The following is a 60,946-nucleotide window of genomic DNA, read 5'->3' as shown; positions in this document are numbered from 1 at the left end:
GACTTGGAATCCGACTCCCGACCTCAACTCGAGACTCAACTCTTATGTCCCAAGTCAAATCCCGTTTTGGATGACGGGTCGTCCATCAAGAATCGGGTCATATTTCGGGTTGGGTCCCAAATAAGGTGTTAGGATGAGTTTTCATGTGAAGTGTTGGAGTTGGGTTTCACATTGAGAGTCGAGGTTGAGTCCCTAGTCAAATGTCGGCTTCGGGTTTCGGGTTCGAATTTAGGTCCCGAATCAATCGATGAGGTCGATTGTCGGAATTAGATCATGGTTCAAAAGTCGGGTCTTGTGGTTAGGTCCCATTTTGAAACTCATGTCCTAGATCGGGAGTTGGGGTCGATCTCAATTTAGAAGTTGGGTCATAAGTCGAATCCTAGGTCAGAGTCAGAGTCGAGGTCGGGTCTTGTGTCGGATGCTAGGGTAAGGGGTCGGGTGTCGAGATCATATCCATATTTCAAAGTTGGGTTTAGGGTCGGATATCGGGGTTGAGTCTCAGGTCAGGTCCTTGTCGGGAGTTGTGGTCGGGTCTCGGTCAGATGTCGGGGTGGGTATTGGGGTCAAATCCCAATTCGAAAGTCGAGCCCAGGATCGTATGCCGAGGTTGGGTCTTGAGTTGGAAGTGTAACACCTTGAAAATCCAAGACTCATTGTAAATCCTAACATCGGTGTCATATAGTCTAAACACTGTTTCTAAGTCCATTTTCAATGAATATAGGTCATTTAGGAGGTTTAAGAACCAAAACGTCCAAAAACGTCCGGGAAGTTGGTTCAAAGGGGTGTTAATTTGCCTTAGCCTTTTGAATAACTTTTTGGAGTCGAAAATGTACGAAAATGAGTGGAAAGGTAGTTAATGGGTGTCTGAGTTGTTTCATGATTGAAACGTCTGGGTACTACTCCTCAAGGACCAACCAAGAGCTCTTAAGGAGGACCCCTACAATTTGATGCAGCACTGCCTGGCAGTGTGCATCGACGGGACAGACGATGGTCTATGTGTGGATCGACGGGGCGTCGAGGCTACCTTAATCCCACACTTAGAAAGATTCGTGAAGGCTCTTGCTTACCTAGCTACTATTACACGCGACGGAAGGAGGTTGACGGGGCGTCAATGGCTCAACGGGGCGTCGAGGCCACCGTCATCCCACACTTTGAAAAAAATGGAGAAAGCCCTCGCCTTCAAAGTATCTGACATAAGTACATTCAATGTACTTATGTCAATTGTCCTGCATCGTCTTATGATGCAGATGAAGGTAACCATGATCAGCATCCAGCGCCTCGTTGATCTAGTTGAGCATTTGAAGTCAATGGTGAGCCTCCTTGAATTCTGGAGAACACTTTTATTTTCTTTCTAGTATTTCATTTATAATATGTTGTGGAGTCTGTCCCAACATCCATGTAGTATAGTAGAGACTTCATAGACAGTCAAATAACTCACTTTTGGGTCTCTCCTTATTAACTGATGTTTCATCTTGAGATTTAAGTGTCAATCTGGTCAGACTAATATAATTAAGTATTTCTCTTGAGAATGTTTCTTATTTATAGTTGATTTAAGCTAAGTCTTCCAGTGAGTTAAGTATACCAAGCCAAGGGTTCGCTCAAGGCCAACAATGGTCATTGGGTGTCGGCCACATCCAGGGTGTAGGCTCTGGGCGTGACATAATTAAACTTGTATGAAATTAAACTCATAACTGAATTGAAGAAATCTTGCTTAATTCAACCTTCAAACAATACCCATCAAATAAGGAAAATTCAGGTGGATAATCTGCCCTTGATGTATCATATTGGTCTTCTTGGTATGATTAAGCAGTTAAACTTTATCTAAGCTTTAAACAACAATCTCCAACGAGTTAAAATAGTATTGGATCGTGAATAAATTATCCAATCCATCAAATTTGTTTTCTTATGATTTCACATACGATGATCAAGATTTTCATTTAAAAAATACCTCTTAATTGGATGGATTTCCCCAAATCAACTTTAATTGCCTGATTTTACTTAAAATCATTTGATTTACATGATCGCCTCTTTAACTAGATCCATTAAACTAATTAAACTCACAAGAACTAAAATCCATAATCTTCAAACAACACCCAATGATTAAAGAAAAAATTGGTGAATAATATGTCTTTGTTATAGCATGTCGATCTTCTTGGTACAGTTAATTAGTAGTTGGACTTGATTTTAACTTTAAACAACAATCGCTCACAAGTTAAAACAATGCTAGATTGTGAATAACATATTTAGTCCATTAAATTTCTTTTTCAGAAGATCAACTTTGGTGATCGAGATTTTCTTTTCAAAATGATTCAACCAAAGGAAACCTCTAATATGTAGTGGTAACAACAAACCCAACTCGGAGTTACAACACTCTAGTCATCGATCTTTTGAGTACATATATTTGTCAACAATAAATCTTAATTGAAAACTTTGTTTTGATCTTCAAGCTCCTTTAGTGGAGCTTTTAAGCTCAAATCTTAAAATTCAAGTATCTCAAAGTGTTAATTCACTAATTTTTGCATCAAGCTTAAGATGGAATCATCTCCAACAATGAACTCAAAGTCTGCATATTTGTATAGCACAATAATTCGATAGTGAAAAGTTCGAACCTTTGAAGAAATAACAATGGTCCGACTGGATACAACCCACATTAAGCTTCTCAAAATAGTCACTAAGCCAAATGTTAACCCCATATTGTAGCTAAACGATCACAACCCGAAATCAACCTATGATAGTGTCTATCATAAACTCCCAGTAGGTAAGCAAAAAATTAATTAGTACAAGTAATAAAACACTTAAAGATAAAACTACGGGGAAGTATCAATAAGAAAAGGTGGTCTTATAGCATAGATATGTATATAAGATACAAAATATGTAGAAAGGCCCCAATGTGATCTCGAAAGACAAAACTATACACAAGAACCAAAACCTCGGACCTGGTCTCGTCGACCATATACATTAATCTCGTCCAATCAAAATATAAAATACATAGACAATACAAAAAGAAAAAAAATAGTAAAACTCTATACGCTAAGAGATCAACACGATCCAACAATGTTGACCTAGAAAAATTTAAAATCAACGGGGTAGCTCGTGCTATGAGCTACATCAGAAAAGAGATGCTAATGTGTAGTATGACAGGATAGTTGAAGAGTTCATTCTTTATTTTACTATCTAAATATAGAGAATAAACAATAAAATAGAGGCCAATATAGAGAGGTGAATCATTTAAACCATAAAACAAACGGGGCGACCCAAATGAATTTTGGGAAAAGAAAAGAAGTTCCCAATTGAAAACCCATAAAAAGTCAAAAACACATCCTTTGAATAATATTTATTTAACGGAGAAGAACATTTAATAAGAACAAAAAAACACAAAGGAGAAATTCCGATAAGATTACCGAATCCAAATTCTGAAAATCTATAAATTGCCATTCTTACAATATTTCCATTGTAATCCTATCCCATTTTCCAGAGTACTCGAAATCGCCAATTCTGTTGTATATCACCCAATTTGTTTCATCCTACCTACACTGGTAAGAATTGCTTTTCTTTAATTTCTGGGTTTTAATGTGTTTCAATGTTTGAGAATCAGTTTCTTATGAAGGTGGTGGAATCCAAATTATGGCTATGGAAAATAGGGTAAATTGATGGATAGATAAGCTTAATTGACTTTTTTGGTTGATGAAATTTGGTTATTTTCTTGGTGTTTGAGAATTTGAGTATTTATGAATTTATGGGTTGGGGATTTCTTTTATTTTTGGAACCCTTAAGTATTAAAGGATTGGTGATTGAATGTGAGGATAATGCTTGATATTTTAGGCATAGATTGAAGTAAATTATATGAAAGTTACTTATTGTGATTCGTTCAGCTCATGAATTTTGTTTGATTTGTGTAACGTGGGAGCTTGAAAGTTAAGCATTTGTTTGTTACTGTAGGAGTGGTATGAGTATTTGGTTTTGATTTCGGAGTGCAGCTATGCAGAGTCCGTTGGTGTGCAGTGGGTGTAGGACAATTCTTCTTTATCCCAGAGGAGCTACTAATGTCTGTTGTGCAGTGTGCAATAACCTCACCCCTGTCCCGCCTCCTGGTATCTGTCCTTTCTCTCTGTTATCGATGATTTATGATAAAAGTACTTGATACAGTTTATTTGATACTTGGGCTGATTCTGTGCCTTTTCTTTTGATACTATTCAATTTCTGTTTCATTTGGTGGTGACAGTTGGTGCTAGCCAATGATGAAAAGGGAAAAAAATAACAAAGAGTAATATCTCAAAACTATAATTTCATCTTTGGATTTGATTAACTTCTCTATAGAAACATGGCTAGAAAATATCATACGAGCTGACATACACGATTGCTCGTGGATGAAGTTGGAGGTGGAATCCCCTCGTGTCTTTCCCCTTCACTCACCCAGGGAAAAAGAAAACAGCGTTTTTGGAGTTCAAGCTAATGTGTTTTGAGAGCTAACATGTTTCATAAAATACTAGCCAGAAAGCAAGAAATTTGACATGCTAAGCGAAGATATTTGTTAGCAAGGAAGATGTTCAAACACAAAGAGAAATGCATAAGCTATAGATTGGGGCTTGCCCCTTAGTTAAACACTTAGTTCTCTTATTTGAGTTCTACATTAAGAAAGTGGAAGAAGAAGAATTTGAACTTAGGTAGGAAAACTTCAATGGATTTGCAATCTGTACCACCTTCAAGCTGAGACCCATCTCAGGGTTTTAATGTAAATATAATGCTCCAAGAAGGAGGAGTATGGCATGCACCCGTAAACTTACTCTAGGAATACCACGTAGACTTGTCTACCTATTTCAATGAGCATGCAGTTACATAACTATAACACCAACATTGGGAAAATGTATGACTAAAACTTATGGCTTAATAACCTCATCATAGCGGAAACCAAAGATAAGATACATAGGCAAAACATAACATAAAACTGAATCATCATCATGAACATGAGGAAGCAAAATAATGAATCCCTTTGTATATATATGTAACTCTCACAAGAAGTATCATGGAACCTTTATGAATATACATGAGACATGTTACTGCTAAACAAAAGAATAAGGATCTAAACTAGCTCCCTCAGATGATTGAGGTAGGCTCATCAATATAGAAAAACTAAAGAGATGAGACCTAGCTTGTACTGTCAGCTCTGAATGTAACATTATTCGCAACATACTACAAAAACAATAATGCCCATGGGAGCTAGGTAAATTGTACCTTGTACCATCTAGATATTTTTGACTCCAACTAATAAGGTTGAAACGATACTTTAAAACACGGTAATGCATTAATCATATCATATATTTATGTAAAAGAGAACCCTAAGCCCGCCTATGTGGCGTCACCACATGCCAAGATTCTCTTTAACTTATTTATTTCCAAAATTAGTCATTTTTTTATGAAAAGTTGTGACTTTTATGAAAAGCTGGGACTTTAAAATTAAGTTTTGACTTCTATGAAAAGTTGCAACTTTTACTAAGAGTTATGACTTTTATGAAGAGTTGCAGCTTTTATGAATAGTTGTATTTTTTTATGAAAGATTGTGACTTTTATGAAAGATAATGACTTGTCCAAAGAGTTGTGACCTTTCCGATAAGGCACAATAAACATTTATTCACACAACCCTTTGTTGTCTATAAATAGAAGGATTTCCTCTCATTTTAAAACAACAAAAATTTTAACTTCTTCTTTTTCTTCTGCACAATTAAATATTCGTGTACTTTGCTCCTGACTCACTAACACAATTGTTTTTCTATCAACACACTGGTGAATAGAATCGTTCAACCTCGAGCACTAGAATGAAATAATTTTCTTACGGGAGCAATGTGAATTTAGTGGCTCGATGTTTTCCTTGATGTTTCATTTTATTATTACATATCCTCATTTTTTTTACGGTCATTAATTTATGATTAAATTTTATTTTTGAGTACATGTTTTTAAACTTTATTTTTTATGTTTATGCTTTTGATCATTATGTTGAAGTAAAGATATGTTAATCACGAGTTTGATATAATCATTAAACTATTGGTGTCATGTATATTAGAATTCTTAATCTTGTAAAATACATGACTTTGAACTTTATAGAGTTTTCAGTGGCTAAAAGATCCATGGGATGTCCAAGAAGAGACTTTGAGTGTTCAAAAGTTATGGTGGTCCACACTACCTTGGAGAAATATTTATTCAAATTTCTATCTTATCGAAGAATTCAATCTTAGTGACATCCAAAAAATAAATGAATGTAGTGGGATGGTAAGTATTGTACTCAACCTTAATCAAACATTTGGGGTTCAAATTCTGGGTTTGGAGTCCATGAATTACCCCTCAAAGTAGGATGAATCTATATTAATCAAATATTAAAGAAATAATTATTTCCTTATAAGTACATAAACAACAAAATATGTCTTTGACTATCAAAGTAGTGTCATCGACTGCTTATGATTTTATAATAAGGGATTTGCCAGGACATATTTAATCTAAATTATTTGAGCGATATACGTTATTTCATTGAACTTCAAGAGATGTGTTTTTATATTTTAATTAATTTATCAAGTACACAACTAACTACATAAGATGTATAATATTATGATTTTGTATGTAGATGCCTTGAATAGGAGAAAAACTCTTGCAATTGATGAATGAAATATTTGTACCACTTTTTAAAATACAAATATAGACAATGAAACAATTACATATATGATATAAAGAATTTAGTGATGAACAACTATAGTAAAATAAAGAATTAATAACAAAATTCATAAGGACTTAGAATCAAATCTTTTTCGTTTTAAGATTTAAAAAAAAACATATCATTTCTTCTTTGGATAAAATATTCTTGACAATTTATCATGGGGTTGTACTCTCAAAACCACTTGTATTATCAAATGTTCAGAAGTAGATCATTGATGTAGTTCACCACCGTGCGAAGCACGAGAAATTTACCTAGTAGCATAATATCTTAAAGCATTTCATAATGATCCATTTATGGAAAGCAATAAATATTTGGAAATTGTAATAATAAACTTTTAGTATAACTAAACATAACATTTCCTTAATTGGGCAGTCATAGCATATATGCGATTTGGACATCATGACGGACGAACAATATCCGGTCGCAAGACTGTCTCACCATAATTCCGCGTTGTTTCAATGATAAGTGAAAGCACAAAAAAATACCTCCTTATGAAATAATGTGAGCAGCCGCCATTAAAAATGGCATGAATAGCATGAGTAGTTTCTAGATAAATGTTTCTAAGGTTAGATCATTTAATCATCTTTTGGTCCTGTAAACATTCAAATTTTGGCATGTTTAGCTTATGAGTCATTTAAGACTAGTTGTTATATAAAATTTCAATTTTGATTTTGAACTTGAAAATAGATCTCATATTTGAAATCAAGTAAAACGTGCAAGCATGAGTCTTTAACATAAACATGTTCATAAGGAAATCACATATCATGTAGAAACGTGTCATAATTGTTATTTTCAATTTTAAGATTAGGTCTAGCCAGCATAAGGTATAAAATGTCCATAACATAGAAGTTTAGCATAAGTCATTCAAAGCATGGTAAGTATGTCTGGCTTGTGCCTATGAACTCATACTAACCGGTCAAACGTTTTTCATGATTTTGGAAGCCATGCATTTTTAATAAAATGCCTTTAAAAAGAGGTACACCTTAACTTACCTTGTCTACGCTCTTCAATAAAACCCAAAAGACATCCAAGCATCCACCGCAATTTAATCTACATAGAGCGGTTCCAATTTCAACTAATATCCAACCAACGGAATAAATAAAAAACCCGTTTAGGGTTCATATATTCCTTCTTCTATTATTCTGTTAATTCATATTTAAATGATCTACCATATGATGGTTCCTAGTCATTGGGGTTCATGGAATACTTAATTCATTCTCTAGCCCAAATTTACTTTTATTTTTTTCTCCACTAGATATATTATCTTTTCAAGAATTCATGTTTCTAGAGTTCACTTAATCCACAATTCAAATGGTCTAAATACCTTCATTATATGATATTTTTATCACATTGAAATAAAAAAAGCAAGACATTACGTCTTGAAGAAACACTAGAAATTTTCAAGTTCTTGATGGACTTTGAGTTTTTGGTGAATTTTAACCCATGGGAGGGTTACATGTAATAAGTAGACGAGATCTATCATAAATGACTATTAATGACGTACCTCAAAGTAGCATTGATGGTGAAATGCTTCCTCTTCAAAAAGCTGTCAAAGTTTCAATAAATGAGTTTTCATAATGAATTCTTAATCTTCTCCCTTGGTGAAGTCCTACTTGGAAAGACCCTTTTCTTTGGCTAAGGCCAGCTTCCAGTCACTTCCTCTCATTGCAAGAAATCCAATTTTTAGATAGTTTAGCTTCTTGCTAAATCTCTCCATTAGCCTCTCATTACTGGTTGTCAGTATTTTGGCTCCAGAATTTTCTTTCTCAAAATTTCTCCTCACTTGAAATGGGAAAGGCGAGGCCCTCCTTGGATTTTTTCTCTCCTAGCTAAGCAAGCTAACAGGTAGGCCTTTCCTTGACACTAGCAATCCTCCTCGCCTGGTGAGCTATGTTGTCGAGACTTTTAAATTGTTGGTGAGCTTGTAGCTAGGATAGTCTCTACTTCTCCCTTCACTATAGTTTCCTGGTTCTATTTCATTCATGATACCATATCTCAATTTATCTAAAAAAATTTCAACCGTTGCTACATATGAGATTTATATTCCAGCATTCTAGTATCACTCTGTAGCTTTGTTAACAATTCAAATATATTTTAAATACAACATTGCGGTTGTAATTAACGTGGATTATATGTCAGAAACACACGAATTTACAATGAAGAAGGGACAACATTTTGTGCCAATTAAAGCTTATTGTCTTGATTAAATAGAATTTATATAGTTAGGTTTTAGTGTTCTGTGAGAATTCAAACAATATTTTTTTAATCGCTGAGAATCTCCTAGTTTAATATCGGTCCACAGATCAAGTGCTGTGGAGTATGACCCGGCCCTCTATCCTGCGTCGACTTAAATAATATTCTCTTTTGTCAGCGAGGCAAAGGCAACTTGTCTGGTCATGTGCTGCAATAATTTTATTATGAGAATGAAATGACCCTAGAGCTTGACTCCAGTTGAGCACTCCTTATGACTTGCATCAAAAGCAGCTTTGGGTGTCCCCCCAAAGAAAAAAGAGGGTAAATTATCTTTTTAAAACTCTGGAATTTACAGAGGAAAAGACTTAACATTTAGAAGATCAGAAAACTAATTTACAATCTGAAGTAGAAAAAAAATGTAGTAGGAAATTGACGTTATACCACCCAAACACTATCAATTATCAAATCATAATCAAGCCTAGGGGTGGCAAATGGTTGGATTGAATCGGATTTGGATAAGTTGAATATGGATTGAGAAAAAATGGTTTAGATTACACTCCATCCAAATATAATATGCGGAAATATGGATCTTTACGCCATCTGACGCCTAAACTTTTTTGTTTTTCGAAAACAAAATAAAGTGTTTTTTCAAAAAAAAAATTATAGCCATCCTAAGCATCCCCCCCCCCCCACCAACCTACCCCTAAATTCTCCATAAACAAAAAAAAATCTTTTTTACAAAAAAAATAAATTAAATCATCCCTTCGGGCACCCCCCGGTGGACCTTCCACCAATCCACCCCTAAATTTTTCTGTTTTTCGAAAACAAAAAAAAGTTTGTTTCATTTCACTTATATGGGCTGGATATGAATTCTCATGTTAACCCATTTTCTTCATATTTGTATGAGCTTAATAGGTTGAAGACCATTTTAACCCATTTAAGAAAAGGAAAGAAAATATGAGTGATTCATTCAATTTAATATGGACAAAATAGTTTCATTTCACTTATATGGTCTGGATATGGATTCTGATGTTAACCCATTTTATCCATATTTGTATGAGCTTAAATTGGTTGAAGACCATATGAACCCATTTAAGAAAAGTAAAGAAAATATGACTGATCCATTTAATTTAATATGGCAAAATGATTTCATTTTACTATATATGGACTAAAATTGTCACCTCTAATCAAGCCATAAAATCAACAAGAGACCAACATCCACCATTTAATAGTACAAGCAAACAACATGAAGTCCACAACACATTACGATGTATAATCGTATCTTGCTTTTGTTGTTACCATCCATTAAATAGAAACTACAAATGACGCAGGTGGGATTGAAAGGTGGCAGTTTTACTAGCTCCTAAGTTCTAAATGTTGACAAGTTGAATACCATTGGTGCATATTTTTTAAATGATGAACATTGATAATTATTAAACCTGAGGTTTGATTTGGTTTTGGTTGGCAAGGCAAATTTAACCATGGGTTTGATATGGTAAAGGTTAGTTTCAATTGCTTGGTGATTCTTTTAGGAACTTAGTTATTGAGAAGAACAAATGGGAACTCTATAAGATTTGAGGGGAAGTTGAAATAATTTATTTTCCCCTTATTATAGCCTTTCTCTGTTGGTCCAGCAAATGCATTTTCCATTATGTTCTTTCCATTAATTTTATGAAGGAACATGTTTTCTCTTGGCTCAATTTGGAGGGAAGTAGTTAAAGAATTTATTTCTTGAGAGAAATGACGTGAAGTGAAGCAAGAAAGGAAGATAATTTTATTATACGTCTTTTAAAACCAATGTTGAGAAGAATGTGGTTGCTTAGCTTTTTCTTTATTAGATATCTTTTTTCAACACTTATTATTGACAAGTACTACCCTATAATAAAGTTGAGTGAGAGCTTTTCCAAATTTTACGACTGTGACATCTGTTCTAGTTTGAGTGCACCTCGATTTGATCAATCAGGCACCATGTTATAAGCCTATAACCTACAAGCACATCTTCCAGATGATCTTGTTTTCTAAGGTTGGAGATAAACTCACATCAATTGTTGTATCTAGAATTTGGAGACCATGACTATCTAGGTTGTTGTTCATATATCTCAAACACTCAAGTCATCCCTGTTGGATGGAACAGAAGAAAATTCTCCCCAAACAGTGAGTTGTTCTTCTTATTTTTCCATCAATCAAGCATTTTCTTACACTACATTATAGGATGGGTCACATCCATTTTCTTATGAGCAATATCTCCACTTCTGAAAAATTATAGTATCCCTTCGCCAACGAATCCTGAAAGGAGAAAAAACTAATTTAATTATCAGTGTGAGGAACTTTTATCAACTAATTGCCAACTGTCCCAAATGACACAGCTTACTGTTGTTCGCTGCACTATGTATGCCTTCAACTTATCCATTCTTGTGATGTTGCTTAAATTCTTCCCTCTATGCAGGAACGGAAATGGCTCAACTGATATGTGGATGTTGTCGCACCTTATTGATGCATCCACGTGGGGCAACTAGTGTGAGATGTGCCTGCTGTCATACAGTGAACCTTGTGCCAGGTACAAATATTGGGACTTCTTTTCTTTAGAAATTAAGAAATCACAGTCTAATTAACAATTCTTTTTTATAAGGTAAGTAATTTTGTGCATTTAGTATCCAGAGCATACTTGCGAAGTATAAAAAGGTATTAGCTTCCCTTTCATGAGAAAAAAGAAAAGAAAGATAAAGACTGCATGCGTCGAAGTACTCCGTTTCAAAATTGGAGTGGAAGTCCCTTCGAAACATATGTGTACTGTCTTCATTATGTTAGTTGGATATAATAGGGATGATATTCCATTTTTTCTTATTTTCCTTTCATGTCTTCATTTTTTCCACCATTTATTTTTGTCTTTTACAACATCTATTTTCATATCTTCAGTGTTGTTTGGTTTAGGGATTAGGTAAAATATCTCATCATAAAATCTCAATAAAAATAGTATGGTGTTTGGTTGGAGGGATTAAGAAAATAATCCCAACATAACTAATGCAATGTTTGGTTGGCCCTATAATTTACACAACTAATTCTACATTTAAATAATATTTGCGTCAAGTTATGCAGGAATCTTCGCTTATTTTACACAGGATAGAATGTAGAAAAATAATATGTATTACATAGGATAGAATATGGAAAAAGAATATGTATTAGCAATACGAGAGGTAAAATACTCAAAGACAAACATGTACTAAAAATATGTTCTCCCTACATAGCATTCTATGTATTATTGTTCAACATATAAGAATTACTACATTATCATTCACTGCCTAACAATCCCTTCATTATTGTTCTCCCCATAACAATAATCTTGTCATTATTGACCGAATACACAATTGATAGATTATACTCTCCATATAATTAGTATGTGAATAAAATGAGTTATTTTTTCTAGTACAAGAACCAAAGATCCTAAGTATATTAGTTTATTGACAACTAGTTAAGTGGGTATACTACATGATCTGAAATTTATTTCATATGCTAAATAGTCAGTTTATTGAAAACTAGTTAACTGGGGGCACTACATAATATAAACTTATATTTGATGTTGATAAAGATAAAAACATACAATGGGAGCAAATCAAATACACTTCTTAGTGTCCTAGGATATACTTCCTTACATTCATGTGTAGGGTTATTTTACTTGACGTTTAGTCCTTCATCTTCTCCTCAATTAACTGTTACTACAACTTTTATATGTTGTACTTGTCTCCACCAAATCTTTATACGCATTTTCCAACAAGCAGACTTTCAAAGTTTGTACCACCTAACTCCTTTCATTCTCCAGTTTCCCTTCTTGTATTTGTTGCTTTTATTTGTGGATATTTGCATATTTTCTCTTTACAACAACAGTAATTTTACTTCATTCCTAACAAGTTGAGGTTGGCTATATGAATTGTCACTACATATGAACTCATTGCAATCCAATATTATCTAAAATAAAATAATAATGAAAATAAAGTAGAAAGTAATAGTCCATTATACTTTCTAGGGACGTATGAATATCTGAAAGGTTGAACAATGCTTGGAAAAACGTAGGACATAAAGTAAAAGTGCTAACGTGACCAAAACATATATTCCAACAAATAGGTATAGCCTATAAATATTTTCTTTAATTGTGCCCTATCTTGCACTTAGTTTGCAGGATCCCCAATTTCCAAGAGAATGTAGATCCTTTGAGACAACTTTCTTCCCAGTGATTTTAGGTCTACTTCGTCGCATTTAACGCCTTCACTTACTATTGTTTTGTGCATCTGGTAGTCGACATAAAACATGATCAATCCATTTAAAGAGACCTTTTATTTTATCCTTGATGTACCTACTAGAAATTTTTTTGTTAATCTGGTCATTTTTTATCTTGTCCAGTCTTGTTTGACCGAACCTCCATCTTAGCCTCCACATTTTTATGACGCTCATTTTGTAGATGTGTTGGACTTAAGATGCCCAACATCACTTCCATATAACATTGTTGGTCTACATATTTTCTCTTTACATAAAAAGGTTAAAAATATAGGAAATGAAGATCTGTAAGAGTTACATGTCTTCCCGAAAACAATAGCATAAAGAACTACTGAAAAAATTAAAGTTTAATGTACATAATATGGTAAAAGTAATCTAGATAACATACTGCTATATGTTTAGGAACTGGGACAAGTTTAATGTACATAATATGGTACAAGTAATTTAGACAACATACTGCGCTATGTTTAGGAAATGGGTGTTACTATATGTTCTGTCTTCTGTGTTTTTAAATATATGTTCGTGTGTGTGTAATCAATGAATCGATGTTCCAATGTTACATTGAAAATGAAAAATTGTTATAAAAATGTAATTTGTAAATAGTGTTTTTATTGAATTCGTAGGTGACTAGCACTTAAAATTTGCAATTCTTATCATTTACTATAGTAACAGGATTTAGCGAGCTAAATAAGTAGTCATTTCTACTTGAGATTTCGTATCTGTATCTTCATTTTCTTAATTTCTCTTAGTTTTGGTTTTATGCAAATCTGGAACAAATGTAATTTTCTCTTGATCTTCAGGTCCTAATCATTCCATCAATTAAATGTGCCATATGCCACTATATCACACATGTCAATGTGAGACTCAGTTCTTTTTTTTTCAATTCTTTGGTGAATGGTTTTTTGATGGCTTAATGTTTCTGTATGTATGTTTTTGTGTGCCCTAGTGAGAAAAGAGAGAGAATAAGAAAGAGGAAGAGAAAAACAGAGAAATGAGATAGAAATAGGGGAAGAGGGAAATAGAAGGAAAAAATGAGGAAGTAGAAAGAGAATAAGATACAATTTATTCCCTAATCAAACTTTCACGAGTTTTTGAAGTGTCTTTGAAATAATAATAGTCACGAGTACAATTGATATACTTGGTTTGTATTAATGAATATAATTGTATAAAAAACTTATTGTATTTAGCTACATGTTAGAAGGAGGATAGAGGCTAGCGAGATTGGGAGGGGAGGGGGGAATACATGTTGTATTCATTGTATTAAGTACACGAATACAATTGATTTATATTACCGAATATAATTGTATCAAGTGTATGTGTATTAACAAATACAATTGGCAGGACGAAACCCAATGTAATTTTTAAATTAACTCACAACCTTTAACCCCTCAGGCAATCCTTCTGATCACTGGAATCCTCCCTCCCTCTTCCTTTTCTGACAATCTCCTTCCACCAAAGCCTCTAAAGACTCAAGCCCAAAAAGACTCATCACCAGAAAGTCTCTGACGCGCCTGCACGCGCCACCACTTCTTCTTAAATATTGATGTCACGCTCGACACGCGCCGATGCGTGAGTCGACAAAAGATCAAATCTTATTCTTTTTCTTCCTTCGATCAAGGCCAAAAGGGCTTTCACCTCCCGCTCCGCTTTAGTTTAAAGCACTTTCTTTTCTTTTCTAAACAGAGATGGATAACAAAATATTTTTCAAACTAGGTAGTAAGTCTTATGACTTAACTAATACTACGCTAGCTTCAGAATCTAGGTTTGAATGGGTGGAGAGTGTTGGACAGTATGTGAAAAGATTGGAGTTGAGTAGAGTAGCTCTACAGTGGCTATGCATAAGATTTGTTAAAGAATGACAAAAGTTCCACATCGGTGGCTAATGAGATGGGTGGACTCTTTATAAGGCTTGGGTAATCCTCCTCCCTTTGAGCTAGCTTTTGGGGTGTGAGTTAGGCTTAAGACCTAATTTCACATGGCATTAGAGCAGGGCCCGTCTCACCTGATGTTGGGGCCCCCAAAATCAAAATTGTCCATGCACCAAATGCTAAGCACTGAGCGTGAGGTGGGGTGTTAAAGAATGACAAAAGTCCCACATCGATGGTTAATGGGATGGTTGAACTCCTTATGAGGCTTGGGCAATCCTCCTCCCTTTAAGCTAGATTTTAGGGTGTGAGTTAGGCCTAAGGCCTAATTTCACATGGTATCAGAGCAAGGCCCGTCTAACCCGATATTGGGGCCCCCAAAATCAAAATCATCCACACCACCAGATGCTAAGCACTGAGCGTGAGGTGGGGTGTTAAAAAATGACAAAAGTCCCATATCGATGGTTAATGAGATGGGTAGACTCTTTATAAGGATTGGACAATCCTCCTCCCTTTGAGCTAGCTTTTGGGGTATGAGTTAGTCTTAAAACCTAATTTCAAAAATTAATGAGCTAGCTTTTGGGTGTCAGTAAGGCCTAAGACCTAATTTCACAAGTTAATAAGATGGGTGAACTCCTTATAAAGCTTGGGCAATCTTCCTCCTTCTGAGCTTGCTTTTGGGGTGTGAGTTAGGCTTAAGATCTAATTTTACATGATATCAGAGCAGGGCCCATCCCACCAGTGTTGGGGGCCCTCAAATTCAAAATTGCCCACACCAGATGTTAAGCACTGGGCGTGAGGTGGGGTGTTAAAGAATGACAAAAGTCCCACATCGGTTGTTAATGAGATGGGTGAACTCCTTATAAGGCTTGGGCAAACCTCCTCTCTTTGATCTAGCTTTTGGGGTGTGAGTTAGGCCTAAGAGCTAATTTCACAAGATTTAATGTAGCTTCAGAAATCAAAGGGAAATCCTTCAAAACTTGGAGATGCAGAGATTTAACTACTCTTATTTATTGCTCTTTAAATTACAATAAATATGGTAGATTTATGTCTGTTAAAACTGTTAAAGGAGAGCTGAGATCTATTATTATTCTCCCTGAAATCTCATTTATTGTTGGCTGGTCTGATCTCTCTAAGAAAATTGAGGTCTTTATTACTAAGGCTGAAATTTTACAGAGAGAAACCTTAAATGCAGGTGAGATAATCAGAAATGGACAAAAAGGAAAAGGAAGTTATAAGGAAGCTCTTCAAAAAAAGAAGATGACCCCCTAATGAACATCAATTAGCTCCAAAGAACAGCACCAATAGAGATAAGGATCGTTTGAGGAGAAGTCTAGTTGGCAGCCTCCTAGATTGTGATGAGATACCTTCTCACAACGATGTTAGGAAATGGGCGCAAAACACATATAGAGGTACTCACAATGTACAAGTATTTGACTTGAATAGGATCCAATTCCTTTTCGAATTTCAGTCGACAAGAGATGCTGAAAATGTTTTAGCACGGAGATGGAGTAGGAGCAACCATCTACTAGAACTTGAAAGGTGGTGACCGACGACAAGATCTATTCAAGCCCAACAACAATTTGATTGGTTTTAGGTTCGAATTTTGGGACTACTATTACATCTTTGGACTGATGTGATGAGGGGGATAGGGGAGCAGTGCGGCAGATGGATTGAAACAGAAGAAGAAACCCAACTCAAGAATCACCTGAGATGGGCCCGTATTCGAGTAAAAGGATCTCTGAAGAAAATTCCGGCATATGTAGAAGTGAGTGAGAATTTAATTTTTCTTTGCCAGTATGGTGTGAAGCTCCGGTGAGATTCAGACGAAATTCGAATCTAATGCAGGTCCAGCAATTAGAAGATGCAACACAACTTGTTTCTGGAAGGGAGTTCCCACAACAAAACTTTTTGATGACTTGTATCACAAAGGAGGCCGAGCAAAACATTTTGAGTAATGATACACAGTTAATTTGGTAAAAGAAAGGGGAAAAGGAACACGCAGGTCTGAATGAAAAACAAGTGAGGGAAATAATAAAAAAATGTGGGCCCAGGAGTTGTATTAGAAGTGGTGGACCAAATTAGGATAAATGACAGTGGGTCTCATGAAGACCAATTGCCTAAGAAAGACCCCATTCAGTTAGAAAAAGAAACTTTTGTTGGCAACATCCTTTCGATAGAGAATAACTTTTTTCCGAGTTCAAACTTATCACAGATGGAGATGGGAACCGGAGTGAGAGATGCAGCAATATGCCTTAGGTCAATAGTGTTGGGAGATGAAGAAAACAACATGCCTATGGTTATTTTTTACACTGAAGGGGCAGGAATTATTTCAAAAAAAACTGATAAGATAAATCTTCATCAGGGCAACTGTTTTAATGAGCAAATTACAGTATTTTAAGACCCTCTTCCTCTTCAAATTAATGATAGTCTCTCAGATCAAGAAATCAAAGACAAAGCTTCTAATGTACTCAAACTCAGACAACTTTTTGGGGTTGATTTTGAAGGATGTGATAAGACGACTTTTCATAAATTTCTGAGAATTGATCAAAAGATGGGGGATTTGAGGCAGAAGAAGTTGGAGACAACACCAATCAACACAAAGAACACAATCCCAAAGGAGATAAGAAATTTGGAGTTTTCATGTTAAGTTTAAAGAAGGGGAATCAAGAAACAAGGGGAGAATAACAAACACAAATTTCCAATGAAAGTCAAAATCCTTTCTTGGAATATAAGGGGGGTATATGGAACAGAAAAAAAAGGGGATAGTTAGGAGATTATTCCAACATTGGGAGGCTGATATTTATGTTCTGGTTGAGACAAAATTAGGAGGATCAGAGGTGAATGTTTTCAAACAATTATGGCAAAATAGATGGATGAAGGAGTTTCATTTGGATGTTATAGGCAGAAGTGGTGGCATCGTAGTGATGTGGGATAAACGGGTGTGGAGAAGAGAGTTGGTACTAGCTGCAAACCAAATGGTGACCTGCAAGTTTGAAGGCATTAATTAGGCATTCACATGGTTATTTTCAGGTGTGTATGCCTCGTGTGATCCAATAACTAGAATAGAACTTTGGCAAGAATTCATCAACATCAAAGAACTGTGTAATAGGCCTTGGGTAGCGTGTGGAGATTTTAATGCTACAAGATACCCAAATGAAAGATCATAAGGGCACAAAATTACTTCGCCAATGACTGAATTCTCTAATTGGATTAATGAGATGGATTTCATCGACCCTCCTTTAGTTGGGGGGGTCTTTTACTTGGAGAAGGGGGGACAATCACATGTCTGCTTTCAGAATTGATAGGTTTTTATTCTCTTCCCAGTGGGATGAGACCTTCACACGGATAAAACAGAGCATGCTTCCCAAAATAGATTCTAATCACAATCAAATTTTGCTCGATTGTGGAGATTTAAATTTGAAGAAGTCTTACTTCAAGTTCGAACAATGGTGGTTAATGATGGAGGGTTTCACACACAAAGTTGAAGATTGGTGGGCATCTTTTAATATCACGGGTACGGGCTCTTATGTCCTAGCCACCAAGTTGAGGATGCTAAAGGGGAAGCTAAAAGAATGGAAACATGAGAATAGAAACAATTGGAATCAGAGAAAAGAGGAAATCTTAAATCAGTTGTCAATTTTAGAAAAGACTCAAGAGTCGAGATTACTATCAAAGGATGAGTTACTCCAGAAAGTACACCTTTCAATGGAGTTTAAAGATGTTACAAAAAATGAGGAAATATCTTGGAGCCAGAGGTCTAGAATACACTGGCTCAAACACAGAGACAAAAATACCAAGTATTTTCACAGGATGGCTACTACTCATAAAAGATTCAACACCATTAACAAGCAGATGGTTGAAGGGGTTACAGTAACACATTCAGAAGAAATTTAAGGAAGCATAATCAGTTACTATCAAAATCTCTACAGAGAAGCAGAATAAAAGAGGTCAGAATTTAAAGTACAGGGAGCGGAAAGCATTACACAAGAGGAAAATGTATGGATGCAAAGGCAATTTGAGGAAAAGGAAGTTTTTAATTGCATAAAATCATATGCTAATGATAAGGCCTCCGGACCAGATGGCTTTCCGATGAGTTTTTTCCAAAACTTCTAAGAGATACTGAAGATATACTTCACGAATGTAGTGAGACAATTTCATATAAGACATGAAATAGAGAAGAGTCTAAACGCCACCTATGTGGCTCTAATCCCAAAAAAGACAGGATCTTTGGAACTTGGGGATTTCAGACCCATCAGTCTCATTAGTGGAGTGTACAAGGTTTTTGGCAAGTTGTTGGTGAAGAGATTAAAGAAAGTGATAAGTAAATTAGTGAATAATCACCAAATGGCCTTCATTCAAGGAAGACAACTTATGGATGTCGCGTTAATAGCAAGTGAGTGTGCAGACTCAAGGATTAAAGGAGAGATCCATGAATCATGTGCAAGCTTGATATAGAAAAGGCATATGATCATATCAATCGAGAGTTTCTACTTAATATACTGAGGCAGATGGGGTTTGGAGACAATGGCTTAAATGGATAGGATTTTGTATCAAAACTGTCAGGTTCTCCATACTTGTTAATGGAGAACCTGCTGGTTTTTTTCCTTCTGAGAGAGGATTAAGATAGGGAGACCCTCTCTCCCCCTTCCTTTTTATTTTAGCTATGGAGGGTCTTAACAGTATGATTAGAGTGACAAATCAGAAGGACTGGATAAAGGGTTTCAACATTGGTAATCAGTTAGGGGTCAATTTGAAGATAAGTCACCTTTTATATGCAGATGATACACTAATATTTTATGATGCAAAGGCTGAACAAGTTAGTTACATTAGAGTTGTTTTGGTGATTTTTGAGGCCATCTCCGGACTGGCTATGAACTGGGGGGAAAAGCAGCATCTTCCAAGTTAAGGAAGTGGCAAATATTCAGATGTTGGCAAGCATCTTGCAATGCAAGATAGAGAACTTACCAACTACTTACTTGGGAATGCCTTTGGGGAATAATCATAAGGAGCTGGTGATTTGGGATGGAATCATTGAGAAGACAGAAAAAAGGTTGGCTAATTGGAAGGCAAACTATCTATCTCTGGGAGGTAGAGTCACTCTGATCAATTCGGTTCTAGATGTGTTGCCTACATATGTTATGTCTCTCTTCCCTTTACTAGCACAGGTAGAAGAGAGGTTGGATAAATTAAGGTGCGATTTCCTATGGGCGGGGAAGAAAGAAGAAAAAAAATACACTTAGTTAAATGACAAACAACATTATTAAGCAAGAAGACAGGGGGTCTTGGCATAAAAAATTTGAGGGTCCAGAACAAAAGTCTACTTTCTAAATGGCTTTGAAGATTTGTGGTTGAAGATGAGGCATTATGGAGAAGAGCAATTCTCAACAAGTATGGGCAGATCAAGGAGTGGATATCTAATGTAGTGGATAGCACGTATAAGGTATCAGTTTGGAGATCAATCAGAAATTTATGGGATAGTCTGAAGAAGAATTTAGTGGTCAAGGTGGGAGAGGGTAACAAAGTATTTTTTTGGGAAGGACAAGTGGATTGGACAAGAGTTTCTAAACTCGGTTTTCCCCGATCTTTTCTCGTTTTGAACCAATCCTGAGGCTAAAATTCCTGAGATTTAGTCCCCTCATGGATGGAACCTCACCTTCAGGAGAAATCTAAATGATTGGGAAGTGGATAGAATTGTTGAAATGCTACTCAAATTGGGTGAATTCACGGGCCTTACTACAGAAGCAAATGGTATAAGATGTAAACATGACTCTGATGGCAAGTTCTCTATACGTAGGCCGTATAGGAGAGAGGTCATGACTCACTATGGGGGAATTCATGGTCCATGGAAACAAATATGGGAGGGAAATACCCCAATCAAGGTGAAATGCTTCACCTGGTTGATCACCAAAAGGGCATGTCTCACTCAGGAGAAACTCAAAAAAAGAGGCTTTCAGATTATCTCCAGATGTTTTCTTTGTCATGAGAAGGAAGAAACTAACAACCACTTATTCCTACACTGTATAGTTATTGTTCAGGTGTGGCGCTTGGTGTACAACATTTCTCAAGAGCCTTGGGTGATGCAAGAACATACTGCTGATCTTTTAAGCTGCTGGATAAGGAGGGAGGGGAGCAAGACACAAAAAAATGGTGGTCTATAGTACCAGCTTGTGTCTGGGGTGCTATTTTTTTTTATTTATTTAACGACCCTTGTGGTGGGTCAGGGGCTGAGCAACACCCCCAGGCCTTATCATTTATTAAAATCAAAAGTACATGGAGGGGAACATAAACCTTACCTCATTTCTTATGTTGGGTATATAGTTGATTAATCCTACTAAGGTTCATCAACTTAACCACATACAACAAGATGTAATCTAATAAACTAAGCACCTAGAGAGGACTCCTCTCATAATAAAACGTTTCTAAGAATACATAAATTAGGGAGACTCTCCCTTTACAAGAAATATTTTGAAAAAGATAACCTATTCAACAAATTGAACAGATTCTTCAGTCCATCCATGCCATTCCTCATTGTTGTCTTATTGACACTATGGTGGTTGTTTAATCATTTTGAGTTTCCTTCTTCTAAATGATTGCATTCCCATTTTTCCCAATCTATAGCTACCTCTGGGGGGCTATTTGGAGAGAGAGAAATCTAAGGTGTCATGAGATTATTACTAACACTATGCAGAAAGTTAAAAAAAAATTGCATTAACATGTTGTTTTTTTGGTGTAAAGAAGAGGGTATAGAAGTAGCAGAACAGTTGGTAGATTTCCTAGGATCAATGTAATTATGGTTTTAGCTTGTAACTTTTTGGAAGTAGACAGCATAACCTTAATTCTAAAGAATACAACTTTAACTTTATCCAAAAAAATCAAATACATTTGGCAGGATATAAATTGTCGTAAAACCATTGACAGATGACACAGACATGTTTTGCCATATTATGTGGAACATTTTGTGGGCTATAGAAGGTGAAGAGAGATGTGAGCGAGAGAGGGCAGAGTGGGAGGAGATAGCCGCGGGATAGAGGAGAGACATTTTCAATTAAGTTCTAACTATAGCTGTGAATTTGTAATTCTTTTAAATTATAGTTGTGTATAGTGAAAACATATCACATGATTGCCATATTGCATAACTTCCCTAAAATCTAACCTTAAAAATTAAGGCATAATCTATCTAAAAGATGAATATGAAAATAAATGTGAAAAATCTATCAAAAAATCTCAAAACATACAATAGTGATCTTTTTTCAATATAGAATCTTTTTCCAGTAGGACATTCCAATATAAAAATTAAAATTCTTCCTCCCCCAAGGAAGGAGAAAATTCGTCTTTGGCAAGTAGGTTTCTTCTTGGGCCAACTCGAAAAGATCATGATTTATTCTCACCAATCTCTAATCATGGAGAATCTTGTGGTAGTTGATCCTTTTAGAAACAATACTCTCGTGCGAACTATCCGTTTATAATGGGCCAGATTTCCCTTTGTATTAGGGTCTTACAAAACTTCAACATTGTTCCAACTTTCTCAGGTTATCTGTCTTTCATTTATCATTTACCCTGCTTGAAGAAAAAGAGGACCAGTTGAAAGGTATAAAATATTACCTAAAAGATCCAAGTATAGTTCAGTTGGTGCCTAGGCTAGCGTGCATGCACCACAATCAATTCCACTAGAAACATGTTACCTCTCACTAGCACAAGTATCGATTAACTATGTTTTACTGAGGCTTGGACAGATTGGATGAAATCACCTAGTGTTTTTTTCTCCTCCTCTGGATTTGAACCAGAGACCTCATGTTGACATTTTATGACACATGTTAAGGTCTACATATAGAAAGGTGATAAGTGGTTTCTCTGTCAAAATTTGGTCTTTCTCGGAGTTATGGTTGGAGAGGCAAATTGAATTACATTTGCTTTTTGAGACCCCCTTCTTGTGAGACTATACTGGGTTTTTGTTGTTGTTTTCTCTGTGAGACCCATAATTTTGAGGTTCTGATACCAGTTACTGCAAAACTAGAGAAATTATACGTCTGCTAATTAATTTCATACTTCCGTTGGCATAAGTTCAGAGGTTATGTCACAGACTCACAGGAAACTATTTATGTAAAGCATTACTCATCTAATTCTCCTTGCTATGCTCATTTGTGTTAGCAACCTGTTTGGTTTCAGTTACTAATCATCACTCAGGCTATTACCTTTCACATCCTGTTGTGATGATTCATTTTTCAGTTTTAATGTGTCTATGTATCTCCATGCAGGCCGTAGATGGAAGAACCCCAGTTTTTGTGCAGACCTCTAATAGTGGTGCTACATCCTCTGAGGACCCACTTCTTCAACAGTGAGTTCTTAATCTGCTAGACCTTACTATCCATTTGCAACTTGTGATTGACCAACGAGGATTCAAATCTGAGATATTGTTTATCTATTATAGGCTACGGGTCGTTCACGGAATCAAACCATGGTTGTTCACGACCCTGTGTCTTTAGATGAAATTGGCAAGTTGGTGAGTCTAATTTCAACCTCTGTTTCTTTTATTTATCTTTTACTGTTCACATATGATTCATTTTTTCTTGTGCTTTATTAAAGGTAAGTATTTCTGACACACAATTTTACATTTACTAAGTGAGCAATGTTGTTGGTGGTGGTGTGACAACGACAACTTAGGAATGATTTATGATATGCAATAACAGAAGGATTAAGATACTTATGTCTATGAAATGCACCTAAAGTCTTTACTGAAGGCAGTAAGGTTTTTGCTTGCTTCCATTGGATCGATGAGTATAAATGTGGTGCTATAAAGATATGGTAATATTTAGTCCTGTAGTATTAAAGCATTTCTAGATTGAAGAAGTGTACCAAAGGTCTGACGATTTGTGGTAACATTGTCAAAGTGATTGAACATTTAGGTTTTAGTAATGTTGATTTTCTGGAGTCAGTAAATGTTGCCAAATTAGATTATGTGGTGTGAATACGCCCGATGATCCAAGTACATAATGTTGATATGTACCATTTGTCATGATGTAGATAAAATTTAATCAACTTGGTGGGTGTGATCTTGACGTAACTGCTCTTGCGACTGCATTTGAAAATAAAATGTCTTTGGAGATGTGTGTAACTCTATCTACCAAAACTTTAGAGAGTAATTTCCATAGATAGTCACCACGTTTGGGAAATTACTTAGAATATCACTTATGTTTGTTTTAGGACTACTATAGCACCCAACTTTACCTATTTTCCTCAAATTATACTTGACACAAAAAATACATTATCTCTCTCCTATTAGGATGTCATTTCACATTATTTATTTATTTATTATTAAAAGATATGCTTTAAACCTATTCAAACGTTAAGTTGCAATATGTTTTTTTTTAAATACTGTTTTCTATTTGTGTTTTTTGTAAATGTTTTTTTAGATATATAAAGATAAATTTTAAAAATGAATGGAAAAAAAAAGTATCCTATTTCTACAACTAACTACTAATGGACTGTTTTAACTATTTTTTAAAATAAGTTTTTTAATTTTTTAATGATAATCATTATTTTTCACTATAAGTTTTTTAATTAATTTTAAAATATAATTATAGCTTTTTTATGGTGCACTTTTTCTATCCTTTTTAGATAAATATTTTTATATTCAATTTTATCGGATCATACGCTAAAATAACTGAAAATGTGATAAATATAAATAGACATTACAATTTTTTTCATACAATAATTCAATTTTTGATTTTCATTTTTTAACCTTAAAAATTAAAATTTGAAGCATTTAAAGATCTTTTATTTTTTCCCATAAAAGCCATTACTGTTTTTATATATAAAGAAATAGTCCCACTTCATTTTTTTTCCTTTAAAATTGAAATTTAGAGGCATTTAAAAATCATCAATTTTTTGCCATTACAGTTTTTTTTAACAAAAGAACTTTTATTTTCTATTTAAAATAGCTAATAAAATTCCTGTTTTTCTTTAATTGTATTTTTAGAACATATTTAAAATGTTTTTTTCAAAAACTACAATTCTTGAATATTTGTGGTGCTGACATGTGACACTTTTTACTTCTCCTATTATGTATAGATAGATTTGCCCCTGTACTCTTAGAAAAGGGTTATATTTTACCCTTTGTTATACTTTTTGGTTATATTTGCCCCTACCATCCAACTTTGGGTTTATATTTACCCTTTGGATTGTTATGTTCTGCATCAGTCCCTTTTATTATTCTACATGACTCCTATTTGAATATAATTTTCTCTAATTTTATTTACACCTTACGCAAAAAAATTGAAAGTAACCAAGTAAAAAAATATTTCCTAATTATGTTTAAACACTTGGATGGCAAAATTCATCCCAGTTATGCCAAAAGCTTCCCAAATCCCTCATTCCTTTCCATTTCCCACAAAAATTTTCTCTTTAAAAAAAATAATATGTATAAGATCTCAAAAATAAAATGGCTATAAGAAATTTATTATCACTCTAATTAAATTTTAAGAGTGGTGCATGACAATCTCTAAATCTCATAACAACTCTTTCTGGAAAGAAAAAATAACTGGAAGAAATTGTATGGAAAAGGAGAAATAATTGGAAGCCATGGACATTGGCGGTGTAGTCAATATTTTTCATATCATAAATATGATAGATTTATCTTTCCCCACGACTCACGCCAAAAGCTTCCCAATTTTATTTTTTTTTATCTCTTTCTTAATTTTTCAAGTTTTTGATGAATAAAGAGTAAACGGCGGTAGGTAGATTTGGAGATCAATTGTTTAGTGATATCATTTATATAGTACAAAAAAATGGTAAAGTCGCCGCTTGGTTATTGAGAAGTTGCAGATTGTGTTTAAATATCTCGGGTTGTCAAATTCTTGGAAATAATTGGAAAATATTTTTTCACTTTATTCCTTTCAATTCTTTGGAGATGAGGTATAATAATTAAATTAGAAAGTATTATATCCATGTAGAAGACATATATGATAAAAAAAAAAGGGTGATGTGGAACTTAACAACCCAAAGGGTAAATATAAATCCAAAGTTGGATGGTAGGGACAAATATAACCAAAAAGTATAACAAAAGGTAAATATAACCCTTTTCTAATAGTACAAGGGCAAATATGACATTTTTCCGTTTTAAAAAATAAGACAAACCGGTGCAACTTAATTATCCGATAGATCTAGCGCCATTTTCCATTCATCGGGCTTGGGAGAGGAGGTAGATGCTCCCCCACCCGAATCCTTTCTGCCCACATATTATACCCAGTAAAAAATTACATTAAGAACTGTACTATAAGCTCCTTCGATTCTTCAAGAAAATATGTGGGTTTCCCGGTTCTTTAAAAGAATTAGAAAAATATATTAAAAATGTGGCATTGCACTCTAGTAGGAGAGAAATAATGTATTTTTTGTGTCAAGTATATTTTTAGGAAAATAGGCAAAGTTGGGTGATATTGTAGTCCTAAAACAAACATAAGTGATATTCCTAAGTAATTTCCCAAACATGGGTGACTACCTAGGGAAATTACTCAACTTTAGATAGTTTGGAATGGATTATCTATTCGTTTTCTCCCTCTACTTGGATTCAAACCCTCTTTTGATATGGTTTTTGTTTCAGGCTTCCTCAGCAGGCACCTTACGCCCTCAAATTTGAGGTCTGTCATTCTCTTTTAGCAATAATAGATTATAGATTATTATTTTTAGAAAAAAAATTGAGCAAGTACTATTTATTACTAGGATTCTTTTTTCGAAAATTACTTGGATGTGTACCTTTTAATAATTAATTGCTAGTTTTAGTGATACTTATTTTTATTACTATTTATAGTAATACATAACAATATTATGATATATATTTAATATATATTAAAAGTGAATTATTTATGTGATATACATGCATTGTAACTGTTTTAAAATAGGCTTAAGTCATAGACGGCTCCTTAAAGTTGTCCGCATAATTCACTTAAACATCTCAACTACGACATGTACCAATTGAATACTTAATTTGTTCAAAAACATATACCCATTAAACACAAAATGATTATGTGGCAAGGTAAGTGTAATTCACTGTCCTTGAGCGTGTGATTAAATCCCAATTTTTTTTTTAAAATTTTAAAGTTAATTTTGTAATTTTTTAAAACCTGGATACATTGAATAGATAACTAAAATTAATAAAAATTTAGTTCAACAATAATTTCTTAATTTTTTTTTAAAAAAAGCCTCACCCTAGACCTGATACCCCTTTAGCAGTCTTCTTCTTCAAAACATTTGTCTTCTTTAGTCTTAAAATCTTGTACACTTTGTTTTGATTCCACTTTTTCCTTCATTTTTTGTTTAAAAGAAAATTTTAATTTGCAAGTTAAATTCATGGCAATCGTCTTCCTCCTGTTGGACAATTTCATATTACCTAGAATTTTTACCAATCAAATTCCTAAGCTACCGTCCCCCGTCACACCCATTCCCCATATACTCTTGAATTCTTTCTTCTTAGCATTATTCCGCCATTATCAATATCACTGTTATGGTCTTGGAGTTGTAGAAGATGTCGCGCCCCATTTTCACAGAAAAACAGGTTTTGTGCACGACCTAACAACTCTTTTGGGATTTTGAGTTTGGGAGTCGTCACCTAACGAATTAAGGCGCGTTAGGGCACCTATCTAACCTAACTAAGTCTAGCTAAGGTCAGCGAGCCAGAAATTAGGGTAAGGGTTCAAGTTACCTCGAGGGGAAGGTGTTAGGCATCCCTCGAGGTCCACAAATGTGGGTCCCGACCGTATCTCATGCAGTCTATGTGGGAGTTATAATTAGCAAACAAAGTCACTTCATTTAATAGTTTATTTAGTCTTGCTAAGTGATAACAAATACGAAACAATTAAGACTATTATTTTTATTTATTTAGATATGTAAAGCTAGGTGATGGCAATAAATAAACAATTAAGCTCATTTTATTTATTTTGACATACGACACTATGTTATAAACAAAATTGGCAAATATTAAGCAATTAATATGTGCGAAAATAAAGTTTGAAAATTGATAAGTTTTGAATAGGAATTTTTATTTTAAAAAAATGTTTGTTTCTTTATAGGGATGATGCCACGATATTATTGATCGCGCTCCTCCACCATAGAAACAATTTTGATTTGACGTCGGTCTAAAAAATAGTTATGTTTTGAAAAATGATTTAAAAGATTTAGTTCACACGTAGGCACATAAACATTTACATATAAATGCACATAATTCTTTTTGAAATTCATGGGTAGGTGGTACTTCCGAGGATGCGTCGGTTTAAAAATTGGAACTAGACCTCGTAGTTCCTTTGACTTTCTCACTAACGATAGGTTAGGAGATAGTGCTTATAATTTGTTTCAAAAATAATGTCACAATCAATCCAAAATTTCAAAGGAAGATTGAATAATGACTTTTAAGAAAATTATGTTGCAATACTTTGTAAATAATAAAAAAAAAACTAGTAAAACATTAAGGTAGTAAATTTATTAAATGCAAAGGTTTTGATATGCAATATTCAAAAGCCAAGTAGTTTGTTAAATGCATGACTTTAAATTATTATCATTATTTTAAGGAAACAACATATTGCATCATAAATGCGAAAATTGTCAAGAAAACAAATAGGATTACTAATCAAATAATATTAACTAATTTTAGGGGGAGGACACAAATATGCACAAATGAAATTTATTATCTTATTTACAAACCTATAGACATGATTTCTAGGTGTTCAAAAGAAGGAGTAACACATATGCATACTTTTGTAAATGATATGAAAAAATTAATACTTAGGCATAGTTTCTACGTGATAAGACAAATGAAAATTTGTAACATCTAACAACCTATTATTAGGACTTGATTTTAATATTTAAAAAAAATTAATGGAATCTAGTTATTTTTTTTTTTAGACTCATTAACGAAAGCGTCAAGCAAATTGAAAATTGATTAGATTATAACACCTATAAACATTAAATCTAGGTGGTTAAAGACAGACCTATAGGCATGATTTCTAAAAATATAACGAACAAATAAGCATATAAATCCCCCTCCCCTAGACGACCCCCAAATAAATTTATTATATGATCTTTAGGGTTACAATTGTTACAACATTCGAATAAATAAAATAGCGGAAAAAATAAAATATATAGATATAGATATACATTCAAACAAATAAATAAATACTTCTTCAGTTAATCTTCAACTTGAACTTCAAATATGAAACCTGTCAAAGTAATTAAATAACTACACAAGTAATCACACTTGTTAGTTAAGGTGAGACAATATGCAATCGTTTAATGACGAATTCTACATACAAAACAATAGCTTACACAAATTGTGAATGTAAAGATAGTATGAATGTTAAGAATACTAACCCGTTAAGCAAAACGAATTGATTCAACCTTTACTTGAACAAAGTAATAAGATAGCAAAGAAGAACCCTTGAATAATTACCGGAATATTAATGTGTTGTTAAAGTAGCAAGAGAGCAATGAGAGAAGAGAGAGTGATGAGAGAGTTTTGTGATTGAGAATGAATGAATGTCCATGAATGAATAAAAGGAGCTCTTTATATAGTAGAGGAGGGGGAAACAAATAAGGGAAATAAATATTTAAAGAAATCAATTATAATACAATTTTCCTTATTTTAAAGGATATCCAAATCAGAAAATATGTTAATATTTCATTACCAAATATAAACAAGTAAGAATAAATTAGTAAATTTAAAAATAAGAAAATCAATTAAACTTATTCTTATTTAGGAGCCAAATCAGATTATTTAAAAAAAATTACTAAACTTAAGCAAGAAAGAACTAGGAAGAGCAATATTTTCCTTAAATATAGAACCAAAATTAAAATTATTTTAAGTTATTTTACCCAATATATGAGCAACTAAATATGATAAGAAAATAATTAAAATTATCATAAATAAGCAAGTAAGAATTAATAGAGCCAAATATTAAAGTAAGGAGGGATCAATTAATATTATTTTCTTAAATAAAAGAGCATGCAATAAGTAAACAAATATTTTCCAAACGGATAAAGATTTTTTCCAAAAATCAACAAGTAAGAAAAAATTTAAATAATGATAGTCACTATTAAGCAATGCATGAATATATTGTGAAGGCAATCAATAATATAATTATCAAAATTACTGAGAATAATGCATCGATGGCATGGGTATGCACACATAAACCGACAAATATAAAAGAAGAGGGATTTCTAAATTGCCTCAAATAAGCAATATTTGACTAAATTTCCATAAATAAACAAGTAATAACTCTTTTAAATCAATTGAGATATCAAGAATTAGTTAGCATGCCAAGTTACCACAGTTAAGGGAATTTAAATAATAAGCCATCAATCCACCACTGTAGTGAAGCAAATAACAATCTGCCTAAAGTTAATAATAAGAAATAATCCACTATACTAGAATTAAGCATTATAATCCATTCAAAACAAAACAATATGCCCAACAAGTCGGTAGATTATACTTAAGCTTATACGGAGCAATAGTGCAATAGTGAGGGAGAGGTGATTAACGGAGTACAACACAAGTATCCAATTCAACAAAGTAATCAAAAATATAGCATACATAATTTAGAGGTAGGACATGATTACTTCTCAATAGCACATTAAACCATGTTAATTTTATATCGAGACTTACGACGACTTGTTGTTTTTCCGCGTCAAATAAACAAGCATAAAACCTCTTAAAAATTAATAATTTAAGAACAGATCGATAATTGAGTGAAAATGACAAGCCTGGACAGATCTGTACGGATTCGGCTTTTCCTCAAACTTGCTATCTTATTTTCTCGCTAGAGCACGGTTGAGTTGGTTTTTGATTTGCTGCTGGCTGCTTCCCTTGCTGTCCGGAGTTCTGCAACTGCTGATCCTGGTTCGGTGATTGGGGTCGACCGGTGGCTTGCTGCTTCGACGTCTTTGTCGTATGCTGGTGGAGAGAAGAGAGACGAGAAACAACGGCTAGAGAGAGAGGAGGGGAAGAGGAGAGAAAGAGGGAGAAGGGGGACGACGGGAGAGGGGAGAAAGACGGGGGGGAGGAGCGACGGGAGAAGGGGAGAGGGACAACTGCCGGAGAAGCCATCACTGCTAGGAGAAAAGAGAAGAAGAGGGGATGGGGCGAGGGAGAAGAAGGGGCGTCGCCGCCTTTGGTGGCTTTCACCGGAAGATGGCGAGGAGAGAGGGAGAAGGGAGAGGGCGGCTGGAGAGAGGAAAAAAGAAAGGAAGAATGGGAACAAATTTTAGGTTTTGTTATTTGATAGATTAAAAGGAGGATTTAATCTCAACCGTTGATCTAATTTGAAATGAAGGGCAAAGATTAGGTCTAGGAATTATTTGAGATGGATGGATGAAATTAAAAGTTGAAAAATTAAAATCAAATTGATTGGAGGATTGGAATGGCTAAAATTGCAACTAAAATTGGCTAGAATTGAAAGGAAGAGGTGGCTATGATTGTAATAAAACTTTAATTGGAGTGGTTGGAATTGAAAGAAATTAGAATAAAATAGGCTAGAACTTAAATAATTTCTAAAATACTACATACATTAAAATATTTTTTGTATAATTGAAAAATCATTTTAAAACAATTTGAAATAATATTTACAATAATTTTATAAAGTAAACGATACTAAAATATATAAATTTTTTTGAGAAAAATCGACTAAAACTTCAAAACTTTAAGTAAATTTTAAAATACGTATTTAGTCGAATATAATCCTAAAAAATGGTTAAAGGTCGGTCAAAATTGGGTGTCAACAGAAGAGAATTGCATCAAAAAGTAATAATCAAATTGTATCAAAAATAATTTCGGTGGAACTTCATTATTCCGGCAAGACTAATACGAATATGAAGTTATTTTCTTAAAATTGTTAAAGAATTCAAACTCTAAAAATCTTACAATGTAGAGAAATTAAAGAAATATACGAATATGTTTGGAGAAAAAAATGAGATTTGGAGAAATAGCATAGCAATTCTGATGAGTTTTAGAGAAAGGAAAGTGGCTGGGGTTGGAAAAAAAATCCTCATATGAATTGAGAGAAAAGGTGCAGTTACGATGATTATCGGACTGTTTGTAATTTTAGCCGGCGGCAACTCCTTGTGTACGGAGGAAGGCAATGTGGTTGGGTGAGCAAAGAAGAAACGGGGAAGAAAGGTTCTTCTTCTTTTCCTTATTTTTTTGGGGGCCAAAAAACTTATTTTTATTTTATTTTTCTTTTTAATTTATTTTTTTTAATTCGTTTTATGGGCCAATGCCATATGTCTTTTTTTTATTGGTTATTGTGTCACATCATTCGCGAGTGTACGTCACTCACTCTCTAATTTTAGTGATTGTCTGAAAATGCTCAATAGCAATATATTTTAACTATCGAAGTTGTTCAATTGAAACAAGCCTTAGATAAGGTTTCTAATTGAATTATGCGGACAACATTAAGGGGTCGACGATGACTTAAGCTTTTAAAATATTATAAAAAATTATACATAAATGTGTGACATGTATTATCCATTAATAAAATTTATATTATATGTGTTTTATATATAAAAAATTATTAACTTAATAGTATGTGATTTATAAATTGTTTTTGTAATATGTATTAACAATGTATTAAAAGTAATTGAGTGATAAAAAATATTATTGGTATAAATGGTAAATATTTTCTTAATATAGTCTATTTACATAAGTTTCTTTTAATTTTATATAGTGTTGTTCATGGTATGATTTGGTCGGTTATTTTATAAAATTTGTATCTTACAATTTTTTGATTATTTTTTTTCTATATTAAAATTAGATTTTTCAAAATTGTGTTCTCTCGATTTCTCTTTAGTATTGGTACGATTTGATAAATCTGTGATATTTTTAAATTAATAAGTAAGGTAGGAGTTTCAAGTAAAAATTAGGACATAATATCATTATATACTCATGTTTGGTCATGCTATATGGAATCATGATAGAAATTCATGATATAATATCATAATATGGAATCATGAGATGAAAATGAAGTTTTGTTTGGACATGCGATATGAAATATGTGTTTGTATATATTTTCATAAACATAAGAATCCTATAAGTTGTAAAACTATTAAAATAGACTCAAATAGTTTATTCAATCTTGCCAGATAAACAAAAAAATATAAATAGCATAACATGTTATTTAAAGCTATTTGTTCTCCATTTAGTAATTGTTTCATCTAATTTTAGTCGATCAAACTTTAATCTATAAAAAATTTGAACATAAAATTATATTGTACTAGTTTCTATATATAATACGGACAATCTCGTCACGTTGAACTTGCATTTCTCGATCATGTGACCAAGAAGACGAATCAACATTATCAGCCATTTGTTGGTCAATATCATCCGCAACTATATTTTCATGCTTATAGACCATAAATATTTCATCACTTTTTTGATATTTCGCAAATAATCATGTGATAATGTACAAGTTATGACAATTTTCACTTGTGTGTCAATATCATAGTGTTTTATGTCTTGTTTTACTTGTGTGAATTACGCATTTTCAATGCATTAATTTTGTGCTAAAATCAAACACAAGAAGTAATGAATATCAAACATACATCACCAAACTTGTCCTTTTTCATATTAAATTGTTCTAAACATTTTTATATTTAGCCGAAAAAAGGTTTTCTTTTGTCACGAAAAATAATAAAAATTACTCCCTCGGTTCTTATCTGTATTCACCATATCAATTCCTACTTTATCATTTATATTCACCAAATTCAAAGTAATAATAAATTTTATGTTGGTGAGAATAATAAATTTTAAAAAGTAATGATGTGATTATAAATTTTATTTACATATGAAATAAATAGTTAGTAGATATAATGTGGGATTGTTTTAACAAAATATAAATTTTTGAGTCAATTTTTGTATTTAACAAATCTCAAATCATAATTTTTGAAGAATATGAGATTCTATCGCATGATATGAAATCATGAGATGGAATCATCATAAAATTGCATATGTAAACATTGATTCCATTTTACGATTTTATATTGTGATATGGTATCGCATAGCAAACGCCTAACTTAGAATTTTGGCAAAATTCTCTAGACGTTTAACTATTTATAAAGTGAGAATATGAAATATGACAAGAATAGAGATGCATCATCACTATTTTTTGTCATGTAAAATAAAGTTAACAAAGAATAAATGGAACTCGATAAGTAAGTATGTGAACAATAAGTATTCAATAACATAAATTAATAGATGTAACATCCCAAAATTTTTTAGGTTAAACTCAAATCATTTTTAAATTGTGTATAAGGTCGTGCTGAGTGACTATTTTTTCTAGGTGTTAAGATAAATTCTTTAATGTGGAAATGACTTTGGGTATCAATTAAGGTTACTAGAAATTCCTAGCACAAAGTAGAGTTAAAAGTCTCCCGATTAAGTTTTGACATAACATTTTACTTAAATCAACTTAAAAAGACCATATCTCTTACAAAACAAAGAGTTATGTGCCTCATAACCAAACACATTAAAGGTATTTGAATCCTCTTTCCAACGCCACCGTTTTCGCGTCTATCCAATTTTTGAGTAAAAAGTTATGACCATTGTAGTAACTGGTGTATTGCGGTTTCATTTTAACTGCGGGAAAAATTCTAAATAAGGTAATTTTCTTCTCCTTATACCACTAGGAAAACCTTAAAAACGGATTTCTTAACTCTTATAAAGCCCTAAACAATCATATTTTCATTTTTTAATCCATCATTGTCTTCTCCCTCAAACCCTAAGGACAAATCAAAGTAGAAGACTCTATTCAAGATTCCTTCCATCTTTTTCAAGATTCTTCTTCAAGATAAGTTTTTCTTCGAGAATTTCATTTTTTCCACCTCAAATTCCTCCATACAATTATGAATCACTAATGAAAATCATAAATCTTGACAATAGAGATTTCAAGAAACTAGAACAAAAATTTCAAGAAAGATTTTTTTGATTGTTTACCTTCAAGATAGGGTTTTAAGTATTCTAATTAAGTTCTTCTTCAAGATTCTTCAAGAACCTTGTTCTTTCAAGTATGAAAGGCTATCATAGTGTTGGACTAGTACGTCATCACACCCTACATCTACTTTCAAATCAGTAAAAGAGAAATCTAGGTTTCTATCCTTATATTTGAGTATTCTTGAGATAAGTTGATTCTGAGTTTTTGAATTTCTGATTCTTTTAAAATTCTATTCATAAGTATTGAGTTTCTATATTTTTATTGAGATTCTTGAGTTGAATTGTTCATATCTATAATGTTTCATGAACCCTATGAAGAGTTATAAGTCTCGAAAGTCTTTGAAAGACAATTATTATGTTTCAGTTTGAGTTTTGAGAAGAAGTTTAAAGGTTATATTTTAAGACTTAATAGTTTCTAAAATAATATAACTCACATTTTTTACATGTTATCATTACGAGGGACCATTATATATTTCTTTGGTCCAAGGCACAATCCACACACATTGTTTTCAGTCTCCTTTTCCTGAGCATGCACATGTGATGTTCCCGCTTACATCCATATCACCTTAGACACACAATACACTAAATAACTATTAAATTTAGTCACACAATACACTAAATAACAACTAAAACATATTTAGTGTAATTTCATTTATTAGATTTGAAAAAATAGAATAAATATAGATTTTATTTTATTTCTGAAAGATGATCAATGAAGTCAGGTGTTAAAAATTAAATATGGAATTTTAATTCAAATTTTAGCTAAAAATGATTCAAGCTTCGATAATGAAGTTACTAAAATTTATATGTTATCAGTGAGAAATAGAAGATATCATAGAATTAGTTGATACACATACAAAACGGACTTAGACGATATAATTATTTAAAAAATAATTAATTTTATAATATCGATCGGCTAAAGTGCAAAAGTAAAAAAGAAATATTCTTCGAATAAAGTTAATATAGGAAAAATTGACAGAAATCACATACTTTTAAGGCAGAACTACTATTTGTCTCTTACAATTATATAAATTCACAATTTTAAGAAATATTCAAATTAGTAGTAATTTATTTAGAAACATACTAAAAGGCGAAATATGTTATATAAATTAAGATAGAAAGAGAAGATTACATGAGCTTCTTTTATTATATTGTTATGATCTAAAGAAAAAATAAAAATGAATGAAAGTTAGCGTATAAAACATTAAAAGAAGCAAAGTAAAACACACAAAAAAATATGTAGTGGGGAGCAATGTGAGAGAAGTTATTGAACACATTCCAAAGGTTATATTATCAGATTCACTAAACTAACTTACTTGCCAGAATTTTTTTAAGAAAAAAAGGAAATCGAAATACAGAGATAGGAAAGATGATGAACTTGTGCAAATTTGCTTGAGTATATATCAATTAATCGTTACGCCTGCAATGCACAAACCAATTGTAATTGCGCACCTTTTATTTAATTATAGTATAAATAAATGAAAACGATGAATATAAAAATAATTTTCAGATTTCGAAGGATTAAAAATCTTTATGCTCAAGGCTTGGAAAATGATAATGTGCAAGTTGTCAAGAAGTAAAAACTTTAGCTTCAAGGATCCATCTTGGTTTCATAATGTTTAAGATTAGGTAATTGTATGTGTGTTGTGCACAACGTTAACTTGTTAAGATTTGGTGGGGAATTGTTCCCAATGGACTTTGAGCTTCTCAATGTGAGTTAAATGTACAAGACAATAACACTTGCTAATAGTGTCTGAATCATCAACCATTATAATTCCCAACTTGTTCAAATTTGGATTTCTTAGAAACACCTACAAGAAGAGTGCATCAATATAATCCACTTAACGTTTGTAAGTGATTATTAGTGATGTAGGTGAAGGTCTATTGTTTGGATATATGCCTTAGTTGGTAGGGACTGGGTTCTCATATAAAGGAAGCATGTTTTCAAGTACTGGTGCAAGTGGTTGTAGCTCAAAGAAAGTATGTCACTTGTCATAAGTGATCCTACTTTTTCTGCAACAACTTGTATCCTTGGAAAGTAGTCCAGCAATTGCAAGTGGCAACTCCTCACTCACATGCTGCCAAGAGTCCAGCTTTCATCCATGCTCAGAAAACGCATCTAGTGAAGGGAATTACCAGAGATGCAACATCTACAAGCCTTGTAGGAAATGATCTCCTCACTCACATGCTGCCAAGCCTCAATAGACCACATATCATCTAGGACTTCCTCCCTTTTAAACTCTTTCAGCCAATTGCTCATTACTACTATTCATCGTTGACAAGGCCAATGGAACCAAGAAAAATTTCACATACATTTGTCCATGGTATGCAATCAATGAGTCTATCTTTTATCCTTAGCAAGTCCAATGATTACATGTTTTTTATTGAAAGGGATCTGAGATGAAGTATCTCTCAAATGAGAGATTTTGCTGTTCACCTCTATCTTTTTCATAACCTATCAAACCAATTTCCTCAATTGCATATTCCAAGTTTTGATGGAAAATTTTACTAGCCTTTCTTCGCACTCGCTTACTTTGTACTAAAACATGTCTATCATATACATGTGAATCTTCTACTCCATTAGAAGCTTCTTGGATCATCCTTTCCAGATGATTCATCCTTGGATCTTCATGGAAAATATTAGTAAAATCCTCAAGAAAGGTCTTAAGGAAGGTGTACTTGTTCAGTTTGCTCTTTTTTGTGTTATCAATCTCTGTTAGAAAATCAGAATTACTGATTCTAATAATTTTCTCCAGAAACACGAAATAACTAAAATTTATTGAACCAATAAGAAAGATCAACAGAAATTTAATTCACAAAAAAAATTAAAAATCTATAAAACGTTCCAGAATCTGAAAAAACTTATAAATAGGAAAAAGATAAGTCAACTGAACTCACAGTGTCCCCTTAAGGAAATTATTCCCCTCTAGAATATGAGGTTTGATTTGGAATATAATCTCCCAGGCTAAAATGATCTCAATCACCAGAGTATAGATACCAAAAACTCTAGTGTCAGCGAACCAATGCAACAGCAGAAAAGTACACGAAGAAAAGTTTGTGAAGAAGAAGAAGAAGAAAATCAGAAAATTCGTAAGAAAATATTCTGAAAAATGAATGGTATTTATGGGCAAAAAGAACAAGTTCTGAAAAATTGCAACCCTTTTAGAATTTACACGACCATTAATGAAAGTTTGTAACCTTTCAAATAGTACTGACTGTTCCTGAAAGTTGCAACCTTGCAAAACAGTCATGGCAGAAATTTTAAATAAAATGGGAAAGTTTAAATAAGACGGATTGCGCGCGGATCCTAGACGAAGTCGAGCCGAGCGAACGACGACAACGCAAGGGGGGTCCCTCTTTCCAACCCTTTTAACAATTAATAAGAGTGTTTCTATATTTAAACTCTCCTATTTTTCTTTTCACCACCGAGGAGGGACAAAATTCTTTTCATTAAAGCATAAGATGACTTTTCAAGTTCCCAACTATTCAAGTTCTCAACTTTTCAAGTTTCTCTTTTTCCCTCTATTTCCCGTCAATTCTTGCAACATACCCAACAATCCCCCACATTGATGGGAAATGGTTATAACATAGGAATGCAAGGAAAAATGTGTACTTTACATGCAAGGATTAATTGCATCTGGATAAGTTTGTTTTCACCTTGGACTTTTCGTAGTGAAGATATGTCAGATATACTCGATCAATCGATAGATGTGATATCTTTGAATTGTCGAGCTTTGGTGTATACCTAGACAACCATATGTCACACAATTAACCCTTTATTATTTATGGTTCTTACTGTTGTATTCATTTCAGTCATGAACACCTCCTGGTTTCATGAGTGTATAGAGAATAGGCTTTCGACATAAAATTCTCTTTGAAACGGCTTCCACTTCACACTCACATAGGTGATTTTTAACCGTGTCATCTCGTAGATACACTATTTGGTCAAATCTACCAAACTTAGCAAATTATTAAAAATTTTAAGTTTTATTACCTCATTAACAAGCCTTAAAGTCTTAATTTTGTTCCTGTACATTGTCTTCATCATGAGAATGGATAGAGTTAATCGACAATGTCGAACCGTCAGCCACAACTTTGTTTTTCTCCTTGAATCTAGCCTTGGGATCTCCAGTCTGCTAGATAGAGTTATCGTCATGCTGACTTTTCCTAAGACGTAAATGCATTCTTTTAGATGATCTTTCAACTGTCTCTCTCACTAGGCCTTTCGTTAGTGGATCTGACACATTATCGCTTGACTTTACATAGTCAATTGAAATAAATTCTACTAGAGAGCAGTTGTCTTACGGTGTCATGTCTCCGTCGTATATGACAAGACTTCCCGTTGTACATAACGCTTCTTGCCCTACCTATTGCTGCTTGACTATCGCAATGTATGCAAATAGGTCCAACAGGTTTGGTCCAGAATGGAATATCCTCTAGGAAATTCTGGAGCCATTCAGCTTCTTCACCAGCCTTATCCAAAACGATGAATTCAGATTCCATTGAGGAGTGAGCAATACATGTCTATTTGGACGATTTTCAAGAGATTGTTCCTCCACCAAAGTATGAACACATAACCACTCGTGAATTTTACATCATTGACCTGGTGATCCTATTTGCATCACTATATCTTTCAATCACAACAGGATATTATTATAATGAAAAGCATAATGTTGTGTATATTTTAGATAACCCAACACACGTTTTATTGTCATCAGTGAGTTTGATTCGGATTACTAGGGAACCGACTCAGTTTACTAAGCTATATCTGGTCGCGTAAAATTCATAATATACATCAAACTTTCCAACACTCTGCATATTCCAATTGAGAGTCACTTTGGCCTTCATTATTTTTAAATGTACAGCTTAAATCAATTGGAGTTTTGACAACATTGAAATTCAAGTACTTGAACTTATCTAATACTCTTTCAATATAATGAGATTGAGATAATGCTAGTCCCTGGGGAGTTTTGATAATCCCTACCTCTAAAATCAAATTAACAACTCCTAAGTCCTTCATATCGAACTTGCTGGACAACATGCGCTTAGTAACATTTATATCGTCAATGTCTTTACTCATTATTAACATGTCATCAACATAGAAACAAACAATGACTTTTAGATTCATAACATTTTTAATGTAAACACTTTTATCACATTCGTTAATCTTGAATCTATTTGTCAACATTGTTTGGTCAAATTTAGCATGTCATTGTTTGGGTGCTTGCTTGAGTCCATAAAGCGACTTTACAAGTCTGTACACTTTCGTTTCTTTACCAGGAACTACAAACCCTTTGGGTTGTTCTATGTAAATTTCTTCCTCCAACTCTCCATTTAAGAATGTCGTTTTTACATCATTTGATGGATTTTAAGATTATGCGATGCTGCTAGTGCTATTAACATCCTAATTGATTTTATCCTTGTTACTGGAGAGTATGTGTCAAAGTAGCCCAGACCTTCATTTGTCTGTACCCTTTGACTACAGTCTAGCCTTATATTTTTTTAATAGTCCCATCATGTTTCATTTTTCTTTTACAGATCCATTTTGATTCTAAAGGTTTATTTCCTGGAGGAAGATTAGTCAATTCCCAAGTGCGATTACTTAAAATTGATTCAATCTCACTATTGACTACTTCTTTCGAATAAGTTGACTCAGACGAAGACATAGCTGCTTTAAATATTTGAGGCTCATTTTCAAGCAATAGTGCTACAAAATTTGGTCTGAAAAAAGCAGGTTTCCTTTGGCGAGTACTACGCCTAGTTCCTCACTAGTTAGAATATTTTCCATTGATTTTTCTCGTGGTCGTTTAGGTCTTTCACTTGTCTACTCACATTCAGTTTTATACGGATAAATATTTTCAAAAAATTCTGCATTGTCTGACTCAATTATCGTATCAACATGAATCTCAGGATTATCAGATTTGTGAACCAAAAACCGACAAGTCTTACTGTTCACAACATACCCAATAAATACACAGTCTGATATTTTGGGTTTCATTTTAACTCTCTTCGGTAAAGGAACCTCTACCTTGGCTAAACACTGCCACACTTTAAAATATTTCAAGTTGTATTTTCTTCCTTTTCACAACTCATATGGAATTGATTGTGTTTTTCGATGGGGTACTCAATTGAGTATCTTATTAGCCGTAAGGATGGATTCACCCCAAAGGTTTTGCGGTGAACCTAAATTGATCAGTAAGGCATTCATCATTTTCTTTAATCAATTGTTCTTTCATTCCGCCAAACCATTTGACTGTGGTGTATAAGGTGCAGTAGTTTGATGAATAATACCATATTCCAAACATATCTCAACAAAAGGAGATTCATATTCTCCACCCGTATCACTCCAAATCATTTTTATCTTTAGATTCAATTGGGTTTCCACTTTATTTTTGTATTGCTTAAATACATCAATTGTTTCGTCTTACTATTAAGTAAATATACATAACAAAATCGAGTGCAATCATAAATAAAAGTTATAAAATATTTTTTTTCACCACGAGATAGTGTTGACTTTATATCCATATATTTGTGTGAATTAAGTCTAAAGTTTTGGAATTTCTTTTAACAGACTTATAAGGATGTTTAACAAACTTACTTTCCACACAAATTTCGCATTTTGATTTTCGCATTTAAAATCAGGCAATACTTCTAGATTAACCAATTTTCGCAAGGCTTTGTAATTTATATATCCCAAACGGGCATGCCATAAATCATTTGACTCCAATGAGTAAATAAAAGCAGAAACAACCATTGCATTCATTTTGAAACGACCCTCATTGAGGTAGCCCTTTACTATAAACATTTCATTCTTACTTATTACAATTTTATCACTAACTAGGACACATTTAAACCCGTTCTTAACTAGTAGTCCAGCAGAAACTAAATTCTTCCTAATAGCAGGGACATACAAAACATTGTTCAACGTCAACGCCTTGTTGGATGTCATTTTCAACATTACTTTCCCAGTTTCTGCAATCCTTGTTGTTGTTGTATTTTTCATGAACGAATCTTCATCGTACTCAGTAGGAGTGTATGTTGCAAAGACTTCTTTCGCGGAGCAAATATGTCTAGTGACACCTGAGTCGAGAAACCACTCCTTGGGATTTCCAATTAAGTTACACTCCGAGATCATTGCACACAAGTCATCTGCATCTTTCATCTTTTTCACAATGTTTACTTGTTTTTTGCCTTTGCCTTTGTCTTTGTCTTTGTCCTTTCTTGGAGCATGACAATCAGAAGACCTATGACCAGCCTTGCCATAATTGTAACAGTTGCCTTTGAATTTCTTCTTGGCCTGTTCTGACTTCTGCCCGTTGGACTTCTTTCTCTTTTTGTCTTTGGTAGGAGCTTCTTCAACAATATTAACTCCAATGATTGTTGAGCTCTTACGAGACTTCTTTGCGGCGTTGTTATCTTCCTCAATGTTGAGCCAAATCACAAGATCTTCAAGCTTCATTTCTTTACGCTTGTGCTTTAGATAATTTTTTAAATCATTCCATGAAGGAGGCAACTTCTCAATCATTGCAGCCACTTGAAAAGATTCATTTACTACCATATCTTCAGCAATCAGATCATGGAGAATAAGTTGAAGTTTCTGCACTTGTGATCCAACAATCTTACTATCTACCATTTTATAGTCTAAAAACTTTGCGACCACAAACTTTTTCAAGCATGCATCTTTTGTCTTATATTTCTTCTCAAGTGCATCCCGCAACTCTTTTGAAGTTGTTATTGCACTGTAGACATTATATAATTCATCCTCTAAAGCACTCAAAATGTTAGCGTTTACATAAGAAGTCTGCTTGTTGGTTTCCAAGCTTCAATAATCATGAATTTTTCTTTGTCTAGCATATCATCAGCAGGCAATGGAGTTTCTTCACTAGTAAATTTCTGCAGACCAAGAGTGGTAAGTCAGAAAAATACCCGTTGCTGCCATCCTTTAAAATTCATACCCGTAAATTTATCTGATTTCTTTGCTTGTGGTACAACAGTTCGGGTTGGTGCAGCAACATCCACTGTAACACCGTTGCTCATCATTTTTGATTAAAAAATCGATACAGTCTTAGTAAGCAATAATATATAATTGCAGACTTCAATGAGTATAAAATTACGAAGATTTTTGTCTCCACTAGAAACACATATTAATATATAATAAGATAATTTCCTTAAGATTGTTAATAATTTGTGTTAGAAAATCAGAATTATTGATTCTAATAATTTTTTCCAGAAACACGAAGTAACTAAAATTTATTGAACCAGTAAGAAAGATGAACATAAATTTAATTCACAAAAAAAAAATTAAAAATCTGTAAAACGTACCAGAAGCTGAAAAACTTATGAATAGGTAAAAGATCAAGTCCACTGAACTCACAGTGTCCCCTTAAGGAAAATATTCCCCTCTAGTATCCGAGATTTGATTTGGAATATAACCTCCCAGGTTAAAATGATCTCAATCACCAGTATATAGATATCAAAAACTCTGGTGTCAGCGAACCAATGCAACAGCAGGAAAGTACACGAAGAAAAGTATATAGATATCGAAAACTCTGGTATCAGCGAACCAATGCAACAGTAGAAAAGTACACGAAGAAAAGTTTGTGCAGAAGAAGAAGAAGAAAATCAGAAAATTTGTATTCTTGAAAGTTGCAACCTTTTAGAACAGTCATGGCGGGAATTTTGAATAAAACGGGTCGCGCGCGGATCCTAGCCGAAGTCGAGCCGAGCGAGCGACGACGACGGCGGCGCGAAGGGGGTCCCTCTTTCCAACCCTTTTAACAATTAATAGGAATGTTTCTATATTTAAACTCTCCTATTTTCTTTCCACCACCGATGAAGGACAAATGCCTTTTCATTAAAGCATAAGATGACTTTTCAAGTTCCCAACTATTCAAGTTCTCAACTTTTCAAGTTTCTCTTTTTCACTCTATTTCCCATTGATTCTTGCAACATACCCAACATTTTGTAAATAAGAGAATGTAATAGATTATCCAGGGTTTGCAAAAGTGAAGTCACAGCAGCATACGCCGCCATATCGTTGTTTGTTAGTTTCTCACTAAACAGGACACTAGGAAGTTGTTGATTTAGATCCCCATAGGCCAAAGCCAATTCTATAATGCAAGACTTTTTAGGCTATGTAAATAGAAGTCTTCTCTTTGTGTCCCCGTCTCTATAAAAAATGTATTGTGGGGTTGGTGGATTCTGAATTACTTTTGAATGAAGTCAATGGTATTTAAGACTTGTACCAAAAGGCAAGTTGGTATAGCCAGGGACCAAAGTCATACAACTTGCCAAACTACATTCATACTGTAATGAGCCATTTTTTGGTCATATCTTTGAAAAATAACTACGGTTCGGTAATCTCACTTTCTTTGTTCAAAAAAATTGGAATCAAGAAAGAAGTGTAACTTTCTGAAAAAACAAGATCAACATTTATGTACTAACCCACAATAACAACGACAACAATAACAAAAATGCAATGTATTGAGAAAAAAAAACTTAACTATAAGGGAAAAGAAATTACTCTTGCAATCAAGAAGTGTTGCTCTCCATAACTCTGCAAAAAAAGAAAATTGATTATCAGTAAAAAGATTTGAACTTTACACTAAAAAAGATTGAATATCAGTAAAAAAAATTTGAACTTTACACTTAAAAGACTGATTATCAGTACAAAGATTTGAACTTTACACTAAAAGAAGAAAAGGGGACTCAATTTTTTCTTACATCAGTGGAAGATCCAAGCTTTTCAACTGATTTTCTCAGTGCAATTGCTTCATTTGTGCTATTTTTTAAAGAGGTTATATTTTGGAGGGGAAAGTAGAGTAAATTGAGGGATAGGTGACAAAAAAAGGGTCTTTGAATTGGTGACAATTTTTTTTTTATCAATTCAAACTATTTTAATTAGCGGCTAAGGTAATTGGGGTCTAAAATGTAATATTTAAAATTTTTAAACTTTTAAAAACATTCAAAATAAACACCATTTCTAATTTCAAAATGTTTGAAAAGTTTCTCTCTCTTCTTAAAATTTCAAAATTTAATATCTCTTTCAAAATTTCTTTCTTCCTCTTTTCTTTCGTCTTTGTTTCTCTTTTCAGATGTCTTCTTCTTCATTTTTTTCTCTTCTTCTATTTACATGTTCTTCTTTGTTGTTGCTATCGTTATCGTTATCATTTATTACGTTTTATTACGTTTCATTTTTTTCTTTTGTTGAATCTATTTGTTTAAATTTTTTGAAGTTGAAGTCATTGTTTCCTTTAAGAAAGTCAAGCAATAGTTGAAGTTATCGCAATAACTGTTGAAGTTATTCTAGCAACTGCTAAAGTTTATTTAGCAATTGTTGAAGTTTTTTCAGCAACTGCTGAAGTTGCTGCACAAACTATACCAATTGTTGTAGGAAGTGAGATAAAAAGAGAGGGTGGTGCAGTAGAACAATGAAGGTGATGATTGTTGTGAAGACAAAAGTAAAAAATAAGAAGGTGGCAAAAATGATGGTAAAAGAGGATGAGAAGAATAAGAGAGTGATAACAATGAAGGAAGAATTGATGGTTGTGGCAGAGGAGGAAGCGTACAGAAGGGTGAGAGGAGGGATGGGGTGGTGGGAGGGGGAATAGGGCTTTTATGTAAATAATAAAACTTGAGGGTTTTAAAATTAGTGTTATTAACACTAATTTTAAAATTGTCACCTACACTTAATAATTAAAACTAGGGTCACTCTTTTTAGATTTCAAAATTTTTTTGTCACCTATAATTTATTCTCCCGAGAAAGTAAGACAAATTTTCACATTAATTTTATGTGTGAAAGAAATATAAAAAAAAGTCAATTATATATATATATATATATATATATATATATATATATATATATTCTGCTTTAATATAAATAGATATTACGAAAATTGAAAATGTCAAAGTCTAAAATAGAAATGGAATAGGGTAAAGGGGAAAAATGATTTACTTTAATGTAAATAGATATTACGAAAATTGAAAATGTCAAAATCTAAAATAAAAATAAAATAGAGTAAAGGGGAAGAATGATCTATTTTAATATAAATAGATATTACGAAAATTGAAAATGTCAAAGTCTAAAATAGAAATAGAATGGAGTAAAGGGGAAGAATGACTATTGCTCTTAGTCAACAAGGGAATTTGGTTTGTAAAGCAAAATCGGTGGTGCAAATAATTTTAATCCTCAAGTAATAATAGGGACATTCTAGATTAAATTATTAGCGAGAGAGACAATTTTGGACAAAAAAAATAGTCTATAGAAGCACTTTTTACAAATTTACTAACTAAGAAAATTTTTGTTCAATTTCGTATAATTTAAGGATATTTAAAAAAATAACATTTAAATAAGAAAATAATTTATTTTAGATGTTGTTTTAATTGATTTGAAAGTCTTAAATGGCTGTAAATAAAAAATAATTGAATAAACAAAATTTTTAGTTGATTTTTGATATCTTAATTATTAAAAAAAAATTTAAATATATAATTTTGCTCTGTACAAGTAATTTTAATGTCCGTATTTGTATGGATAAAAATACAATTGTCCTTCAAAATATTTTAATTATATATGTGAAAGATATTTTTAAAATAATTAATTTGTTTTAGAAATATTCGATGAATATGAATCTTATACTTTTTATACGGTTAACATTAGCATAACTAATTATTTTATTATTAAGTCAATATTATTGATATATCATATTTATAAAAGTACGTCCCTCCGTCAACCCTATTAAAATGGATGATGATTAGTAGGAATCAACAAAGAACTTTTGTGTATGTTTTTAGTTTTTTTATATTCTTTCTGTTGTGGTGCATGAAACTTTGTGTAATTTTATTTTATCTCTACTAGTATTTTATTTTCTTTGTTTTTCACTTGTATTATTGTGATTTGTTCCAGTAAAAAAAAAGAAAAAAAAGTAAGAGTATTTTTTTATTGTCTCAACAATGGCTTCTTCAAGCATTGCAATGGTAACCACTTTTTTTATTTATTTTGGGTTAACTTTATGGAGAAAAAAAAAGAGAAACTATAATAGCTAATGAGTTTTGATTTTTTATGATATTGCTGTATTTGATGATTTATATTACTTTTAAGTTATAGTCATTTTGTTGAAATGCTTTTGTGTTAATATATTCAATTTAATATAAAAACAAAGTAAACATGCAGTATAAAGAAAGCTTTAAAAATAATAGACTAACTCAATTTACAATAATAAATTTTTTTACTTTTATTTCGGAGATTCTTAATCGATAACCATCGCTATGAGTTATGTGATGATATAATGTCTCGTCCACGCTGCTAGTATTGTCTTATCCCTTATTGAGACATCCTCAACCAAGTGAATTCATAAATTTATGCTTACGAGTGATAAGAAGAGCCCGTTCGGATGGACTTAAAAAAATAACTTTTAAAAAATACTTTTGAAATTGTTGGAACTTATTTTTAAAATAAGTAGTTATGTATTTGAATAAAAGTGTTGAAGTTAAAAAAAATTGTTGATGTGTTTGGCAAATAAGTGTTGCTGGTAAACATTTTTTAAATCAAAATATCTTAAATACCCTTAAAAGTTGTTAACATGGCAAAAGTTGATTAATTTAATAATAATAATAATAATATATGATATATAATAATAAGAATAAATAAGATTAATAATAATAAAAATAATATGAAAAGAATAATTATAATATATAATAGTAATAATACCTAATAATAATAAAGAAAAATAAAATAAATAAAAATAATAATAAAATAATAAAATAAATAATAATAAAATAATAAAATATTATTAATAATAATAAAACAATAAAATATTAATATTAATAATAAAAAATAATAACAAAAACAATAATAATAAAAATAATTAAATATAAACAATAATAATAATAATAATAAATAATAATAATAATATAACAATATGAAAATAATAAGAATAATAATAATGAATATAAAATAAATAATAATAATAATATATAAATATTAATAATAATAAATAATAATTATAAATAATAATAGTAATAAATAATATATATTAATAATAACAAAATAATATGAAAATAATAATTAATATAATAATAATAATAATAAAGAATAATAAAATAGATGATAATAATAATAATAATAAAATATTAATTATAATAATAATATATAATAATAATATATAATAATAATAACAATAAAGAGTAATAAAATAAATAATAATAATAATAAATAATAAACTAATAATAATAATAATAATAATGATAAATAATAAAATATTAATAAACGAATAATTATAATGATAATAATAAAAAATAATAACAATAAAATATTAATAAACTAATAATAATAATAATAATAATAATAATAATAATAATATTAAAATTTAATAAAAGAATTAAGGGCAAAAAAGTAAAATAATTGGTCAATTTAAAAGAGTTTTAAGCTAAAAAAAAAAAGTATCCCTGCCCTGCTTTTAACTTTTGGCTTAAATTAGTTTTTTTTTTTAAAAACTTAAATAAGTCACGTTGAGAATTGTCAAACACTTAAATAAGTCAAAAAAATCAGTTTTTAAGTCAGTTTGACTAGCTTATAAGCTAATCCAAACAGACTTGAAGTCATTTAAAAAATATGATCCTTTTACCGTGCTGGCATACATGGTTTATGAGGAATTTGAGTTGTTTAAACTCATCCCATATCAGTGCTCAATACCACTCCAATCATATATATAACTCATGCCTGAGTCTGATTGGATATACTGATGGCATGTTGCGCCTGACCTCCAAATACTGGGTCCAATTGGACGCAATGGCTAGCCTTTTTTCTTGGCGGTCTAATTGGACTCATTGCAGCTGTCTCATATCGGTTTGATCGGGCTTGCTGTAGGTGCCCCACACCAGCCTCTCAGGCGTATTTGGATTGAAGCTCCCCATTGGGTCGTAATTCACCTCGAATTGATTGTGAACTCAATATATTTAATCTCATGAGTGAATTCGAAATTAGAAACTTAGTATTGGCGTGAAGATGAACACACCTATTACTATAAAAACTTACTTACCTTGAAAGAACTCAGATATCGGCGATTTTCTCAAAATCTTGAAAAACTTGAAAATTGATTTTAATCAACTTTGACCGCTAATTGAGGGATAAACTGTATGGGCCTAATAGGGTAAGGAAAAGGTCAAAACATCTCAATTCGGATAAATTTTCTTAATAGGACAAGTTGTTAAGGAAATTAGAAACTCATGATTAGCATGGAGTGAACAAATCTATCACTATAAAAAAATATATAGCTCGAAAGAACTCAATTCTTGACGATTTACCCGAAATCTTGAAGAATTTCTTGGAAACTTCCTCTTTTCTTGAACTTTGTCCTAGTTTCTTAAATGCTTTAGAATTGAGTGAAAACTAATTATAATCAAATTTGATCCCTGGGGAACAAAACGTACAGGCCCATAGAGTCGAAAAAAGATCAAAATACCTCTTCTTAATTCGAATGAATTTCTTTAACTGGATAAATTGTACTTAAATAGGCATATCACCCTCATTCAAATTTGAAATTTAGCAAATTCGCCGATGTTGGAAAGATGACTCAAGAAATTTTGATTTTATATCTTATGAGTCACCTAACTCATCGTGTGCTAAAAGTTATGATTGTTTGAAATTAACTCAAAACTCACCATTTAAGAATAACTTGCACTTATCTTAAATTGACTATTTCTAATTTAATTCTTTTATCTTTCTTTTCTGATTTGACGTCCCATTTGCAGTATTAATTGCGAATGATGTATTCTATCTTCAAAAGTTATACCAAAATAATAAATATAGAATTATATATCGTGATCAAGCTTGCAGAAGCCATTTTTGAGATCCAAAAATATATCCAGTAGCAAAAAAGGAAGATAAATAATGACATTCTATAATAAATTATTACTGAGAGAGACAATTTTGGACAAAAGAATATTCATTATAGAAATATTTTTTAATAAATAATTAATTAAAAATATTTTTGTTCAATTTCTCATAATCAAGGTCATTTTTAAATATTTTTCATTTTAATTAATTTGAGAGTCTAAAATAGTTATAAATAAAATAATAATTTAATAAATAAAAATTTAGTTGATTTATGACATCTTAATTAATTATTAAAAAGAAATATTTATATATAATTTACTCTATAAATACATTAAATAGTTGGGATTGGACAACGAGTAGAGAAAACAATTTTTTTTTGATTAAAACAGTGCAACTGAAATTTTAAAAATATTTTTATTATTATTTAAAATATAAATCTTTTTTTTTTTACTTATAATTCTTGTTTTTTCACCAAACTTGAATATTTTCTAATTGAGCAAAAACCCCAAAATTTTGAAGGTTTAGCCTTCTCTTTAAGCCGCCCTGCTCCTTTGCCATTAATTCCCTTTTTTCAGCGCCACCGTCTGTTCAGCAGCTCTACCTTCTCCCTCGCCGGAAGCTCCAGTTTTCCACCGTCCGTTGAGAAGCTCTACCTTCTACGTCGCCCGAAGCTCCAGTTTGTACTCGAAGTTCCGTTACAAGCAATGGGCACAGCTAATATAAGGGATATTTTGACTTGTTTTAGTCCTTCGTTAGACTTCTTTGCTATAAGTTCTGGTGATGGCCGTATCAAGGTATAGTCCTTTAATTATTTGTTTTTTTTTTTGAAATTTTATTAAGTATATCATTGGGAATTTTTCTGTCAGATATGGGATACTGTGAAGGGTCAGGTACAGACCGAGTTTGCAGATATTGTGTCAATGGAGAAAGAAAGCTCGTTTAATAAGCCAGGAGGTCATCTTTCAATGGATTATACTTGCATGAAGTGGTTATCATGTGACAGAAAGGTACAGTTTTGTTTGAGAAAAAAAAGGAATGATTTAGCATAACTCTTTTTTTTAACTAGAGCTATATTTACTGGTTGGTCAGAAAAAAAGGAAGATTGGAACTTCATTATTGGTGTTAGGTACAGGAAGTGGTGATTTTTTGGCTCTAGATGTATCTGCAGGTCATCTGAAATGGAGATTTAGTGATTGCCATCCTGGGTAAGTTCTTTTGCGGAACTCATAACTAGAATTATCTTGACTTACAGAAAGAATGGTATATTCACTGTAAAGCTTTCTTTTTGTTTCTACTTCATACTATATGTTGGACAATGGACATTGGAATATAAACCTTATGTGTTGGACAATGGACATAGGAGTATAAATCTTTCAATGTGACTTGTAGGACGTATTGTGAAGAAAATGTAAAATAGCTTTAAGTTGCAATTCGACAAGTGTATAGATATAGAGGCCCAAAAGTTGATGTCTAGCACAGATGTCCAACTTTGAAGAAGGGAGATTTTGGATGATCTTTTGTCAGTTGTGCTATTTGTAATGAAAATAAATTTTAAGGTGGCTCAGATGGTTTGGCTTGGGACTCCCATAATGGAGGTCTCAAGTTCGAAACCGTTGCTTGTGACAACTGGGGATCAATTTTCTGGATCAAGCTTGTTTCACGGGGCTTGCCTAGTGCAGTTTACCTCTCCTATGTCGTTTGCGAGCTATTGCACTAGAGCAAGGTTTACCCCGTGCCTGTGGGTTCCCTTGTCAACAAAAAAAGTAATAAATAATTTACCCCACGTTTTTCTCTTATTATTTTTCCGGTTGTCATTAGTTGCTCAGTGTTTTTGTATCCTAAAGCTGTAAAAGTAAAGAAGAAATCTTTGTAATAAAGTTGATCTCTGAAGTAGTAATGACCTGTAGATCATGCCACTTGTACCGTCTCTATCTTGGAGCTTGCCTCTGTTCCTTTTACATGTATCATTCTCACAGTTCAAAGGTGCATTTTTCTATATTATTTTATGGGACATTATCATGTAGTAAGATGATGATATGACGTATCTCCCTTGCTTTTATTGAAATTTTGTATGTCAATGAGCAGCGGTGTCAACGCCATCTCATTCCCTTCACATGGTTCATTCATTTACACGGCTGGTGCTGATGGACTAGTTTGCAAAATTGACTCCATGTCCGGAAATTTACTGCATAAGTTTAAAGCTTCCACTAAAGCAATATCATCTTTATCCATTTCATCAGGTTTGTATCTGTAAATGTTTGTTGTCTTCATTGATGGCTACAGTTCAATTATCTTTTGTTTTAGTCAATCTGGAGTACTATCAACAATGATGCTAGATTCCCTGAGCCCAGAGTTATCAAAATTCTTCTAGTGTCATTGTTAGATCACTATAGTTTCTTGATAACATGTATTGCTCCAGTTTTGTCCTCCTTCCTCCAGTATCTCGTGTTAGCATTCTTGTTGTTGTTTTCTTGTAGCGACCAACTTTCTTTGCTTAATTTGGTTTCCTCTTGTGGCTTATGTCTAGCCAGATGGGAAAATATTAGCAACAGCAACTTCTCAGTTGAAGGTTTTCAATTGCTTGGATGACAAAAAGCTCCAGAAATTTACAGGCCATCCTGTGAGTATTATGATTTTTTCCTTTCATTTTTCATGTACTTACCTTTTGATGTATTTTCTTCGTGGTTAAGTGAAGTTAATACAGCCTGCAGAATACTTCTAATACAATCCTTGGGAGTCACCTTATTTCTTTTCTCCTTTTTTATTAGGGGGCTGTCCGGTGTATGGTTTTCTCTGAAGATGGGAGACATGTTCTTTCTTCTGCTGTTGGTGACCGACATGTAGCAGTTTGGAAGTTAGATGGTAGCAAAAAGAAATCAGCATGCTGCTCGCTGGCAATGGATCACCCTGCTGTCTTCTTGGATAGCTACAACATTAAATCTGGAGCTGCAAATGATGCAGGCTTGGGTGTTTTGGCCATTTCAGAAATTGGTGTTTGCTACTTTTGGCATGGAAAGAGCTTTGAGGAACTGCACAATGGGAAGCCCACAAAGATATTTGCATCTTTAGATGAGAAAATAATGAAGAAACATAAAGAAACCATGCATAGTATTTTTTCAGCAAAATTGCAATCTATTGGCACATCTGGTTCTGGCCATATGTTTGTTGCATATGGCTTGCTTATAAAACCATCATTTGAAAAAGTTATGGTGCAGCCTGGGGAGGATATCAGATTAAAAAGTTCACTTGACGGGATCCTTCTACCCTTCAGTCAATCTCGCAAATCTAAACAAGCATCCAAGACCCAGAGTCAGGGTAACACTCTCTCCTCCTCTTTTTGCACTTGCCTCCCGTCTTCTCTAGTTTCTATGTAAAAAAACATGTAATTATCGAACCCTATTTGATAATCAAACCGTATTAAATAGGAATTGCCATTGACATATTTGGCATGGCGATGTGTATGTTTCGGGAATTTTTTGCTCTTATATCTGCAAATTTGCTGTTCCCTTCCAAATTTTAATGCATTTTTCATTTCTTTCCACATGGCTAATTTCCACCTGTTCTTTCCTCTCTTAACGTTTTCTCCAGATTAGAGAATTTTAACCTCCTAATCTATGGCCCTATATGTAGAGGAGCCCAATGTATCCTTGTGAATGGCCCGTCTAAATTTGATTGGTTGAAAATGTCTAGTAGGAGGTCCAATACACCACTGTTCTTTTCTCTAGTCCCTTTTTGTATTCTTAGCTCCCATGTAGTACAACCTTATGACGTATCACTTACAAAAAGAAAAATGTCCAAAGCCTTGAGATGACAGTCATCCTGTGCCATTATGTACATTTATATCTTTCCTCCTTTGTGTAATCTTTAAGCCATGTGTTTGATTGGCTTTCAAGTTAATATGCACAAGTATGGGGTGTTATTTTTGACAGAGTTACAGAGTTGCATTTATAAATGGTAATACTATTTATTTCCTTGGGAAGGAAGAAAAAAGTAATATTATCTTTCAGTTTATGGTAAAGAATCACAAAAATTTAAATGTGATGCTCAATTTGAAATTGATACAGGTGTGTCCTAACATTTTTGTTTGCATTCAACAGTTACTGCTCTCGATCGTGCAAATGCAGAGGGTGCATTACTTCCTTTGCCCATGATTCTTGATCAGGTTGGCGTGGAGACTGGAATTAAGCCCACAGTTAGCAAAGGTATCACCTAAATTGCCCCAATAAGATATCTTGGTTTTGTTGGCACATTTTTTTTGCGTCTGCACAATATGTAAACACCTTTTTGGAATATGCGATGGTTGTGCATCTTGATTTCAAGTCTCATTGCCATTCCTAAGGGGAAAAATCTTATAGACTAGAGCTGCTGACACAACTGGTTATTCCATATCTGATTGTAGGTTGAATTCCAAACAACAACAATATATCCTCACCTTTGTGGGTTAGTGTAGGTTGAATTCCGCAAGAGGAAAAATCTTATAGACTAGAACTGCTGATGAATTTGTTTACTCCATGCCGGAATTGTAGGTTGAAGTAAACAGAACTCTTTGAGATACTCTACTACTTCCAGATCCATGCTTTATATCGGGTTAATCGTCATTTTGAGACTTGTGATCCATGATCTGCCTACTGTGATTTGTGCTGAATATCGTACTGTTCAACTCAAATGTGTGAGGGGAACTTTCTTCTCTTTTCATCAGTACTTCACTACTAGTGAAGAGTAAGTTATGTGAGCTAAGATGAGATATTGCTAGAATAACTCAGGAAGTGTTTCATCACTGACTATAGTTCTCTCGTCATGATTCTATGGACTATTAGAACATTGTCCCAATTAATTTCTGTGTTTATCCTTTTGTCTCCAGAATACTTAAAGATGCCATCTAAGTGCTTACTTCTGAACGTGAAGCTTTTTCTTTATTGCTATTTACAGATGTCATTGGTACACAAGCAGAAGATGAGGTCACAATTTGCATGGAGGACCAGTTAAGATCCTTGGGTATAATTAGCAGCGACAATGATCTCTTGCCTCCCTCAATTCTTGATGCCAAGATTTTGAAAAGAATAAGTGCTGATGCTAGTGTGCCACAAAAGAAGGTCCATATACTTTTGGGTCTGATTTGGTCAGTGTTCATGTTAAAATATCTGAAATAATTTGTTTTTAACTGTATTCATTTAACGCAGATGAAAGCCGCTGTTTTATCCATGGAACCGCATGATGCTTACAACTTTTTGAAAGCCTTGGTGGCTGCATGGCAGTCCAGGTGGGATCTTCGAACTTTTAAGGAGATTGCACCCTTTTACTCCATATTGTACTTTAAGAGTGGAGATGCACTGCATAGCCCCACTTTAAGGAGCCAAAAAGGGAAGTCATGAACTACATTTCATGTAATGTAGTACACTTTAAAGAGAGTTAGAGTACTGCAGTGGATACAAATCTAAAATAACCTTAAGGAAAGGGCTTATGGAAAATAAAGAGAAATTCAAAACAAGTACATGATTGAGAATATTCATTGAATGAGCATTCTCAATGAGAGCTCAGATTGAATCGGCATATCAATACTAATTTGATCTGAGCTCTTGGAATGGGTATAAATTCGGCATTGGGTCGCGCAATCTTGGTGATCTTCTTTATCTAATGAATGGGGAAAAATGGCTTGGCGGTGTGAAACAAGTTTTCATAAGTTAAAGGGACTTGAGAATGGAACAAAAAACATGGAGATGTCTCGTAAAGAGATGCAGCTATGTTGAAAAGAAAATCATCTCACTTGCATGTACTATAAAAGTTGGTTCTCTTTTTTGAATTAAGTACCTGAAGAATCGCCTGTTTCAATTCTTGTTGTTTAAACTGATTCCACTGGATGTTCTTTGACATAAAATCATTTCAATTTGAGATATAATTGGAAGTTTTAAACTACTTCAAAATACTACCAAGAAATTGCTCCAGGGCTTTGATCTGGTGATAAGTGTGTAGCACATGATGTGTAGTTAGGTGCTTATCACGTGCTTCAACCCGTCACTGACAAAAGCCTGGTGTTCAAGTGAAGAAGAGTAGATGGGTAGATCCAATTTCACTGAGTTTCGAACAGTTTGCACCTGCCTCGGGGTTTTCTCGGTTGGGTTAAGAGTTTAGAATTCATATTGGAAAAGTTAATCCTCCTGAAACTCTCCACAAATATCTAATATTTTCTTTATGGACATCATGAAACACAATGTTGCAGAAGTAATGATTGCCACAATTTAAGATATAAATTTGGACATTCATATCAGAATTTTGCACTCCTGTAACTTTTCAAAAGGGCCAGTTCTTGCTTTATTTGGCAGAATGAATTGTTCACCATTTAGTTATTGATGGCTAAATATTTATGCATATGATGATTCTCTTTTGGTTTTGCATGTATTTTCTTTTTTGCAGATCAAGCTTGGGAACACATGTTCTTCCATGGATATGCTGTATATTGGTGAACCACAATGAATTTGTTACATCGCAGGAACCACTGACGCCTCTTCTAGATTCCATGAACAAGGTAGATATTCTTCTACAAGGCTAGTATTGCTGTGAAATTTATGGGATCACCTTTAGGGTCGCCAAGTGTCGTTGGTTTCATGCTTTCTGCAGTCTTGTTTCTGATTGATCTTTTTAATAAATTAGTTCTTTTTGGTTTTCCAAGTTAAATGTGATGAGTCATATTGTGTGGTATGTTCTGGAGGAGGCTGTGTTGTTAGAAACGAGTGCTTCACTGCCATTGTTCTCAAAGGAGATCACCTTTGCGCCTATTACTGGCAAGGGGAGGCGACCTCGAAAAGTCGAGGCAATGGTGAGTTGCGAGTGGCAAGCAAGGCGCTAAAGGCGTCGCCTTTTTTTCATTTTCTAATAAACAGGTCTGATTTAATAATTAACAAGCAATATCAGGGTTTATTTGAAGTTTTGGACAAACCTGACTCTCTTCTCCCTTTTTTCTCTCCAATTCGCAATCACGACTCTCTTCTCCAGCCTTACAACCTTCAATTGGTTTTTTCTTCTTTCTTCTCATTTCTTCTTTCTCTGCTGCTTAGCGACCTCAGCAGGTACGTTTCCGCCTTTTTTCTTCTTCTCTTTGCAAACCCTAGCGACCAAGTTCAAATTCCAGTAGTGACAAATACTTGAAGTAATATCTTTCCATAGATTTTCTTTCAAAAACTTGGCTTAACATTTGGAGGTGATTTCAAATAACAATTTATTCATCTAAGTATCTGGCTCATTATTTCAACTTCAAACTTGAAATATGAAACATGAAGCTCGAAAAATAGGTTTTATGAGTTCTATGCAGTTTTTCAAGTTTTCCCACACAAGGCTTCAACTATGCTTTCATATCCAAACAAAACTTCAACTTTCAAATATCCTTTTCACCTTCAACGGTGTTTGGATTGGCCTATTTTAATTGATTTTTGGCTTTTAAGATCTTTTTTGGGAAAATGCACAAGTACCCCCAACCTATGCCTGAAATACTAGTGACACACTTGTACTTTTCTAAGGTCCTATTATCCCCTCGAACTTGTTTTATAAATAATTTTCTAGCCCTTTTCGGCCTTCATGGCACTATAATTGAATAAATTGTCAACACGTGCTGTGCGCACAAGATAGTGCCATGTAAGCCGAAAAGGGGTAGAAAATTATTTATAAAATAAGTTCAGCGGCGGGTAATATTACCTTAATATAGTATAGACGTGTCTTTTAGATTTCGGGCATAGTTCAGGGGGTACTTGTGCATTTTCCCATCTTTTTTTATTTTTTAGAGGTGTTCGGAAAAAACAAAAAGTGCTTGTAAGCACCTACTTTTAGGCCCCCCCCCCCACTCCCCCCCCCCCCCCCCCCAAAAAAAAACAAACAAAAAAACTTAAAGCTAAAAACCAAAAGTTGGGTATGACCAACTTATGGCTTTTAGTTTTTAGCTTATAAGCTACTTAAAAAAGTCAATCCAAACCCCCTTAATTTTAAATCTCTATTTTTTTCTTCAAACATCAACCAATTCATGTCCATATCAAGTGATTTTATTCCATAGGTGGATACTTCCTGATACCTCTATGGGTGGTGGGAAGTAGCAGGTACCTTGTGGTATAGTGAGTCCACAAGCCAGCCTGGACACCACCCATTTTTTTAAAAAAAAATTGAACTGCTCACACCCATATTATCCATCAGCATATCCAGGTAAACAAAGATTCCATGTATGATGTAACACTTCCTCATGGAGTGCCATGTTTTTCTGGATACAACCCATTTTTTTTTTAAAAAAATTGAATTGCTCACACCCATATTACCCATCAGTATATCCAGGTAAACAGAGATTCCATGTATGATCTAACACTTCCTCATGGAGTGCCATTTTTTTCTGGATACTGCAGTTCGTTTTAGTACGGAGAACCTGCCTATTTGTTGCAATGAACCATATTTTCTATATTTGATTAATGGACAAAGTGCCTTTGTAAATCAATCATGTTGTAACCTAAGTGGAAGACTCAGTTGCAGTCACATTAAAAAGCTCCCTCCTTATCTGAAGTGTATTGCAGTGGCCCTTGAGTAGCTAAGCTGGGGCACATTGGGTGGACAACACATTTTTATTGTTCTAGACTTGTAAAGTTTGCAGCTGAAATTGGAAGACTACAAGAAAATTAGCAATCACGAGACCTAATCAAGTTTGATCACCTAAAAAGTTAGAAAATGGCCCCAAATCAAAGAAAAATGGGAGTCATTTTACAGTATGCATAATTTGTTTGATAGCTTAATCCGAGATTAGTTGGGTTGTCTATATAAATAATCTATTCGGTTTCATTTGGACCTTTTCCATTTGAATATCCATTAGTCTGGGTTCTCATTGTTTGGTAACTGAAGTCAATATCTGATTAAAATTGGTTAGTTTTACATATCTTGAGGGTCAGTCAATTTCCTATTATGCTTTAATAGTTCTAACTCCTTTGATGAAAATTGGCCCTGATGTCTGTTAGTAGGCATATTCATTTCTATGGAGCTGCAATGAATAGAGTACTAAATCCCACCATCATTATATCATGCTTTATAGGTCACATTTTTTTTGTCAGTTTCCAAAAAATTGAATCTCCTATAGAACCCCTGTTTTCCTACTGGTTTGAAGAATTTATCACCATAATTTGTTGTTTCTGATTAGTTGTTGATTTTCTTATTTGATCATGATGACAAAAAACTCACCATTGCTCTGTTGTTAGAAACTGCAAAACTTGAAAGCTATTAAACACTTCAATCTTTTTCGTTTTTCAGCTTACCAAGTCAAAGGGAGTAGCCCTTAACTCATTATTGCAGTTATCTGGCCGTTTGCAACTCGTAATGGCACAGGTTGATTACTTCAAATAGTAAATGAATCTTAGTCCATTACCATTTTTTGCATAAACCCTTATCTATTCTTACTTTTTTATCAGATTGGGAAGGCTGATAATAAGAAAAGTCCGACATCAACACTCGAGGTGCAGATGAATGATAGTGAGGATGATGAGGTAGATGAAGTTATGTATGGCATAGATGAATCTCAAACGAGTAGTGACGGGGATGACTAGGACTTTTTCGGTGAGAGACGTTTCATAAAGCTGAAAGTTGATTGGCAGGTGCTTTAAACAAGGGAATCTATATGGTCAGTTTTGGTAGGAGGCTGGGCCTTGGGGCCTTAAATGGCAAGTGCAAGGAGATATAATTTAGGTTGCTCTATCTAGTTTGTTATGGGTGTACGGATAAATCCTATGTACTCTCTTTCCTAGACCCCTTCCTGATTGTATGCATTAAGTCGATAATCTGTTGTGTGAGGTTCTTCATAGATGCCATTTATCTGATCTTTCATTGGTTTTGCTGTTAAAAGTCTCCTTAACTTGCTTCATCCATTGCACTGAACTTGTAAGCTAGGAAGAGAATGTAACAATTGGTGAAATGGGGACCCAGCAAGCTATTTGATCCGGTAGTTTCTTTGTGCGTGTGTGTGTGGGAATGAGTTGTATTTTGATCCCCTAAGAAGTTACGCACAAAATGGACTCTTGTTTTTGAGTTATCTTACAGTGGCGGTGGTGCAACCAGACTCATTGTTCCAAGTCTCTTGCTTTGAGTGTTTTGTTTGTGCTGTGGCTTCACTGAAGTCATTAATATGTCGTCGTCCATGGAACAATAGAATGAAAATATGATATGACCATTTCTCCCCTCCTCTCTCACACACAAAAAAAATTGTTTCTGCAGATTCTTTATGATATTTCTGCTTACTCTTGATTGTAGTTACACAAATGAAATGGCCTCACATTTGAACTTGAAAATAAGTTGCCACTATTATGATTTGCTGACTAGATACGAGATCTCTGATTAACATAGTATATGCACATCAGCCTAAGGAACAACATATATGATATGAATTATAGATTCAAAGTTGAACATATAAATAAATGTGGGAAGAAAATGAAGATACAAAAGTAAATATTTTCTCTGGCTATTGGACTTTGGATCTTTTTGTAATCTGTTTACAGTTCATCAATTTCGAACCAGTTAGAACCATAAAGTGGTATATGTTACCTTAAACTACTAGGTGCTCATAGATACTGAAAATCTTGCAGGGTTTTATGTTGCGGACTGTGTTCCCATCATTCTCAGTAGCTTTTTGGCGCTAACAGAAGAGACTTAATATGAAATTCTGAATGAAGTCGCTACAGGTAGGAAGTTGCTAGGGATGTCTATGTTCTAGCTGAGGAAATGCCATCTTTCCATTTTTACTGGCTGAGAGTTGTGCTTATTTGTTTTTGCTTGCTTGTTGAGAATATACATATGGTTAATTAGAGGGAAATAGCTTCCTGGGACCTTCTTGTATTTATCTTTTACCAATTACCTAGAAATGGTAGACTTTGTTCAGTCAATATTTAATTTAATGATTGATTACACAATTCTCTCACAATCCAACTTGGTGCTCTGTAATTTCTGAATCTTGACATGTAACATTTTGCTCGGTTTTTGAAGAATCTATAGTATGTGTTTTTGAATGTTTGTTAATTTGAGATATCTTGAAGTAGGGTCGACAAGTAAGTTAGTTATTGGTGTTCAGGAATTAGAGTTTATAGTTCCTTAGGTTACATAAGTTTGTTGAA

The 60,946-nt window shown here is 33.3% G+C and overlaps 2 protein-coding genes and 1 non-coding gene across 3 annotated transcripts; 2 read left to right on the top strand and 1 right to left on the bottom strand.

The window, feature by feature from the left end:
- The first annotated feature begins 3,618 nt into the window (after positions 1-3,618).
- On the top strand, positions 3,619-23,856 carry LOC101253843 (protein LOL1-like). Its single transcript, XM_069294632.1, has 3 exons — positions 3,619-4,091; positions 11,343-11,453; positions 23,289-23,856. The coding sequence occupies exons 1-3, from the start codon at positions 3,980-3,982 to the stop codon at positions 23,327-23,329; spliced, it is 264 nt and encodes an 87-aa protein (XP_069150733.1). The 5' UTR covers positions 3,619-3,979; the 3' UTR covers positions 23,330-23,856.
- Positions 23,857-25,456: 1,600 nt separating this feature from the next.
- On the bottom strand, positions 25,457-25,550 carry LOC112941027 (small nucleolar RNA Z221/R21b). Its single transcript, XR_003245859.1, has one exon. It is a non-coding gene; the product is annotated as a small nucleolar RNA Z221/R21b (small nucleolar RNA).
- A 24,737-nt stretch (positions 25,551-50,287) lies between these two features.
- On the top strand, positions 50,288-59,784 carry LOC101243653 (uncharacterized). Its single transcript, XM_004231522.5, has 12 exons — positions 50,288-50,623; positions 50,696-50,836; positions 50,919-51,034; positions 51,915-52,069; positions 52,361-52,449; positions 52,598-53,144; positions 53,927-54,031; positions 54,759-54,922; positions 55,010-55,089; positions 56,241-56,352; positions 59,097-59,171; positions 59,255-59,784. Exons 1-12 carry the CDS (start codon positions 50,534-50,536, stop codon positions 59,387-59,389), a joined length of 1,809 nt encoding a protein of 602 aa, XP_004231570.2. The 5' UTR covers positions 50,288-50,533; the 3' UTR covers positions 59,390-59,784.
- Positions 59,785-60,946: the final 1,162 nt, after the last annotated feature.

This window comes from Solanum lycopersicum, chromosome 2 (assembly GCF_036512215.1).
Source record: "Solanum lycopersicum chromosome 2, SLM_r2.1".
Classification (NCBI taxonomy): Eukaryota; Viridiplantae; Streptophyta; class Magnoliopsida; order Solanales; family Solanaceae; genus Solanum; species Solanum lycopersicum.
The sequence above is the reverse complement of the archived record's forward strand: the minus strand, read 5'-3'. Positions and strand labels throughout refer to the sequence as shown.

Excerpts from the sequence above, each read along its gene's own strand:
- LOC101253843 (XM_069294632.1), top strand. The coding sequence starts at position 3,980 with ATGCAGAGTCCGTTGGTGTGCAGTGGGTGTAGGACAATTCTTCTTTAT. Across the intron at positions 4,092-11,342 it reads CACCCCTGTCCCGCCTCCTG|GAACGGAAATGGCTCAACTG; the intron begins GTATCTGTCCTT and ends CCCTCTATGCAG. Across the intron at positions 11,454-23,288 it reads TACAGTGAACCTTGTGCCAG|GCCGTAGATGGAAGAACCCC; the intron begins GTACAAATATTG and ends ATCTCCATGCAG.
- LOC101243653 (XM_004231522.5), top strand. The coding sequence starts at position 50,534 with ATGGGCACAGCTAATATAAGGGATATTTTGACTTGTTTTAGTCCTTCG. Across the intron at positions 54,032-54,758 it reads TAAGCCCACAGTTAGCAAAG|ATGTCATTGGTACACAAGCA; the intron begins GTATCACCTAAA and ends TGCTATTTACAG. Across the intron at positions 55,090-56,240 it reads GTGGCTGCATGGCAGTCCAG|ATCAAGCTTGGGAACACATG; the intron begins GTGGGATCTTCG and ends TCTTTTTTGCAG.